Source organism: Balaenoptera borealis, assembly GCF_965194805.1.
Source record: "Balaenoptera borealis genome assembly, chromosome: 10".
Classification (NCBI taxonomy): Eukaryota; Metazoa; Chordata; class Mammalia; order Artiodactyla; family Balaenopteridae; genus Balaenoptera; species Balaenoptera borealis.
In genome coordinates, this window is record NC_138874.1 from 14,956,799 (window position 1) to 15,028,887 (window position 72,089).

Below are 72,089 nucleotides of genomic sequence, written 5' to 3' on the forward strand. Positions count from 1 at the left end.
TCACCGTGAGCACTATGAACATGGGCCGTGTCCCCGTTAGTAATATCACCATAAACACTGTCACCGTGGGCACTGTCATCGTGTACACTGTCAAAGTGAGCACTGTCACCATGGGAAATGTCACCGTGGGCTCTATCACCGTGAGCACTATTAACATGGGTACTATCACCAAGGGCACTGTTACCGTGAGCAGTGTCACCATGAGCACTCTCACCGTGGACACTGTCACCATGAGCACTGTCATCATGGGCACTGTCACCATGGGAACTGTCATCATTTGATCTGTCACTGTGGGTACTATCACCGTGAGCACTATCACCAAGGGCACTGTCAATGTGAGCACTATCACCGTGAGCACTGTCACCATGAGCACTGTAACCATGGGAACTATCACCATGAGCACTATCACCGTTAGCACTATCACCCTGGGCAGTGTCACCGTGAACAATATCACCATGGGCACTGTCACTGTGATCACTGTCACCATGAGCACTGCCAGCGTGGGCACTGTCAACGTGAGCACTGTCACCATGGGCACTGTCACCATGAGAACTGTAACCGTTGGCACTATCACCATGGGCAGTGTCACCATGAGCAATATCACCGTGGGCACTGTCACCGTGAGCACTATTACCATGGGTACTGTCACCAAGGACACTGTCACCATGAGCACTGTCACCGTGGGCAGTGTCAACATTAGCACTGTCACCATGGGCACTGTCACCATGGGAACTGTCAGTATGAGCACTGTCACCCGGGGAAATGTCACCATGGGCACTGTCACCATAGGCACTGTCACCATGGACACATTCACCATGAGCACTAACATCATGGGCAATGCCACCATAAGGAATTTCACCATGGGAATTCCAACCATGTACACTGTGAACATCAGCACAGTCACCATGGGCAGTGTCACCATGAGCATTGTCACCATGGGCACTTTTAACATGGGCCCTGTCGCCATGCGAACTGTCACCATGAGCAGTATCTCTGTGAGCACTGTCACCATGAGCATAGTCACCGTGGGCACTGTCACCATGAGCACTGTCACCATGGGCACTGTAACCATGGGAACTGTCACCATGAGCAATATCACTGTGAGCACTATCACCATGGGCAGTGTCACCGTGAGCAATATCACCATGGGCACTGTCACTGTGACCTCTATTACCATGGGTACTATCACCAAAGTCACTGTCACCGTGAGCACTGTCACCATGAGCAATGTCAACGTGGGCACTGTCACCATGGGAACTGTCACCATGTGCACTGTCACCATGGGAACTCTCACCATGAGCACTGTCACCATGGGAAATGTCACAATGGGCAGTGTCACCATGGGCAATATCACCATGGGCACTGTCAACATGAGCACTATTACCATGGGCAATATCACCATGAGCTCTATCACCGTGAGCACTGTCACCATGGGCACTGTCACCGTGTGCACTGTCCCCATGAGCACTGTCACCATGAGCACTATCACCAAGGGCACTGTCACCGTGAGCACTGTCACCATGAGCACTATCACAATGGGCACTGTCACCATAGGCACTGTCACCATGGACACTGTCACCATGAGCACTATCATAATGGGCAGTGCTACCATGAGGAATTTCACCATCGGAACTCCAACCAGGTACACTGCCAGCATGAGCACATTCACCATGGGCAGTGCCACCATAAGCACTGTCACCATGGGCACTTTCAACATGGGCCCTGTCACCATGCGAACTGTCACCATGAGCACTATCACCGTGAGCACTATCACCATGAGCATTGTCACCGTGGGCACTGTCACCAGGAGCACTGTCACCATGGGCACTGTAACCATGGGAACTGTCACCATGAGCACTATCACCGTGAGCACTATCACCATGGGAAGTGTACCGTGAACAATATCACCATGGGTACTGTCAACGTGAGCACTATTACCATGGGCACTATCACCATGGGCATTGTTACTGTGAGCACTGCCACCATGAGCACTGTCACTGTGGGCACTGTCAACATGAGCACTGTCACCATGGGCAATGTCACCATGGGAACTGTCACCATGAGCACTGTCATCATTAGCACTATCATCATGGGCACTGTCACCATGGGAACGGTCACCATGGGCATTGTCAAGATGAGCACTATCACCATGGGAACTCTCACCATGAGCACTTTCACCGTGGGCACAGTCAACATGAACACTGTCATCATGGGCACTGTCGGCCTGGGAACTCTCACCATGAGCACTGTCACCATGGGAAATGTCACCATGGGCACTATCACTATGGGCACTGTCACCATGGGCAGTGTCACTACGAGCACTGTCACCATGGGCAGTGTCACCATGGGAACTGTCACGATGAGCATTATCACCCTGAGCACTATCACCATGGGCAGTGTCACCGTGATCAATATCAACATGGGCAGTGTCACCATCAGCACTATTACCATGGGCACTATCACGTCGAGAACTATCACCGTGAACACTGTCACCGTGGGCACAGTCACCATGGGCACTGTCAACATGAGCACAGTCAGCATAGGAACTCTCACCATGAGCACTGTCACCATGGGAAATGTCACCATGGGCACTGTCACCATGAGCACTATCATCATGGGCAGTGCCACCATGAGGAATTTCACCATGGGAACTCCAACCATATGCACCGCCAGCTTTAGCACAGTCACCATGGGCTGTGTCACCATGAGCACTGTCACCATGGGCACTGTCACCATGCGTACTCTCACCATGAGTACTGTCACCGTGGGTAATGTCACCATGAGCACTTTCACTGTGGGCACTGTCACCATGGTAACTGTCACCATGGGCACTGTCACCGTGAGCACTATTACCATGGGCACTATCACCAAGGGCACTGTCACTGTGAGCACTGTCACCATGAGCACTGTCACCATGGGCACTGTCGCCATGGGTACTGTCACCATGGGTAATGTCATCATGGGAATTCTTAGCAAGAGCATAGTCACCATGGGCACGGTCACCATGGACAATGTCAACATGAGCACTCTCACCATGGAAAATGTCACCATGAGCACTATCACCGTGGGCAGTGTCACCGTGATCAATATCACCATGGGCATTGTCACCATGAGCACTATCACCATAGACACTGTCACCATGGGCACTCTCACCATGGGCATTTTCATCAGGGACACTCTCACCATGAACACTTTCAACATGGGAAGTGTCACCATGGTCACTGTCACCATGGGCACTTTCAACATGGGCACTGTCACCTTGCGAAATGTCACCATGGGCAGTGTCACCATGAGCACTGTCACCATTGGCACTGTCAACATCAACACTATCATCATGAGGAATTTCAACATGGGAACACCAACCCTGTACACCGCCAGCATGAGCAAAGTCACCATGGGCATTATCACCATGAACACTGTCACCATGGGAACTTTCAACATGGGCACTGTCAGCATGCGAACTGTCACCATGGGCAGTGTCACCATGAGAATTGTCACCAAAGGCACTGTCAATGTGAACACTATCACCATGAGCACTATTACCATGGGCAGTGTCACCATGAGCAATATCACCATGGGCAGTGTCACCATGGGCACTATCACCGTGAGCACTATCACCAAGGGAACTGTCACCGTGACCACTGTCATCGTGAGCGCTATCACCCTGAGCACTGTCACCATGAGCACTGTCACCGTCGGTACTGTCACCATGAGCACTGTCACCATGGGCACAGTCACCATGGGAACTGTCACCATGAGCACTATCACCGTCAGCACTATCACCATGAGCAGTGTCACCATGAGCAATATCACCATGGGCACTGTCAACATGAGCACTATTACCATGGGCAATATCACCATGAGCTCTATCACCGTGAGCACTGTCACCGTGGGCACTGTCACCGTGTGCACTGTCCCCATGAGCACTGTCACCATGAGCACTATCACCAAGGGCACTGTCACCGTGAGCACTGTCACCATGAGCACTATCACAATGGGCACTGTCACCATAGGCACTGTCACCATGGACACTGTCACCATGAGCACTATCATAATGGGCAGTGCTACCATGAGGAATTTCACCATCGGAACTCCAACCAGGTACACTGCCAGCATGAGCACATTCACCATGGGCAGTGCCACCATAAGCACTGTCACCATGGGCACTTTCAACATGGGCCCTGTCACCATGCGAACTGTCACCATGAGCACTATCACCGTGAGCACTATCACCATGAGCATTGTCACCGTGGGCACTGTCACCAGGAGCACTGTCACCATGGGCACTGTAACCATGGGAACTGTCACCATGAGCACTATCACCGTGAGCACTATCACCATGGGAAGTGTACCGTGAACAATATCACCATGGGTACTGTCAACGTGAGCACTATTACCATGGGCACTATCACCATGGGCATTGTTACTGTGAGCACTGCCACCATGAGCACTGTCACTGTGGGCACTGTCAACATGAGCACTGTCACCATGGGCAATGTCACCATGGGAACTGTCACCATGAGCACTGTCATCATTAGCACTATCATCATGGGCACTGTCACCATGAGCACTATCATCATGGGCAGTGCCACCATGAGGAATTTCACCATGGGAACTCCAACCATATGCACCGCCAGCTTTAGCACAGTCACCATGGGCTGTGTCACCATGAGCACTGTCACCATGGGCACTGTCACCATGCGTACTCTCACCATGAGTACTGTCACCGTGGGTAATGTCACCATGAGCACTTTCACTGTGGGCACTGTCACCATGGTAACTGTCACCATGGGCACTGTCACCGTGAGCACTATTACCATGGGCACTATCACCAAGGGCACTGTCACTGTGAGCACTGTCACCATGAGCACTGTCACCATGGGCACTGTCGCCATGGGTACTGTCACCATGGGTAATGTCATCATGGGAATTCTTAGCAAGAGCATAGTCACCATGGGCACGGTCACCATGGACAATGTCAACATGAGCACTCTCACCATGGAAAATGTCACCATGAGCACTATCACCGTGGGCAGTGTCACCGTGATCAATATCACCATGGGCATTGTCACCATGAGCACTATCACCATAGACACTGTCACCATGGGCACTCTCACCATGGGCATTTTCATCATGGACACTCTCACCATGAACACTTTCAACATGGGAAGTGTCACCATGGTCACTGTCACCATGGGCACTTTCAACATGGGCACTGTCACCTTGCGAAATGTCACCATGGGCAGTGTCACCATGAGCACTGTCACCATTGGCACTGTCAACATCAACACTATTATCATGAGGAATTTCAACATGGGAACACCAACCCTGTACACCGCCAGCATGAGCAAAGTCACCATGGGCATTATCACCATGAACACTGTCACCATGGGAACTTTCAACATGGGCACTGTCAGCATGCGAACTGTCACCATGGGCAGTGTCACCATGAGAATTGTCACCAAAGGCACTGTCAATGTGAACACTATCACCATGAGCACTATTACCATGGGCAGTGTCACCATGAGCAATATCACCATGGGCAGTGTCACCATGGGCACTATCACCGTGAGCACTATCACCAAGGGAACTGTCACCGTGACCACTGTCATCGTGAGCACTATCACCCTGAGCACTGTCACCATGAGCACTGTCACCGTCGGTACTGTCACCATGAGCACTGTCACCATGGGCACAGTCACCATGGGAACTGTCACCATGAGCACTATCACCGTCAGCACTATCACCATGGGCAGTGTCACCATGAGCAATATCACCATGGGCACTGTCAACATGAGCACTATTACCATGGGCAATATCACCATGAGCTCTATCACCGTGAGCACTGTCACCGTGGGCACTGTCACCGTGTGCACTGTCCCCATGAGCACTGTCACCATGAGCACTATCACCAAGGGCACTGTCACCGTGAGCACTGTCACCATGAGCACTATCACAATGGGCACTGTCACCATAGGCACTGTCACCATGGACACTGTCACCATGAGCACTATCATAATGGGCAGTGCTACCATGAGGAATTTCACCATCGGAACTCCAACCAGGTACACTGCCAGCATGAGCACATTCACCATGGGCAGTGCCACCATAAGCACTGTCACCATGGGCACTTTCAACATGGGCCCTGTCACCATGCGAACTGTCACCATGAGCACTATCACCGTGAGCACTATCACCATGAGCATTGTCACCGTGGGCACTGTCACCAGGAGCACTGTCACCATGGGCACTGTAACCATGGGAACTGTCACCATGAGCACTATCACCGTGAGCACTATCACCATGGGAAGTGTACCGTGAACAATATCACCATGGGTACTGTCAACGTGAGCACTATTACCATGGGCACTATCACCATGGGCATTGTTACTGTGAGCACTGCCACCATGAGCACTGTCACTGTGGGCACTGTCAACATGAGCACTGTCACCATGGGCAATGTCACCATGGGAACTGTCACCATGAGCACTGTCATCATTAGCACTATCATCATGGGCACTGTCACCATGGGAACGGTCACCATGGGCATTGTCAAGATGAGCACTATCACCATGGGAACTCTCACCATGAGCACTGTCACCGTGGGCACTGTCAACATGAGCACTGTCACCATGGAAACGGTCACCTTGGGTGCTGTCACCATGGGCACTCTCACCATAGGCCCTGTCACCATGGGCACTGTCACCATGGACACTGTCACCATGAGCACTATCATCATGGGCAGTGCCACCATAACAGTTGTACCATGGGAACTCCAACCATGTACACCTCCAGCATGAGCACTGTCACCATGGGCAGGGTCAACATGAGCACTGTCACCATGGGCACTTTCAACAGGGGCAGAGTCACCATGCAAACTGCCACCATGAGCACTATCACGATGAGCACTATCACCAAGGGCACTGTCACCGTGAGCACTATCACCGTGAGCATTATCACCATGAGCACTGTCACCATGAGCACTGTCACCGTGGGCATTGTCACCATGGGCACTGTCACGGTGGGCACTGTAACCATGGGAACTGTCACCATGAGTACAATCACCATGAGCACTATCACCATGGGCAGTGTCACCGTGAGAAATATCACCATGGGCACTGTCACATTGAGCACTGTTACCATGGGTACTATCACCAAGGGCACTGTCACCGTGAGCACTGTTACCATGAGCACTTTCACCGTGGGCACAGTCAACATGAACACTGTCATCATGGGCACTGTCGGCCTGGGAACTCTCACCATGAGCACTGTCACCATGGGAAATGTCACCATGGGCACTATCACTATGGGCACTGTCACCATGGGCAGTGTCACTACGAGCACTGTCACCATGGGCAGTGTCACCATGGGAACTGTCACGATGAGCATTATCACCCTGAGCACTATCACCATGGGCAGTGTCACCGTGATCATTATCAACATGGGCAGTGTCACCATCAGCACTATTACCATGGGCACTATCACGTCGAGAACTATCACCGTGAACACTGTCACCGTGGGCACAGTCACCATGGGCACTGTCAACATGAGCACAGTCAGCATAGGAACTCTCACCATGAGCACTGTCACCATGGGAAATGTCACCATGGGCACTGTCACAATGAGCACTATCATCATGGGCAGTGCCACCATGAGGAATTTCACCATGGGAACTCCAACCATATGCACCGCCAGCTTTAGCACAGTCACCATGGGCTGTGTCACCATGAGCACTGTCACCATGGGCACTGTCACCATGCGTACTCTCACCATGAGTACTGTCACCGTGGGTAATGTCACCATGAGCACTTTCACTGTGGGCACTGTCACCATGGTAACTGTCACCATGGGCACTGTCACCGTGAGCACTATTACCATGGGCACTATCACCAAGGGCACTGTCACTGTGAGCACTGTCACCATGAGCACTGTCACCATGGGCACTGTCGCCATGGGTACTGTCACCATGGGTAATGTCATCATGGGAATTCTTAGCAAGAGCATAGTCACCATGGGCACGGTCACCATGGACAATGTCAACATGAGCACTCTCACCATGGAAAATGTCACCATGAGCACTATCACCGTGGGCAGTGTCACCGTGATCAATATCACCATGGGCATTGTCACCATGAGCACTATCACCATAGACACTGTCACCATGGGCACTCTCACCATGGGCATTTTCATCATGGACACTCTCACCATGAACACTTTCAACATGGGAAGTGTCACCATGGTCACTGTCACCATGGGCACTTTCAACATGGGCACTGTCACCTTGCGAAATGTCACCATGGGCAGTGTCACCATGAGCACTGTCACCATTGGCACTGTCAACATGGACACTGTCACCATCAACACTATCATCATGAGGAATTTCAACATGGGAACACCAACCCTGTACACCGCCAGCATGAGCAAAGTCACCATGGGCATTATCACCATGAACACTGTCACCATGGGAACTTTCAACATGGGCACTGTCAGCATGCGAACTGTCACCATGGGCAGTGTCACCATGAGAATTGTCACCAAAGGCACTGTCAATGTGAACACTATCACCATGAGCACTATTACCATGGGCAGTGTCACCATGAGCAATATCACCATGGGCAGTGTCACCATGGGCACTATCACCGTGAGCACTATCACCAAGGGAACTGTCACCGTGACCACTGTCATCGTGAGCACTATCACCCTGAGCGCTGTCACCATGAGCACTGTCACCGTCGGTACTGTCACCATGAGCACTGTCACCATGGGCACAGTCACCATGGGAACTGTCACCATGAGCACTATCACCGTCAGCACTATCACCATGGGCAGTGTCACCATGAGCAATATCACCATGGGCACTGTCAACATGAGCACTATTACCATGGGCAATATCACCATGAGCTCTATCACCGTGAGCACTGTCACCGTGGGCACTGTCACCGTGTGCACTGTCCCCATGAGCACTGTCACCATGAGCACTATCACCAAGGGCACTGTCACCGTGAGCACTGTCACCATGAGCACTATCACAATGGGCACTGTCACCATAGGCACTGTCACCATGGACACTGTCACCATGAGCACTATCATAATGGGCAGTGCTACCATGAGGAATTTCACCATCGGAACTCCAACCAGGTACACTGCCAGCATGAGCACATTCACCATGGGCAGTGCCACCATAAGCACTGTCACCATGGGCACTTTCAACATGGGCCCTGTCACCATGCGAACTGTCACCATGAGCACTATCACCGTGAGCACTATCACCATGAGCATTGTCACCGTGGGCACTGTCACCAGGAGCACTGTCACCATGGGCACTGTAACCATGGGAACTGTCACCATGAGCACTATCACCGTGAGCACTATCACCATGGGAAGTGTACCGTGAACAATATCACCATGGGTACTGTCAACGTGAGCACTATTACCATGGGCACTATCACCATGGGCATTGTTACTGTGAGCACTGCCACCATGAGCACTGTCACTGTGGGCACTGTCAACATGAGCACTGTCACCATGGGCAATGTCACCATGGGAACTGTCACCATGAGCACTGTCATCATTAGCACTATCATCATGGGCACTGTCACCATGGGAACGGTCACCATGGGCATTGTCAAGATGAGCACTATCACCATGGGAACTCTCACCATGAGCACTGTCACCGTGGGCACTGTCAACATGAGCACTGTCACCATGGAAACGGTCACCTTGGGTGCTGTCACCATGGGCACTCTCACCATAGGCCCTGTCACCATGGGCACTGTCACCATGGACACTGTCACCATGAGCACTATCATCATGGGCAGTGCCACCATAACAGTTGTACCATGGGAACTCCAACCATGTACACCTCCAGCATGAGCACTGTCACCATGGGCAGGGTCAACATGAGCACTGTCACCATGGGCACTTTCAACAGGGGCAGAGTCACCATGCAAACTGCCACCATGAGCACTATCACGATGAGCACTATCACCAAGGGCACTGTCACCGTGAGCACTATCACCGTGAGCATTATCACCATGAGCACTGTCACCATGAGCACTGTCACCGTGGGCATTGTCACCATGGGCACTGTCACGGTGGGCACTGTAACCATGGGAACTGTCACCATGAGTACAATCACTGTGAGCACTATCACCATGGGCAGTGTCACCGTGAGAAATATCACCATGGGCACTGTCACATTGAGCACTGTTACCATGGGTACTATCACCAAGGGCACTGTCACCGTGAGCACTGTTACCATGAGCACTTTCACCGTGGGCACAGTCAACATGAACACTGTCATCATGGGCACTGTCGGCCTGGGAACTCTCACCATGAGCACTGTCACCATGGGAAATGTCACCATGGGCACTATCACTATGGGCACTGTCACCATGGGCAGTGTCACTACGAGCACTGTCACCATGGGCAGTGTCACCATGGGAACTGTCACGATGAGCATTATCACCCTGAGCACTATCACCATGGGCAGTGTCACCGTGATCATTATCAACATGGGCAGTGTCACCATCAGCACTATTACCATGGGCACTATCACGTCGAGAACTATCACCGTGAACACTGTCACCGTGGGCACAGTCACCATGGGCACTGTCAACATGAGCACAGTCAGCATAGGAACTCTCACCATGAGCACTGTCACCATGGGAAATGTCACCATGGGCACTGTCACCATGAGCACTATCATCATGGGCAGTGCCACCATGAGGAATTTCACCATGGGAACTCCAACCATATGCACCGCCAGCTTTAGCACAGTCACCATGGGCTGTGTCACCATGAGCACTGTCACCATGGGCACTGTCACCATGCGTACTCTCACCATGAGTACTGTCACCGTGGGTAATGTCACCATGAGCACTTTCACTGTGGGCACTGTCACCATGGTAACTGTCACCATGGGCACTGTCACCGTGAGCACTATTACCATGGGCACTATCACCAAGGGCACTGTCACTGTGAGCACTGTCACCATGAGCACTGTCACCATGGGCACTGTCGCCATGGGTACTGTCACCATGGGTAATGTCATCATGGGAATTCTTAGCAAGAGCATAGTCACCATGGGCACGGTCACCATGGACAATGTCAACATGAGCACTCTCACCATGGAAAATGTCACCATGAGCACTATCACCGTGGGCAGTGTCACCGTGATCAATATCACCATGGGCATTGTCACCATGAGCACTATCACCATAGACACTGTCACCATGGGCACTCTCACCATGGGCATTTTCATCATGGACACTCTCACCATGAACACTTTCAACATGGGAAGTGTCACCATGGTCACTGTCACCATGGGCACTTTCAACATGGGCACTGTCACCTTGCGAAATGTCACCATGGGCAGTGTCACCATGAGCACTGTCACCATTGGCACTGTCAACATGGACACTGTCACCATCAACACTATCATCATGAGGAATTTCAACATGGGAACACCAACCCTGTACACCGCCAGCATGAGCAAAGTCACCATGGGCATTATCACCATGAACACTGTCACCATGGGAACTTTCAACATGGGCACTGTCAGCATGCGAACTGTCACCATGGGCAGTGTCACCATGAGAATTGTCACCAAAGGCACTGTCAATGTGAACACTATCACCATGAGCACTATTACCATGGGCAGTGTCACCATGAGCAATATCACCATGGGCAGTGTCACCATGGGCACTATCACCGTGAGCACTATCACCAAGGGAACTGTCACCGTGACCACTGTCATCGTGAGCACTATCACCCTGAGCACTGTCACCATGAGCACTGTCACCGTCGGTACTGTCACCATGAGCACTGTCACCATGGGCACAGTCACCATGGGAACTGTCACCATGAGCACTATCACCATCAGCACTATCACCATGGGCAGTGTCACCATGAGCAATATCACCATGGGCACTGTCAACATGAGCACTATTACCACGGGCAATATCACCATGAGCTCTATCACCGTGAGCACTGTCACCATGGGCACTGTCACCGTGTGCACTGTCCCCATGAGCACTGTCACCATGAGCACTATCACCAAGGGCACTGTCACCGTGAGCACTGTCACCATGAGCACTATCACAATGGGCACTGTCACCATAGGCACTGTCACCATGGACACTGTCACCATGAGCACTATCATAATGGGCAGTGCTACCATGAGGAATTTCACCATCGGAACTCCAACCAGGTACACTGCCAGCATGAGCACATTCACCATGGGCAGTGCCACCATAAGCACTGTCACCATGGGCACTTTCAACATGGGCCCTGTCACCATGCGAACTGTCACCATGAGCACTATCACCGTGAGCACTATCACCATGAGCATTGTCACCGTGGGCACTGTCACCAGGAGCACTGTCACCATGGGCACTGTAACCATGGGAACTGTCACCATGAGCACTATCACCGTGAGCACTATCACCATGGGAAGTGTACCGTGAACAATATCACCATGGGTACTGTCAACGTGAGCACTATTACCATGGGCACTATCACCATGGGCATTGTTACTGTGAGCACTGCCACCATGAGCACTGTCACTGTGGGCACTGTCAACATGAGCACTGTCACCATGGGCAATGTCACCATGGGAACTGTCACCATGAGCACTGTCATCATTAGCACTATCATCATGGGCACTGTCACCATGGGAACGGTCACCATGGGCATTGTCAAGATGAGCACTATCACCATGGGAACTCTCACCATGAGCACTGTCACCGTGGGCACTGTCAACATGAGCACTGTCACCATGGAAACGGTCACCTTGGGCGCTGTCACCATGGGCACTCTCACCATAGGCCCTGTCACCATGGGCACTGTCACCATGGACACTGTCACCATGAGCACTATCATCATGGGCAGTGCCACCATAACAGTTGTACCATGGGAACTCCAACCATGTACACCTCCAGCATGAGCACTGTCACCATGGGCAGGGTCAACATGAGCACTGTCACCATGGGCACTTTCAACAGGGGCAGAGTCACCATGCAAACTGCCACCATGAGCACTATCACGATGAGCACTATCACCAAGGGCACTGTCACCGTGAGCACTATCACCGTGAGCATTATCACCATGAGCACTGTCACCATGAGCACTGTCACCGTGGGCATTGTCACCATGGGCACTGTCACGGTGGGCACTGTAACCATGGGAACTGTCACCATGAGTACAATCACCGTGAGCACTATCACCATGGGCAGTGTCACCGTGAGAAATATCACCATGGGCACTGTCACATTGAGCACTGTTACCATGGGTACTATCACCAAGGGCACTGTCACTGTGAGCACTGTTACCATGAGCACTTTCACCGTGGGCACAGTCAACATGAACACTGTCATCATGGGCACTGTCGGCCTGGGAACTCTCACCATGAGCACTGTCACCATGGGAAATGTCACCATGGGCACTATCACTATGGGCACTGTCACCATGGGCAGTGTCACTACGAGCACTGTCACCATGGGCAGTGTCACCATGGGAACTGTCACGATGAGCATTATCACCCTGAGCACTATCACCATGGGCAGTGTCACCGTGATCAATATCAACATGGGCAGTGTCACCATCAGCACTATTACCATGGGCACTATCACGTCGAGAACTATCACCGTGAACACTGTCACCGTGGGCACAGTCACCATGGGCACTGTCAACATGAGCACAGTCAGCATAGGAACTCTCACCATGAGCACTGTCACCATGGGAAATGTCACCATGGGCACTGTCACCATGAGCACTATCATCATGGGCAGTGCCACCATGAGGAATTTCACCATGGGAACTCCAACCATATGCACCGCCAGCTTTAGCACAGTCACCATGGGCTGTGTCACCATGAGCACTGTCACCATGGGCACTGTCACCATGCGTACTCTCACCATGAGTACTGTCACCGTGGGTAATGTCACCATGAGCACTTTCACTGTGGGCACTGTCACCATGGTAACTGTCACCATGGGCACTGTCACCGTGAGCACTATTACCATGGGCACTATCACCAAGGGCACTGTCACTGTGAGCACTGTCACCATGAGCACTGTCACCATGGGCACTGTCGCCATGGGTACTGTCACCATGGGTAATGTCATCATGGGAATTCTTAGCAAGAGCATAGTCACCATGGGCACGGTCACCATGGACAATGTCAACATGAGCACTCTCACCATGGAAAATGTCACCATGAGCACTATCACCGTGGGCAGTGTCACCGTGATCAATATCACCATGGGCATTGTCACCATGAGCACTATCACCATAGACACTGTCACCATGGGCACTCTCACCATGGGCATTTTCATCAGGGACACTCTCACCATGAACACTTTCAACATGGGAAGTGTCACCATGGTCACTGTCACCATGGGCACTTTCAACATGGGCACTGTCACCTTGCGAAATGTCACCATGGGCAGTGTCACCATGAGCACTGTCACCATTGGCACTGTCAACATGGACACTGTCACCATCAACACTATCATCATGAGGAATTTCAACATGGGAACACCAACCCTGTACACCGCCAGCATGAGCAAAGTCACCATGGGCATTATCACCATGAACACTGTCACCATGGGAACTTTCAACATGGGCACTGTCAGCATGCGAACTGTCACCATGGGCAGTGTCACCATGAGAATTGTCACCAAAGGCACTGTCAATGTGAACACTATCACCATGAGCACTATTACCATGGGCAGTGTCACCATGAGCAATATCACCATGGGCAGTGTCACCATGGGCACTATCACCGTGAGCACTATCACCAAGGGAACTGTCACCGTGACCACTGTCATCGTGAGCACTATCACCCTGAGCACTGTCACCATGAGCACTGTCACCGTCGGTACTGTCACCATGAGCACTGTCACCATGGGCACAGTCACCATGGGAACTGTCACCATGAGCACTATCACCATCAGCACTATCACCATGGGCAGTGTCACCATGAGCAATATCACCATGGGCACTGTCAACATGAGCACTATTACCACGGGCAATATCACCATGAGCTCTATCACCGTGAGCACTGTCACCATGGGCACTGTCACCGTGTGCACTGTCCCCATGAGCACTGTCACCATGAGCACTATCACCAAGGGCACTGTCACCGTGAGCACTGTCACCATGAGCACTATCACAATGGGCACTGTCACCATAGGCACTGTCACCATGGACACTGTCACCATGAGCACTATCATAATGGGCAGTGCTACCATGAGGAATTTCACCATCGGAACTCCAACCAGGTACACTGCCAGCATGAGCACATTCACCATGGGCAGTGCCACCATAAGCACTGTCACCATGGGCACTTTCAACATGGGCCCTGTCACCATGCGAACTGTCACCATGAGCACTATCACCGTGAGCACTATCACCATGAGCATTGTCACCGTGGGCACTGTCACCAGGAGCACTGTCACCATGGGCACTGTAACCATGGGAACTGTCACCATGAGCACTATCACCGTGAGCACTATCACCATGGGAAGTGTACCGTGAACAATATCACCATGGGTACTGTCAACGTGAGCACTATTACCATGGGCACTATCACCATGGGCATTGTTACTGTGAGCACTGCCACCATGAGCACTGTCACTGTGGGCACTGTCAACATGAGCACTGTCACCATGGGCAATGTCACCATGGGAACTGTCACCATGAGCACTGTCATCATTAGCACTATCATCATGGGCACTGTCACCATGGGAACGGTCACCATGGGCATTGTCAAGATGAGCACTATCACCATGGGAACTCTCACCATGAGCACTGTCACCGTGGGCACTGTCAACATGAGCACTGTCACCATGGAAACGGTCACCTTGGGTGCTGTCACCATGGGCACTCTCATCATAGGCCCTGTCACCATGGGCACTGTCACCATGGACACTGTCACCATGAGCACTATCATCATGGGCAGTGCCACCATAACAGTTGTACCATGGGAACTCCAACCATGTACACCTCCAGCATGAGCACTGTCACCATGGGCAGGGTCAACATGAGCACTGTCACCATGGGCACTTTCAACAGGGGCAGAGTCACCATGCAAACTGCCACCATGAGCACTATCACGATGAGCACTATCACCAAGGGCACTGTCACCGTGAGCACTATCACCGTGAGCATTATCACCATGAGCACTGTCACCATGAGCACTGTCACCGTGGGCATTGTCACCATGGGCACTGTCACGGTGGGCACTGTAACCATGGGAACTGTCACCATGAGTACAATCACCATGAGCACTATCACCATGGGCAGTGTCACCGTGAGAAATATCACCATGGGCACTGTCACATTGAGCACTGTTACCATGGGTACTATCACCAAGGGCACTGTCACCGTGAGCACTGTTACCATGAGCACTTTCACCGTGGGCACAGTCAACATGAACACTGTCATCATGGGCACTGTCGGCCTGGGAACTCTCACCATGAGCACTGTCACCATGGGAAATGTCACCATGGGCACTATCACTATGGGCACTGTCACCATGGGCAGTGTCACTACGAGCACTGTCACCATGGGCAGTGTCACCATGGGAACTGTCACGATGAGCATTATCACCCTGAGCACTATCACCATGGGCAGTGTCACCGTGATCATTATCAACATGGGCAGTGTCACCATCAGCACTATTACCATGGGCACTATCACGTCGAGAACTATCACCGTGAACACTGTCACCGTGGGCACAGTCACCATGGGCACTGTCAACATGAGCACAGTCAGCATAGGAACTCTCACCATGAGCACTGTCACCATGGGAAATGTCACCATGGGCACTATCACTATGGGCACTGTCACCATGGGCAGTGTCACTACGAGCACTGTCACCATGGGCAGTGTCACCATGGGAACTGTCACGATGAGCATTATCACCCTGAGCACTATCACCATGGGCAGTGTCACCGTGATCAATATCAACATGGGCAGTGTCACCATCAGCACTATTACCATGGGCACTATCACGTCGAGAACTATCACCGTGAACACTGTCACCGTGGGCACAGTCACCATGGGCACTGTCAACATGAGCACAGTCAGCATAGGAACTCTCACCATGAGCACTGTCACCATGGGAAATGTCACCATGGGCACTGTCACCATGAGCACTATCATCATGGGCAGTGCCACCATGAGGAATTTCACCATGGGAACTCCAACCATATGCACCGCCAGCTTTAGCACAGTCACCATGGGCTGTGTCACCATGAGCACTGTCACCATGGGCACTGTCACCATGCGTACTCTCACCATGAGTACTGTCACCGTGGGTAATGTCACCATGAGCACTTTCACTGTGGGCACTGTCACCATGGTAACTGTCACCATGGGCACTGTCACCGTGAGCACTATTACCATGGGCACTATCACCAAGGGCACTGTCACTGTGAGCACTGTCACCATGAGCACTGTCACCATGGGCACTGTCGCCATGGGTACTGTCACCATGGGTAATGTCATCATGGGAATTCTTAGCAAGAGCATAGTCACCATGGGCACGGTCACCATGGACAATGTCAACATGAGCACTCTCACCATGGAAAATGTCACCATGAGCACTATCACCGTGGGCAGTGTCACCGTGATCAATATCACCATGGGCATTGTCACCATGAGCACTATCACCATAGACACTGTCACCATGGGCACTCTCACCATGGGCATTTTCATCAGGGACACTCTCACCATGAACACTTTCAACATGGGAAGTGTCACCATGGTCACTGTCACCATGGGCACTTTCAACATGGGCACTGTCACCTTGCGAAATGTCACCATGGGCAGTGTCACCATGAGCACTGTCACCATTGGCACTGTCAACATGGACACTGTCACCATCAACACTATCATCATGAGGAATTTCAACATGGGAACACCAACCCTGTACACCGCCAGCATGAGCAAAGTCACCATGGGCATTATCACCATGAACACTGTCACCATGGGAACTTTCAACATGGGCACTGTCAGCATGCGAACTGTCACCATGGGCAGTGTCACCATGAGAATTGTCACCAAAGGCACTGTCAATGTGAACACTATCACCATGAGCACTATTACCATGGGCAGTGTCACCATGAGCAATATCACCATGGGCAGTGTCACCATGGGCACTATCACCGTGAGCACTATCACCAAGGGAACTGTCACCGTGACCACTGTCATCGTGAGCACTATCACCCTGAGCACTGTCACCATGAGCACTGTCACCGTCGGTACTGTCACCATGAGCACTGTCACCATGGGCACAGTCACCATGGGAACTGTCACCATGAGCACTATCACCATCAGCACTATCACCATGGGCAGTGTCACCATGAGCAATATCACCATGGGCACTGTCAACATGAGCACTATTACCACGGGCAATATCACCATGAGCTCTATCACCGTGAGCACTGTCACCATGGGCACTGTCACCGTGTGCACTGTCCCCATGAGCACTGTCACCATGAGCACTATCACCAAGGGCACTGTCACCGTGAGCACTGTCACCATGAGCACTATCACAATGGGCACTGTCACCATAGGCACTGTCACCATGGACACTGTCACCATGAGCACTATCATAATGGGCAGTGCTACCATGAGGAATTTCACCATCGGAACTCCAACCAGGTACACTGCCAGCATGAGCACATTCACCATGGGCAGTGCCACCATAAGCACTGTCACCATGGGCACTTTCAACATGGGCCCTGTCACCATGCGAACTGTCACCATGAGCACTATCACCGTGAGCACTATCACCATGAGCATTGTCACCGTGGGCACTGTCACCAGGAGCACTGTCACCATGGGCACTGTAACCATGGGAACTGTCACCATGAGCACTATCACCGTGAGCACTATCACCATGGGAAGTGTACCGTGAACAATATCACCATGGGTACTGTCAACGTGAGCACTATTACCATGGGCACTATCACCATGGGCATTGTTACTGTGAGCACTGCCACCATGAGCACTGTCACTGTGGGCACTGTCAACATGAGCACTGTCACCATGGGCAATGTCACCATGGGAACTGTCACCATGAGCACTGTCATCATTAGCACTATCATCATGGGCACTGTCACCATGGGAACGGTCACCATGGGCATTGTCAAGATGAGCACTATCACCATGGGAACTCTCACCATGAGCACTGTCACCGTGGGCACTGTCAACATGAGCACTGTCACCATGGAAACGGTCACCTTGGGTGCTGTCACCATGGGCACTCTCATCATAGGCCCTGTCACCATGGGCACTGTCACCATGGACACTGTCACCATGAGCACTATCATCATGGGCAGTGCCACCATAACAGTTGTACCATGGGAACTCCAACCATGTACACCTCCAGCATGAGCACTGTCACCATGGGCAGGGTCAACATGAGCACTGTCACCATGGGCACTTTCAACAGGGGCAGAGTCACCATGCAAACTGCCACCATGAGCACTATCACGATGAGCACTATCACCAAGGGCACTGTCACCGTGAGCACTATCACCGTGAGCATTATCACCATGAGCACTGTCACCATGAGCACTGTCACCGTGGGCATTGTCACCATGGGCACTGTCACGGTGGGCACTGTAACCATGGGAACTGTCACCATGAGTACAATCACCATGAGCACTATCACCATGGGCAGTGTCACCGTGAGAAATATCACCATGGGCACTGTCACATTGAGCACTGTTACCATGGGTACTATCACCAAGGGCACTGTCACCGTGAGCACTGTTACCATGAGCACTTTCACCGTGGGCACAGTCAACATGAACACTGTCATCATGGGCACTGTCGGCCTGGGAACTCTCACCATGAGCACTGTCACCATGGGAAATGTCACCATGGGCACTATCACTATGGGCACTGTCACCATGGGCAGTGTCACTACGAGCACTGTCACCATGGGCAGTGTCACCATGGGAACTGTCACGATGAGCATTATCACCCTGAGCACTATCACCATGGGCAGTGTCACCGTGATCATTATCAACATGGGCAGTGTCACCATCAGCACTATTACCATGGGCACTATCACGTCGAGAACTATCACCGTGAACACTGTCACCGTGGGCACAGTCACCATGGGCACTGTCAACATGAGCACAGTCAGCATAGGAACTCTCACCATGAGCACTGTCACCATGGGAAATGTCACCATGGGCACTATCACTATGGGCACTGTCACCATGGGCAGTGTCACTACGAGCACTGTCACCATGGGCAGTGTCACCATGGGAACTGTCACGATGAGCATTATCACCCTGAGCACTATCACCATGGGCAGTGTCACCGTGATCAATATCAACATGGGCAGTGTCACCATCAGCACTATTACCATGGGCACTATCACGTCGAGAACTATCACCGTGAACACTGTCACCGTGGGCACAGTCACCATGGGCACTGTCAACATGAGCACAGTCAGCATAGGAACTCTCACCATGAGCACTGTCACCATGGGAAATGTCACCATGGGCACTGTCACCATGAGCACTATCATCATGGGCAGTGCCACCATGAGGAATTTCACCATGGGAACTCCAACCATATGCACCGCCAGCTTTAGCACAGTCACCATGGGCTGTGTCACCATGAGCACTGTCACCATGGGCACTGTCACCATGCGTACTCTCACCATGAGTACTGTCACCGTGGGTAATGTCACCATGAGCACTTTCACTGTGGGCACTGTCACCATGGTAACTGTCACCATGGGCACTGTCACCGTGAGCACTATTACCATGGGCACTATCACCAAGGGCACTGTCACTGTGAGCACTGTCACCATGAGCACTGTCACCATGGGCACTGTCGCCATGGGTACTGTCACCATGGGTAATGTCATCATGGGAATTCTTAGCAAGAGCATAGTCACCATGGGCACGGTCACCATGGACAATGTCAACATGAGCACTCTCACCATGGAAAATGTCACCATGAGCACTATCACCGTGGGCAGTGTCACCGTGATCAATATCACCATGGGCATTGTCACCATGAGCACTATCACCATAGACACTGTCACCATGGGCACTCTCACCATGGGCATTTTCATCAGGGACACTCTCACCATGAACACTTTCAACATGGGAAGTGTCACCATGGTCACTGTCACCATGGGCACTTTCAACATGGGCACTGTCACCTTGCGAAATGTCACCATGGGCAGTGTCACCATGAGCACTGTCACCATTGGCACTGTCAACATGGACACTGTCACCATCAACACTATCATCATGAGGAATTTCAACATGGGAACACCAACCCTGTACACCGCCAGCATGAGCAAAGTCACCATGGGCATTATCACCATGAACACTGTCACCATGGGAACTTTCAACATGGGCACTGTCAGCATGCGAACTGTCACCATGGGCAGTGTCACCATGAGAATTGTCACCAAAGGCACTGTCAATGTGAACACTATCACCATGAGCACTATTACCATGGGCAGTGTCACCATGAGCAATATCACCATGGGCAGTGTCACCATGGGCACTATCACCGTGAGCACTATCACCAAGGGAACTGTCACCGTGACCACTGTCATCGTGAGCACTATCACCCTGAGCACTGTCACCATGAGCACTGTCACCGTCGGTACTGTCACCATGAGCACTGTCACCATGGGCACAGTCACCATGGGAACTGTCACCATGAGCACTATCACCATCAGCACTATCACCATGGGCAGTGTCACCATGAGCAATATCACCATGGGCACTGTCAACATGAGCACTATTACCACGGGCAATATCACCATGAGCTCTATCACCGTGAGCACTGTCACCATGGGCACTGTCACCGTGTGCACTGTCCCCATGAGCACTGTCACCATGAGCACTATCACCAAGGGCACTGTCACCGTGAGCACTGTCACCATGAGCACTATCACAATGGGCACTGTCACCATAGGCACTGTCACCATGGACACTGTCACCATGAGCACTATCATAATGGGCAGTGCTACCATGAGGAATTTCACCATCGGAACTCCAACCAGGTACACTGCCAGCATGAGCACATTCACCATGGGCAGTGCCACCATAAGCACTGTCACCATGGGCACTTTCAACATGGGCCCTGTCACCATGCGAACTGTCACCATGAGCACTATCACCGTGAGCACTATCACCATGAGCATTGTCACCGTGGGCACTGTCACCAGGAGCACTGTCACCATGGGCACTGTAACCATGGGAACTGTCACCATGAGCACTATCACCGTGAGCACTATCACCATGGGAAGTGTACCGTGAACAATATCACCATGGGTACTGTCAACGTGAGCACTATTACCATGGGCACTATCACCATGGGCATTGTTACTGTGAGCACTGCCACCATGAGCACTGTCACTGTGGGCACTGTCAACATGAGCACTGTCACCATGGGCAATGTCACCATGGGAACTGTCACCATGAGCACTGTCATCATTAGCACTATCATCATGGGCACTGTCACCATGGGAACGGTCACCATGGGCATTGTCAAGATGAGCACTATCACCATGGGAACTCTCACCATGAGCACTGTCACCGTGGGCACTGTCAACATGAGCACTGTCACCATGGAAACGGTCACCTTGGGTGCTGTCACCATGGGCACTCTCATCATAGGCCCTGTCACCATGGGCACTGTCACCATGGACACTGTCACCATGAGCACTATCATCATGGGCAGTGCCACCATAACAGTTGTACCATGGGAACTCCAACCATGTACACCTCCAGCATGAGCACTGTCACCATGGGCAGGGTCAACATGAGCACTGTCACCATGGGCACTTTCAACAGGGGCAGAGTCACCATGCAAACTGCCACCATGAGCACTATCACGATGAGCACTATCACCAAGGGCACTGTCACCGTGAGCACTATCACCGTGAGCATTATCACCATGAGCACTGTCACCATGAGCACTGTCACCGTGGGCATTGTCACCATGGGCACTGTCACGGTGGGCACTGTAACCATGGGAACTGTCACCATGAGTACAATCACCATGAGCACTATCACCATGGGCAGTGTCACCGTGAGAAATATCACCATGGGCACTGTCACATTGAGCACTGTTACCATGGGTACTATCACCAAGGGCACTGTCACCGTGAGCACTGTTACCATGAGCACTTTCACCGTGGGCACAGTCAACATGAACACTGTCATCATGGGCACTGTCGGCCTGGGAACTCTCACCATGAGCACTGTCACCATGGGAAATGTCACCATGGGCACTATCACTATGGGCACTGTCACCATGGGCAGTGTCACTACGAGCACTGTCACCATGGGCAGTGTCACCATGGGAACTGTCACGATGAGCATTATCACCCTGAGCACTATCACCATGGGCAGTGTCACCGTGATCATTATCAACATGGGCAGTGTCACCATCAGCACTATTACCATGGGCACTATCACGTCGAGAACTATCACCGTGAACACTGTCACCGTGGGCACAGTCACCATGGGCACTGTCAACATGAGCACAGTCAGCATAGGAACTCTCACCATGAGCACTGTCACCATGGGAAATGTCACCATGGGCACTATCACTATGGGCACTGTCACCATGGGCAGTGTCACTACGAGCACTGTCACCATGGGCAGTGTCACCATGGGAACTGTCACGATGAGCATTATCACCCTGAGCACTATCACCATGGGCAGTGTCACCGTGATCATTATCAACATGGGCAGTGTCACCATCAGCACTATTACCATGGGCACTATCACGTCGAGAACTATCACCGTGAACACTGTCACCGTGGGCACAGTCACCATGGGCACTGTCAACATGAGCACAGTCAGCATAGGAACTCTCACCATGAGCACTGTCACCATGGGAAATGTCACCATGGGCACTGTCACCATGAGCACTATCATCATGGGCAGTGCCACCATGAGGAATTTCACCATGGGAACTCCAACCATATGCACCGCCAGCTTTAGCACAGTCACCATGGGCTGTGTCACCATGAGCACTGTCACCATGGGCACTGTCACCATGCGTACTCTCACCATGAGTACTGTCACCGTGGGTAATGTCACCATGAGCACTTTCACTGTGGGCACTGTCACCATGGTAACTGTCACCATGGGCACTGTCACCGTGAGCACTATTACCATGGGCACTATCACCAAGGGCACTGTCACTGTGAGCACTGTCACCATGAGCACTGTCACCATGGGCACTGTCGCCATGGGTACTGTCACCATGGGTAATGTCATCATGGGAATTCTTAGCAAGAGCATAGTCACCATGGGCACGGTCACCATGGACAATGTCAACATGAGCACTCTCACCATGGAAAATGTCACCATGAGCACTATCACCGTGGGCAGTGTCACCGTGATCAATATCACCATGGGCATTGTCACCATGAGCACTATCACCATAGACACTGTCACCATGGGCACTCTCACCATGGGCATTTTCATCATGGACACTCTCACCATGAACACTTTCAACATGGGAAGTGTCACCATGGTCACTGTCACCATGGGCACTTTCAACATGGGCACTGTCACCTTGCGAAATGTCACCATGGGCAGTGTCACCATGAGCACTGTCACCATTGGCACTGTCAACATGGACACTGTCACCATCAACACTATCATCATGAGGAATTTCAACATGGGAACACCAACCCTGTACACCGCCAGCATGAGCAAAGTCACCATGGGCATTATCACCATGAACACTGTCACCATGGGAACTTTCAACATGGGCACTGTCAGCATGCGAACTGTCACCATGGGCAGTGTCACCATGAGAATTGTCACCAAAGGCACTGTCAATGTGAACACTATCACCATGAGCACTATTACCATGGGCAGTGTCACCATGAGCAATATCACCATGGGCAGTGTCACCATGGGCACTATCACCGTGAGCACTATCACCAAGGGAACTGTCACCGTGACCACTGTCATCGTGAGCACTATCACCCTGAGCACTGTCACCATGAGCACTGTCACCGTCGGTACTGTCACCATGAGCACTGTCACCATGGGCACAGTCACCATGGGAACTGTCACCATGAGCACTATCACCATCAGCACTATCACCATGGGCAGTGTCACCATGAGCAATATCACCATGGGCACTGTCAACATGAGCACTATTACCACGGGCAATATCACCATGAGCTCTATCACCGTGAGCACTGTCACCATGGGCACTGTCACCGTGTGCACTGTCCCCATGAGCACTGTCACCATGAGCACTATCACCAAGGGCACTGTCACCGTGAGCACTGTCACCATGAGCACTATCACAATGGGCACTGTCACCATAGGCACTGTCACCATGGACACTGTCACCATGAGCACTATCATAATGGGCAGTGCTACCATGAGGAATTTCACCATCGGAACTCCAACCAGGTACACTGCCAGCATGAGCACATTCACCATGGGCAGTGCCACCATAAGCACTGTCACCATGGGCACTTTCAACATGGGCCCTGTCACCATGCGAACTGTCACCATGAGCACTATCACCGTGAGCACTATCACCATGAGCATTGTCACCGTGGGCACTGTCACCAGGAGCACTGTCACCATGGGCACTGTAACCATGGGAACTGTCACCATGAGCACTATCACCGTGAGCACTATCACCATGGGAAGTGTACCGTGAACAATATCACCATGGGTACTGTCAACGTGAGCACTATTACCATGGGCACTATCACCATGGGCATTGTTACTGTGAGCACTGCCACCATGAGCACTGTCACTGTGGGCACTGTCAACATGAGCACTGTCACCATGGGCAATGTCACCATGGGAACTGTCACCATGAGCACTGTCATCATTAGCACTATCATCATGGGCACTGTCACCATGGGAACGGTCACCATGGGCATTGTCAAGATGAGCACTATCACCATGGGAACTCTCACCATGAGCACTGTCACCGTGGGCACTGTCAACATGAGCACTGTCACCATGGAAACGGTCACCTTGGGTGCTGTCACCATGGGCACTCTCACCATAGGCCCTGTCACCATGGGCACTGTCACCATGGACACTGTCACCATGAGCACTATCATCATGGGCAGTGCCACCATAACAGTTGTACCATGGGAACTCCAACCATGTACACCTCCAGCATGAGCACTGTCACCATGGGCAGGGTCAACATGAGCACTGTCACCATGGGCACTTTCAACAGGGGCAGAGTCACCATGCAAACTGCCACCATGAGCACTATCACGATGAGCACTATCACCAAGGGCACTGTCACCGTGAGCACTATCACCGTGAGCATTATCACCATGAGCACTGTCACCATGAGCACTGTCACCGTGGGCATTGTCACCATGGGCACTGTCACGGTGGGCACTGTAACCATGGGAACTGTCACCATGAGTACAATCACCGTGAGCACTATCACCATGGGCAGTGTCACCGTGAGAAATATCACCATGGGCACTGTCACATTGAGCACTGTTACCATGGGTACTATCACCAAGGGCACTGTCACTGTGAGCACTGTTACCATGAGCACTTTCACCGTGGGCACAGTCAACATGAACACTGTCATCATGGGCACTGTCGGCCTGGGAACTCTCACCATGAGCACTGTCACCATGGGAAATGTCACCATGGGCACTATCACTATGGGCACTGTCACCATGGGCAGTGTCACTACGAGCACTGTCACCATGGGCAGTGTCACCATGGGAACTGTCACGATGAGCATTATCACCCTGAGCACTATCACCATGGGCAGTGTCACCGTGATCAATATCAACATGGGCAGTGTCACCATCAGCACTATTACCATGGGCACTATCACGTCGAGAACTATCACCGTGAACACTGTCACCGTGGGCACAGTCACCATGGGCACTGTCAACATGAGCACAGTCAGCATAGGAACTCTCACCATGAGCACTGTCACCATGGGAAATGTCACCATGGGCACTGTCACCATGAGCACTATCATCATGGGCAGTGCCACCATGAGGAATTTCACCATGGGAACTCCAACCATATGCACCGCCAGCTTTAGCACAGTCACCATGGGCTGTGTCACCATGAGCACTGTCACCATGGGCACTGTCACCATGCGTACTCTCACCATGAGTACTGTCACCGTGGGTAATGTCACCATGAGCACTTTCACTGTGGGCACTGTCACCATGGTAACTGTCACCATGGGCACTGTCACCGTGAGCACTATTACCATGGGCACTATCACCAAGGGCACTGTCACTGTGAGCACTGTCACCATGAGCACTGTCACCATGGGCACTGTCGCCATGGGTACTGTCACCATGGGTAATGTCATCATGGGAATTCTTAGCAAGAGCATAGTCACCATGGGCACGGTCACCATGGACAATGTCAACATGAGCACTCTCACCATGGAAAATGTCACCATGAGCACTATCACCGTGGGCAGTGTCACCGTGATCAATATCACCATGGGCATTGTCACCATGAGCACTATCACCATAGACACTGTCACCATGGGCACTCTCACCATGGGCATTTTCATCAGGGACACTCTCACCATGAACACTTTCAACATGGGAAGTGTCACCATGGTCACTGTCACCATGGGCACTTTCAACATGGGCACTGTCACCTTGCGAAATGTCACCATGGGCAGTGTCACCATGAGCACTGTCACCATTGGCACTGTCAACATGGACACTGTCACCATCAACACTATCATCATGAGGAATTTCAACATGGGAACACCAACCCTGTACACCGCCAGCATGAGCAAAGTCACCATGGGCATTATCACCATGAACACTGTCACCATGGGAACTTTCAACATGGGCACTGTCAGCATGCGAACTGTCACCATGGGCAGTGTCACCATGAGAATTGTCACCAAAGGCACTGTCAATGTGAACACTATCACCATGAGCACTATTACCATGGGCAGTGTCACCATGAGCAATATCACCATGGGCAGTGTCACCATGGGCACTATCACCGTGAGCACTATCACCAAGGGAACTGTCACCGTGACCACTGTCATCGTGAGCACTATCACCCTGAGCACTGTCACCATGAGCACTGTCACCGTCGGTACTGTCACCATGAGCACTGTCACCATGGGCACAGTCACCATGGGAACTGTCACCATGAGCACTATCACCATCAGCACTATCACCATGGGCAGTGTCACCATGAGCAATATCACCATGGGCACTGTCAACATGAGCACTATTACCACGGGCAATATCACCATGAGCTCTATCACCGTGAGCACTGTCACCATGGGCACTGTCACCGTGTGCACTGTCCCCATGAGCACTGTCACCATGAGCACTATCACCAAGGGCACTGTCACCGTGAGCACTGTCACCATGAGCACTATCACAATGGGCACTGTCACCATAGGCACTGTCACCATGGACACTGTCACCATGAGCACTATCATAATGGGCAGTGCTACCATGAGGAATTTCACCATCGGAACTCCAACCAGGTACACTGCCAGCATGAGCACATTCACCATGGGCAGTGCCACCATAAGCACTGTCACCATGGGCACTTTCAACATGGGCCCTGTCACCATGCGAACTGTCACCATGAGCACTATCACCGTGAGCACTATCACCATGAGCATTGTCACCGTGGGCACTGTCACCAGGAGCACTGTCACCATGGGCACTGTAACCATGGGAACTGTCACCATGAGCACTATCACCGTGAGCACTATCACCATGGGAAGTGTACCGTGAACAATATCACCATGGGTACTGTCAACGTGAGCACTATTACCATGGGCACTATCACCATGGGCATTGTTACTGTGAGCACTGCCACCATGAGCACTGTCACTGTGGGCACTGTCAACATGAGCACTGTCACCATGGGCAATGTCACCATGGGAACTGTCACCATGAGCACTGTCATCATTAGCACTATCATCATGGGCACTGTCACCATGGGAACGGTCACCATGGGCATTGTCAAGATGAGCACTATCACCATGGGAACTCTCACCATGAGCACTGTCACCGTGGGCACTGTCAACATGAGCACTGTCACCATGGAAACGGTCACCTTGGGTGCTGTCACCATGGGCACTCTCATCATAGGCCCTGTCACCATGGGCACTGTCACCATGGACACTGTCACCATGAGCACTATCATCATGGGCAGTGCCACCATAACAGTTGTACCATGGGAACTCCAACCATGTACACCTCCAGCATGAGCACTGTCACCATGGGCAGGGTCAACATGAGCACTGTCACCATGGGCACTTTCAACAGGGGCAGAGTCACCATGCAAACTGCCACCATGAGCACTATCACGATGAGCACTATCACCAAGGGCACTGTCACCGTGAGCACTATCACCGTGAGCATTATCACCATGAGCACTGTCACCATGAGCACTGTCACCGTGGGCATTGTCACCATGGGCACTGTCACGGTGGGCACTGTAACCATGGGAACTGTCACCATGAGTACAATCACCATGAGCACTATCACCATGGGCAGTGTCACCGTGAGAAATATCACCATGGGCACTGTCACATTGAGCACTGTTACCATGGGTACTATCACCAAGGGCACTGTCACCGTGAGCACTGTTACCATGAGCACTTTCACCGTGGGCACAGTCAACATGAACACTGTCATCATGGGCACTGTCGGCCTGGGAACTCTCACCATGAGCACTGTCACCATGGGAAATGTCACCATGGGCACTATCACTATGGGCACTGTCACCATGGGCAGTGTCACTACGAGCACTGTCACCATGGGCAGTGTCACCATGGGAACTGTCACGATGAGCATTATCACCCTGAGCACTATCACCATGGGCAGTGTCACCGTGATCATTATCAACATGGGCAGTGTCACCATCAGCACTATTACCATGGGCACTATCACGTCGAGAACTATCACCGTGAACACTGTCACCGTGGGCACAGTCACCATGGGCACTGTCAACATGAGCACAGTCAGCATAGGAACTCTCACCATGAGCACTGTCACCATGGGAAATGTCACCATGGGCACTATCACTATGGGCACTGTCACCATGGGCAGTGTCACTACGAGCACTGTCACCATGGGCAGTGTCACCATGGGAACTGTCACGATGAGCATTATCACCCTGAGCACTATCACCATGGGCAGTGTCACCGTGATCAATATCAACATGGGCAGTGTCACCATCAGCACTATTACCATGGGCACTATCACGTCGAGAACTATCACCGTGAACACTGTCACCGTGGGCACAGTCACCATGGGCACTGTCAACATGAGCACAGTCAGCATAGGAACTCTCACCATGAGCACTGTCACCATGGGAAATGTCACCATGGGCACTGTCACCATGAGCACTATCATCATGGGCAGTGCCACCATGAGGAATTTCACCATGGGAACTCCAACCATATGCACCGCCAGCTTTAGCACAGTCACCATGGGCTGTGTCACCATGAGCACTGTCACCATGGGCACTGTCACCATGCGTACTCTCACCATGAGTACTGTCACCGTGGGTAATGTCACCATGAGCACTTTCACTGTGGGCACTGTCACCATGGTAACTGTCACCATGGGCACTGTCACCGTGAGCACTATTACCATGGGCACTATCACCAAGGGCACTGTCACTGTGAGCACTGTCACCATGAGCACTGTCACCATGGGCACTGTCGCCATGGGTACTGTCACCATGGGTAATGTCATCATGGGAATTCTTAGCAAGAGCATAGTCACCATGGGCACGGTCACCATGGACAATGTCAACATGAGCACTCTCACCATGGAAAATGTCACCATGAGCACTATCACCGTGGGCAGTGTCACCGTGATCAATATCACCATGGGCATTGTCACCATGAGCACTATCACCATAGACACTGTCACCATGGGCACTCTCACCATGGGCATTTTCATCAGGGACACTCTCACCATGAACACTTTCAACATGGGAAGTGTCACCATGGTCACTGTCACCATGGGCACTTTCAACATGGGCACTGTCACCTTGCGAAATGTCACCATGGGCAGTGTCACCATGAGCACTGTCACCATTGGCACTGTCAACATGGACACTGTCACCATCAACACTATCATCATGAGGAATTTCAACATGGGAACACCAACCCTGTACACCGCCAGCATGAGCAAAGTCACCATGGGCATTATCACCATGAACACTGTCACCATGGGAACTTTCAACATGGGCACTGTCAGCATGCGAACTGTCACCATGGGCAGTGTCACCATGAGAATTGTCACCAAAGGCACTGTCAATGTGAACACTATCACCATGAGCACTATTACCATGGGCAGTGTCACCATGAGCAATATCACCATGGGCAGTGTCACCATGGGCACTATCACCGTGAGCACTATCACCAAGGGAACTGTCACCGTGACCACTGTCATCGTGAGCACTATCACCCTGAGCACTGTCACCATGAGCACTGTCACCGTCGGTACTGTCACCATGAGCACTGTCACCATGGGCACAGTCACCATGGGAACTGTCACCATGAGCACTATCACCATCAGCACTATCACCATGGGCAGTGTCACCATGAGCAATATCACCATGGGCACTGTCAACATGAGCACTATTACCACGGGCAATATCACCATGAGCTCTATCACCGTGAGCACTGTCACCATGGGCACTGTCACCGTGTGCACTGTCCCCATGAGCACTGTCACCATGAGCACTATCACCAAGGGCACTGTCACCGTGAGCACTGTCACCATGAGCACTATCACAATGGGCACTGTCACCATAGGCACTGTCACCATGGACACTGTCACCATGAGCACTATCATAATGGGCAGTGCTACCATGAGGAATTTCACCATCGGAACTCCAACCAGGTACACTGCCAGCATGAGCACATTCACCATGGGCAGTGCCACCATAAGCACTGTCACCATGGGCACTTTCAACATGGGCCCTGTCACCATGCGAACTGTCACCATGAGCACTATCACCGTGAGCACTATCACCATGAGCATTGTCACCGTGGGCACTGTCACCAGGAGCACTGTCACCATGGGCACTGTAACCATGGGAACTGTCACCATGAGCACTATCACCGTGAGCACTATCACCATGGGAAGTGTACCGTGAACAATATCACCATGGGTACTGTCAACGTGAGCACTATTACCATGGGCACTATCACCATGGGCATTGTTACTGTGAGCACTGCCACCATGAGCACTGTCACTGTGGGCACTGTCAACATGAGCACTGTCACCATGGGCAATGTCACCATGGGAACTGTCACCATGAGCACTGTCATCATTAGCACTATCATCATGGGCACTGTCACCATGGGAACGGTCACCATGGGCATTGTCAAGATGAGCACTATCACCATGGGAACTCTCACCATGAGCACTGTCACCGTGGGCACTGTCAACATGAGCACTGTCACCATGGAAACGGTCACCTTGGGTGCTGTCACCATGGGCACTCTCACCATAGGCCCTGTCACCATGGGCACTGTCACCATGGACACTGTCACCATGAGCACTATCATCATGGGCAGTGCCACCATAACAGTTGTACCATGGGAACTCCAACCATGTACACCTCCAGCATGAGCACTGTCACCATGGGCAGGGTCAACATGAGCACTGTCACCATGGGCACTTTCAACAGGGGCAGAGTCACCATGCAAACTGCCACCATGAGCACTATCACGATGAGCACTATCACCAAGGGCACTGTCACCGTGAGCACTATCACCGTGAGCATTATCACCATGAGCACTGTCACCATGAGCACTGTCACCGTGGGCATTGTCACCATGGGCACTGTCACGGTGGGCACTGTAACCATGGGAACTGTCACCATGAGTACAATCACCATGAGCACTATCACCATGGGCAGTGTCACCGTGAGAAATATCACCATGGGCACTGTCACATTGAGCACTGTTACCATGGGTACTATCACCAAGGGCACTGTCACCGTGAGCACTGTTACCATGAGCACTTTCACCGTGGGCACAGTCAACATGAACACTGTCATCATGGGCACTGTCGGCCTGGGAACTCTCACCATGAGCACTGTCACCATGGGAAATGTCACCATGGGCACTATCACTATGGGCACTGTCACCATGGGCAGTGTCACTACGAGCACTGTCACCATGGGCAGTGTCACCATGGGAACTGTCACGATGAGCATTATCACCCTGAGCACTATCACCATGGGCAGTGTCACCGTGATCATTATCAACATGGGCAGTGTCACCATCAGCACTATTACCATGGGCACTATCACGTCGAGAACTATCACCGTGAACACTGTCACCGTGGGCACAGTCACCATGGGCACTGTCAACATGAGCACAGTCAGCATAGGAACTCTCACCATGAGCACTGTCACCATGGGAAATGTCACCATGGGCACTGTCACCATGAGCACTATCATCATGGGCAGTGCCACCATGAGGAATTTCACCATGGGAACTCCAACCATATGCACCGCCAGCTTTAGCACAGTCACCATGGGCTGTGTCACCATGAGCACTGTCACCATGGGCACTGTCACCATGCGTACTCTCACCATGAGTACTGTCACCGTGGGTAATGTCACCATGAGCACTTTCACTGTGGGCACTGTCACCATGGTAACTGTCACCATGGGCACTGTCACCGTGAGCACTATTACCATGGGCACTATCACCAAGGGCACTGTCACTGTGAGCACTGTCACCATGAGCACTGTCACCATGGGCACTGTCGCCATGGGTACTGTCACCATGGGTAATGTCATCATGGGAATTCTTAGCAAGAGCATAGTCACCATGGGCACGGTCACCATGGACAATGTCAACATGAGCACTCTCACCATGGAAAATGTCACCATGAGCACTATCACCGTGGGCAGTGTCACCGTGATCAATATCACCATGGGCATTGTCACCATGAGCACTATCACCATAGACACTGTCACCATGGGCACTCTCACCATGGGCATTTTCATCAGGGACACTCTCACCATGAACACTTTCAACATGGGAAGTGTCACCATGGTCACTGTCACCATGGGCACTTTCAACATGGGCACTGTCACCTTGCGAAATGTCACCATGGGCAGTGTCACCATGAGCACTGTCACCATTGGCACTGTCAACATGGACACTGTCACCATCAACACTATCATCATGAGGAATTTCAACATGGGAACACCAACCCTGTACACCGCCAGCATGAGCAAAGTCACCATGGGCATTATCACCATGAACACTGTCACCATGGGAACTTTCAACATGGGCACTGTCAGCATGCGAACTGTCACCATGGGCAGTGTCACCATGAGAATTGTCACCAAAGGCACTGTCAATGTGAACACTATCACCATGAGCACTATTACCATGGGCAGTGTCACCATGAGCAATATCACCATGGGCAGTGTCACCATGGGCACTATCACCGTGAGCACTATCACCAAGGGAACTGTCACCGTGACCACTGTCATCGTGAGCACTATCACCCTGAGCACTGTCACCATGAGCACTGTCACCGTCGGTACTGTCACCATGAGCACTGTCACCATGGGCACAGTCACCATGGGAACTGTCACCATGAGCACTATCACCGTCAGCACTATCACCATGGGCAGTGTCACCATGAGCAATATCACCATGGGCACTGTCAACATGAGCACTATTACCATGGGCAATATCACCATGAGCTCTATCACCGTGAGCACTGTCACCATGGGCACTGTCACCGTGTGCACTGTCCCCATGAGCACTGTCACCATGAGCACTATCACCAAGGGCACTGTCACCGTGAGCACTGTCACCATGAGCACTATCACAATGGGCACTGTCACCATAGGCACTGTCACCATGGACACTGTCACCATGAGCACTATCATAATGGGCAGTGCTACCATGAGGAATTTCACCATCGGAACTCCAACCAGGTACACTGCCAGCATGAGCACATTCACCATGGGCAGTGCCACCATAAGCACTGTCACCATGGGCACTTTCAACATGGGCCCTGTCACCATGCGAACTGTCACCATGAGCACTATCACCGTGAGCACTATCACCATGAGCATTGTCACCGTGGGCACTGTCACCAGGAGCACTGTCACCATGGGCACTGTAACCATGGGAACTGTCACCATGAGCACTATCACCGTGAGCACTATCACCATGGGAAGTGTACCGTGAACAATATCACCATGGGTACTGTCAACGTGAGCACTATTACCATGGGCACTATCACCATGGGCATTGTTACTGTGAGCACTGCCACCATGAGCACTGTCACTGTGGGCACTGTCAACATGAGCACTGTCACCATGGGCAATGTCACCATGGGAACTGTCACCATGAGCACTGTCATCATTAGCACTATCATCATGGGCACTGTCACCATGGGAACGGTCACCATGGGCATTGTCAAGATGAGCACTATCACCATGGGAACTCTCACCATGAGCACTTTCACCGTGGGCACAGTCAACATGAACACTGTCATCATGGGCACTGTCGGCCTGGGAACTCTCACCATGAGCACTGTCACCATGGGAAATGTCACCATGGGCACTATCACTATGGGCACTGTCACCATGGGCAGTGTCACTACGAGCACTGTCACCATGGGCAGTGTCACCATGGGAACTGTCACGATGAGCATTATCACCCTGAGCACTATCACCATGGGCAGTGTCACCGTGATCAATATCAACATGGGCAGTGTCACCATCAGCACTATTACCATGGGCACTATCACGTCGAGAACTATCACCGTGAACACTGTCACCGTGGGCACAGTCACCATGGGCACTGTCAACATGAGCACAGTCAGCATAGGAACTCTCACCATGAGCACTGTCACCATGGGAAATGTCACCATGGGCACTGTCACCATGAGCACTATCATCATGGGCAGTGCCACCATGAGGAATTTCACCATGGGAACTCCAACCATATGCACCGCCAGCTTTAGCACAGTCACCATGGGCTGTGTCACCATGAGCACTGTCACCATGGGCACTGTCACCATGCGTACTCTCACCATGAGTACTGTCACCGTGGGTAATGTCACCATGAGCACTTTCACTGTGGGCACTGTCACCATGGTAACTGTCACCATGGGCACTGTCACCGTGAGCACTATTACCATGGGCACTATCACCAAGGGCACTGTCACTGTGAGCACTGTCACCATGAGCACTGTCACCATGGGCACTGTCGCCATGGGTACTGTCACCATGGGTAATGTCATCATGGGAATTCTTAGCAAGAGCATAGTCACCATGGGCACGGTCACCATGGACAATGTCAACATGAGCACTCTCACCATGGAAAATGTCACCATGAGCACTATCACCGTGGGCAGTGTCACCGTGATCAATATCACCATGGGCATTGTCACCATGAGCACTATCACCATAGACACTGTCACCATGGGCACTCTCACCATGGGCATTTTCATCAGGGACACTCTCACCATGAACACTTTCAACATGGGAAGTGTCACCATGGTCACTGTCACCATGGGCACTTTCAACATGGGCACTGTCACCTTGCGAAATGTCACCATGGGCAGTGTCACCATGAGCACTGTCACCATTGGCACTGTCAACATCAACACTATCATCATGAGGAATTTCAACATGGGAACACCAACCCTGTACACCGCCAGCATGAGCAAAGTCACCATGGGCATTATCACCATGAACACTGTCACCATGGGAACTTTCAACATGGGCACTGTCAGCATGCGAACTGTCACCATGGGCAGTGTCACCATGAGAATTGTCACCAAAGGCACTGTCAATGTGAACACTATCACCATGAGCACTATTACCATGGGCAGTGTCACCATGAGCAATATCACCATGGGCAGTGTCACCATGGGCACTATCACCGTGAGCACTATCACCAAGGGAACTGTCACCGTGACCACTGTCATCGTGAGCGCTATCACCCTGAGCACTGTCACCATGAGCACTGTCACCGTCGGTACTGTCACCATGAGCACTGTCACCATGGGCACAGTCACCATGGGAACTGTCACCATGAGCACTATCACCGTCAGCACTATCACCATGAGCAGTGTCACCATGAGCAATATCACCATGGGCACTGTCAACATGAGCACTATTACCATGGGCAATATCACCATGAGCTCTATCACCGTGAGCACTGTCACCGTGGGCACTGTCACCGTGTGCACTGTCCCCATGAGCACTGTCACCATGAGCACTATCACCAAGGGCACTGTCACCGTGAGCACTGTCACCATGAGCACTATCACAATGGGCACTGTCACCATAGGCACTGTCACCATGGACACTGTCACCATGAGCACTATCATAATGGGCAGTGCTACCATGAGGAATTTCACCATCGGAACTCCAACCAGGTACACTGCCAGCATGAGCACATTCACCATGGGCAGTGCCACCATAAGCACTGTCACCATGGGCACTTTCAACATGGGCCCTGTCACCATGCGAACTGTCACCATGAGCACTATCACCGTGAGCACTATCACCATGAGCATTGTCACCGTGGGCACTGTCACCAGGAGCACTGTCACCATGGGCACTGTAACCATGGGAACTGTCACCATGAGCACTATCACCGTGAGCACTATCACCATGGGAAGTGTACCGTGAACAATATCACCATGGGTACTGTCAACGTGAGCACTATTACCATGGGCACTATCACCATGGGCATTGTTACTGTGAGCACTGCCACCATGAGCACTGTCACTGTGGGCACTGTCAACATGAGCACTGTCACCATGGGCAATGTCACCATGGGAACTGTCACCATGAGCACTGTCATCATTAGCACTATCATCATGGGCACTGTCACCATGAGCACTATCATCATGGGCAGTGCCACCATGAGGAATTTCACCATGGGAACTCCAACCATATGCACCGCCAGCTTTAGCACAGTCACCATGGGCTGTGTCACCATGAGCACTGTCACCATGGGCACTGTCACCATGCGTACTCTCACCATGAGTACTGTCACCGTGGGTAATGTCACCATGAGCACTTTCACTGTGGGCACTGTCACCATGGTAACTGTCACCATGGGCACTGTCACCGTGAGCACTATTACCATGGGCACTATCACCAAGGGCACTGTCACTGTGAGCACTGTCACCATGAGCACTGTCACCATGGGCACTGTCGCCATGGGTACTGTCACCATGGGTAATGTCATCATGGGAATTCTTAGCAAGAGCATAGTCACCATGGGCACGGTCACCATGGACAATGTCAACATGAGCACTCTCACCATGGAAAATGTCACCATGAGCACTATCACCGTGGGCAGTGTCACCGTGATCAATATCACCATGGGCATTGTCACCATGAGCACTATCACCATAGACACTGTCACCATGGGCACTCTCACCATGGGCATTTTCATCATGGACACTCTCACCATGAACACTTTCAACATGGGAAGTGTCACCATGGTCACTGTCACCATGGGCACTTTCAACATGGGCACTGTCACCTTGCGAAATGTCACCATGGGCAGTGTCACCATGAGCACTGTCACCATTGGCACTGTCAACATCAACACTATTATCATGAGGAATTTCAACATGGGAACACCAACCCTGTACACCGCCAGCATGAGCAAAGTCACCATGGGCATTATCACCATGAACACTGTCACCATGGGAACTTTCAACATGGGCACTGTCAGCATGCGAACTGTCACCATGGGCAGTGTCACCATGAGAATTGTCACCAAAGGCACTGTCAATGTGAACACTATCACCATGAGCACTATTACCATGGGCAGTGTCACCATGAGCAATATCACCATGGGCAGTGTCACCATGGGCACTATCACCGTGAGCACTATCACCAAGGGAACTGTCACCGTGACCACTGTCATCGTGAGCACTATCACCCTGAGCACTGTCACCATGAGCACTGTCACCGTCGGTACTGTCACCATGAGCACTGTCACCATGGGCACAGTCACCATGGGAACTGTCACCATGAGCACTATCACCGTCAGCACTATCACCATGGGCAGTGTCACCATGAGCAATATCACCATGGGCACTGTCAACATGAGCACTATTACCATGGGCAATATCACCATGAGCTCTATCACCGTGAGCACTGTCACCGTGGGCACTGTCACCGTGTGCACTGTCCCCATGAGCACTGTCACCATGAGCACTATCACCAAGGGCACTGTCACCGTGAGCACTGTCACCATGAGCACTATCACAATGGGCACTGTCACCATAGGCACTGTCACCATGGACACTGTCACCATGAGCACTATCATAATGGGCAGTGCTACCATGAGGAATTTCACCATCGGAACTCCAACCAGGTACACTGCCAGCATGAGCACATTCACCATGGGCAGTGCCACCATAAGCACTGTCACCATGGGCACTTTCAACATGGGCCCTGTCACCATGCGAACTGTCACCATGAGCACTATCACCGTGAGCACTATCACCATGAGCATTGTCACCGTGGGCACTGTCACCAGGAGCACTGTCACCATGGGCACTGTAACCATGGGAACTGTCACCATGAGCACTATCACCGTGAGCACTATCACCATGGGAAGTGTACCGTGAACAATATCACCATGGGTACTGTCAACGTGAGCACTATTACCATGGGCACTATCACCATGGGCATTGTTACTGTGAGCACTGCCACCATGAGCACTGTCACTGTGGGCACTGTCAACATGAGCACTGTCACCATGGGCAATGTCACCATGGGAACTGTCACCATGAGCACTGTCATCATTAGCACTATCATCATGGGCACTGTCACCATGGGAACGGTCACCATGGGCATTGTCAAGATGAGCACTATCACCATGGGAACTCTCACCATGAGCACTGTCACCGTGGGCACTGTCAACATGAGCACTGTCACCATGGAAACGGTCACCTTGGGTGCTGTCACCATGGGCACTCTCACCATAGGCCCTGTCACCATGGGCACTGTCACCATGGACACTGTCACCATGAGCACTATCATCATGGGCAGTGCCACCATAACAGTTGTACCATGGGAACTCCAACCATGTACACCTCCAGCATGAGCACTGTCACCATGGGCAGGGTCAACATGAGCACTGTCACCATGGGCACTTTCAACAGGGGCAGAGTCACCATGCAAACTGCCACCATGAGCACTATCACGATGAGCACTATCACCAAGGGCACTGTCACCGTGAGCACTATCACCGTGAGCATTATCACCATGAGCACTGTCACCATGAGCACTGTCACCGTGGGCATTGTCACCATGGGCACTGTCACGGTGGGCACTGTAACCATGGGAACTGTCACCATGAGTACAATCACCATGAGCACTATCACCATGGGCAGTGTCACCGTGAGAAATATCACCATGGGCACTGTCACATTGAGCACTGTTACCATGGGTACTATCACCAAGGGCACTGTCACCGTGAGCACTGTTACCATGAGCACTTTCACCGTGGGCACAGTCAACATGAACACTGTCATCATGGGCACTGTCGGCCTGGGAACTCTCACCATGAGCACTGTCACCATGGGAAATGTCACCATGGGCACTATCACTATGGGCACTGTCACCATGGGCAGTGTCACTACGAGCACTGTCACCATGGGCAGTGTCACCATGGGAACTGTCACGATGAGCATTATCACCCTGAGCACTATCACCATGGGCAGTGTCACCGTGATCATTATCAACATGGGCAGTGTCACCATCAGCACTATTACCATGGGCACTATCACGTCGAGAACTATCACCGTGAACACTGTCACCGTGGGCACAGTCACCATGGGCACTGTCAACATGAGCACAGTCAGCATAGGAACTCTCACCATGAGCACTGTCACCATGGGAAATGTCACCATGGGCACTGTCACAATGAGCACTATCATCATGGGCAGTGCCACCATGAGGAATTTCACCATGGGAACTCCAACCATATGCACCGCCAGCTTTAGCACAGTCACCATGGGCTGTGTCACCATGAGCACTGTCACCATGGGCACTGTCACCATGCGTACTCTCACCATGAGTACTGTCACCGTGGGTAATGTCACCATGAGCACTTTCACTGTGGGCACTGTCACCATGGTAACTGTCACCATGGGCACTGTCACCGTGAGCACTATTACCATGGGCACTATCACCAAGGGCACTGTCACTGTGAGCACTGTCACCATGAGCACTGTCACCATGGGCACTGTCGCCATGGGTACTGTCACCATGGGTAATGTCATCATGGGAATTCTTAGCAAGAGCATAGTCACCATGGGCACGGTCACCATGGACAATGTCAACATGAGCACTCTCACCATGGAAAATGTCACCATGAGCACTATCACCGTGGGCAGTGTCACCGTGATCAATATCACCATGGGCATTGTCACCATGAGCACTATCACCATAGACACTGTCACCATGGGCACTCTCACCATGGGCATTTTCATCATGGACACTCTCACCATGAACACTTTCAACATGGGAAGTGTCACCATGGTCACTGTCACCATGGGCACTTTCAACATGGGCACTGTCACCTTGCGAAATGTCACCATGGGCAGTGTCACCATGAGCACTGTCACCATTGGCACTGTCAACATGGACACTGTCACCATCAACACTATCATCATGAGGAATTTCAACATGGGAACACCAACCCTGTACACCGCCAGCATGAGCAAAGTCACCATGGGCATTATCACCATGAACACTGTCACCATGGGAACTTTCAACATGGGCACTGTCAGCATGCGAACTGTCACCATGGGCAGTGTCACCATGAGAATTGTCACCAAAGGCACTGTCAATGTGAACACTATCACCATGAGCACTATTACCATGGGCAGTGTCACCATGAGCAATATCACCATGGGCAGTGTCACCATGGGCACTATCACCGTGAGCACTATCACCAAGGGAACTGTCACCGTGACCACTGTCATCGTGAGCACTATCACCCTGAGCGCTGTCACCATGAGCACTGTCACCGTCGGTACTGTCACCATGAGCACTGTCACCATGGGCACAGTCACCATGGGAACTGTCACCATGAGCACTATCACCGTCAGCACTATCACCATGGGCAGTGTCACCATGAGCAATATCACCATGGGCACTGTCAACATGAGCACTATTACCATGGGCAATATCACCATGAGCTCTATCACCGTGAGCACTGTCACCGTGGGCACTGTCACCGTGTGCACTGTCCCCATGAGCACTGTCACCATGAGCACTATCACCAAGGGCACTGTCACCGTGAGCACTGTCACCATGAGCACTATCACAATGGGCACTGTCACCATAGGCACTGTCACCATGGACACTGTCACCATGAGCACTATCATAATGGGCAGTGCTACCATGAGGAATTTCACCATCGGAACTCCAACCAGGTACACTGCCAGCATGAGCACATTCACCATGGGCAGTGCCACCATAAGCACTGTCACCATGGGCACTTTCAACATGGGCCCTGTCACCATGCGAACTGTCACCATGAGCACTATCACCGTGAGCACTATCACCATGAGCATTGTCACCGTGGGCACTGTCACCAGGAGCACTGTCACCATGGGCACTGTAACCATGGGAACTGTCACCATGAGCACTATCACTGTGAGCACTATCACCATGGGAAGTGTACCGTGAACAATATCACCATGGGTACTGTCAACGTGAGCACTATTACCATGGGCACTATCACCATGGGCATTGTTACTGTGAGCACTGCCACCATGAGCACTGTCACTGTGGGCACTGTCAACATGAGCACTGTCACCATGGGCAATGTCACCATGGGAACTGTCACCATGAGCACTGTCATCATTAGCACTATCATCATGGGCACTGTCACCATGGGAACGGTCACCATGGGCATTGTCAAGATGAGCACTATCACCATGGGAACTCTCACCATGAGCACTGTCACCGTGGGCACTGTCAACATGAGCACTGTCACCATGGAAACGGTCACCTTGGGTGCTGTCACCATGGGCACTCTCACCATAGGCCCTGTCACCATGGGCACTGTCACCATGGACACTGTCACCATGAGCACTATCATCATGGGCAGTGCCACCATAACAGTTGTACCATGGGAACTCCAACCATGTACACCTCCAGCATGAGCACTGTCACCATGGGCAGGGTCAACATGAGCACTGTCACCATGGGCACTTTCAACAGGGGCAGAGTCACCATGCAAACTGCCACCATGAGCACTATCACGATGAGCACTATCACCAAGGGCACTGTCACCGTGAGCACTATCACCGTGAGCATTATCACCATGAGCACTGTCACCATGAGCACTGTCACCGTGGGCATTGTCACCATGGGCACTGTCACGGTGGGCACTGTAACCATGGGAACTGTCACCATGAGTACAATCACTGTGAGCACTATCACCATGGGCAGTGTCACCGTGAGAAATATCACCATGGGCACTGTCACATTGAGCACTGTTACCATGGGTACTATCACCAAGGGCACTGTCACCGTGAGCACTGTTACCATGAGCACTTTCACCGTGGGCACAGTCAACATGAACACTGTCATCATGGGCACTGTCGGCCTGGGAACTCTCACCATGAGCACTGTCACCATGGGAAATGTCACCATGGGCACTATCACTATGGGCACTGTCACCATGGGCAGTGTCACTACGAGCACTGTCACCATGGGCAGTGTCACCATGGGAACTGTCACGATGAGCATTATCACCCTGAGCACTATCACCATGGGCAGTGTCACCGTGATCATTATCAACATGGGCAGTGTCACCATCAGCACTATTACCATGGGCACTATCACGTCGAGAACTATCACCGTGAACACTGTCACCGTGGGCACAGTCACCATGGGCACTGTCAACATGAGCACAGTCAGCATAGGAACTCTCACCATGAGCACTGTCACCATGGGAAATGTCACCATGGGCACTGTCACCATGAGCACTATCATCATGGGCAGTGCCACCATGAGGAATTTCACCATGGGAACTCCAACCATATGCACCGCCAGCTTTAGCACAGTCACCATGGGCTGTGTCACCATGAGCACTGTCACCATGGGCACTGTCACCATGCGTACTCTCACCATGAGTACTGTCACCGTGGGTAATGTCACCATGAGCACTTTCACTGTGGGCACTGTCACCATGGTAACTGTCACCATGGGCACTGTCACCGTGAGCACTATTACCATGGGCACTATCACCAAGGGCACTGTCACTGTGAGCACTGTCACCATGAGCACTGTCACCATGGGCACTGTCGCCATGGGTACTGTCACCATGGGTAATGTCATCATGGGAATTCTTAGCAAGAGCATAGTCACCATGGGCACGGTCACCATGGACAATGTCAACATGAGCACTCTCACCATGGAAAATGTCACCATGAGCACTATCACCGTGGGCAGTGTCACCGTGATCAATATCACCATGGGCATTGTCACCATGAGCACTATCACCATAGACACTGTCACCATGGGCACTCTCACCATGGGCATTTTCATCATGGACACTCTCACCATGAACACTTTCAACATGGGAAGTGTCACCATGGTCACTGTCACCATGGGCACTTTCAACATGGGCACTGTCACCTTGCGAAATGTCACCATGGGCAGTGTCACCATGAGCACTGTCACCATTGGCACTGTCAACATGGACACTGTCACCATCAACACTATCATCATGAGGAATTTCAACATGGGAACACCAACCCTGTACACCGCCAGCATGAGCAAAGTCACCATGGGCATTATCACCATGAACACTGTCACCATGGGAACTTTCAACATGGGCACTGTCAGCATGCGAACTGTCACCATGGGCAGTGTCACCATGAGAATTGTCACCAAAGGCACTGTCAATGTGAACACTATCACCATGAGCACTATTACCATGGGCAGTGTCACCATGAGCAATATCACCATGGGCAGTGTCACCATGGGCACTATCACCGTGAGCACTATCACCAAGGGAACTGTCACCGTGACCACTGTCATCGTGAGCACTATCACCCTGAGCACTGTCACCATGAGCACTGTCACCGTCGGTACTGTCACCATGAGCACTGTCACCATGGGCACAGTCACCATGGGAACTGTCACCATGAGCACTATCACCATCAGCACTATCACCATGGGCAGTGTCACCATGAGCAATATCACCATGGGCACTGTCAACATGAGCACTATTACCACGGGCAATATCACCATGAGCTCTATCACCGTGAGCACTGTCACCATGGGCACTGTCACCGTGTGCACTGTCCCCATGAGCACTGTCACCATGAGCACTATCACCAAGGGCACTGTCACCGTGAGCACTGTCACCATGAGCACTATCACAATGGGCACTGTCACCATAGGCACTGTCACCATGGACACTGTCACCATGAGCACTATCATAATGGGCAGTGCTACCATGAGGAATTTCACCATCGGAACTCCAACCAGGTACACTGCCAGCATGAGCACATTCACCATGGGCAGTGCCACCATAAGCACTGTCACCATGGGCACTTTCAACATGGGCCCTGTCACCATGCGAACTGTCACCATGAGCACTATCACCGTGAGCACTATCACCATGAGCATTGTCACCGTGGGCACTGTCACCAGGAGCACTGTCACCATGGGCACTGTAACCATGGGAACTGTCACCATGAGCACTATCACCGTGAGCACTATCACCATGGGAAGTGTACCGTGAACAATATCACCATGGGTACTGTCAACGTGAGCACTATTACCATGGGCACTATCACCATGGGCATTGTTACTGTGAGCACTGCCACCATGAGCACTGTCACTGTGGGCACTGTCAACATGAGCACTGTCACCATGGGCAATGTCACCATGGGAACTGTCACCATGAGCACTGTCATCATTAGCACTATCATCATGGGCACTGTCACCATGGGAACGGTCACCATGGGCATTGTCAAGATGAGCACTATCACCATGGGAACTCTCACCATGAGCACTGTCACCGTGGGCACTGTCAACATGAGCACTGTCACCATGGAAACGGTCACCTTGGGTGCTGTCACCATGGGCACTCTCACCATAGGCCCTGTCACCATGGGCACTGTCACCATGGACACTGTCACCATGAGCACTATCATCATGGGCAGTGCCACCATAACAGTTGTACCATGGGAACTCCAACCATGTACACCTCCAGCATGAGCACTGTCACCATGGGCAGGGTCAACATGAGCACTGTCACCATGGGCACTTTCAACAGGGGCAGAGTCACCATGCAAACTGCCACCATGAGCACTATCACGATGAGCACTATCACCAAGGGCACTGTCACCGTGAGCACTATCACCGTGAGCATTATCACCATGAGCACTGTCACCATGAGCACTGTCACCGTGGGCATTGTCACCATGGGCACTGTCACGGTGGGCACTGTAACCATGGGAACTGTCACCATGAGTACAATCACCGTGAGCACTATCACCATGGGCAGTGTCACCGTGAGAAATATCACCATGGGCACTGTCACATTGAGCACTGTTACCATGGGTACTATCACCAAGGGCACTGTCACTGTGAGCACTGTTACCATGAGCACTTTCACCGTGGGCACAGTCAACATGAACACTGTCATCATGGGCACTGTCGGCCTGGGAACTCTCACCATGAGCACTGTCACCATGGGAAATGTCACCATGGGCACTATCACTATGGGCACTGTCACCATGGGCAGTGTCACTACGAGCACTGTCACCATGGGCAGTGTCACCATGGGAACTGTCACGATGAGCATTATCACCCTGAGCACTATCACCATGGGCAGTGTCACCGTGATCAATATCAACATGGGCAGTGTCACCATCAGCACTATTACCATGGGCACTATCACGTCGAGAACTATCACCGTGAACACTGTCACCGTGGGCACAGTCACCATGGGCACTGTCAACATGAGCACAGTCAGCATAGGAACTCTCACCATGAGCACTGTCACCATGGGAAATGTCACCATGGGCACTGTCACCATGAGCACTATCATCATGGGCAGTGCCACCATGAGGAATTTCACCATGGGAACTCCAACCATATGCACCGCCAGCTTTAGCACAGTCACCATGGGCTGTGTCACCATGAGCACTGTCACCATGGGCACTGTCACCATGCGTACTCTCACCATGAGTACTGTCACCGTGGGTAATGTCACCATGAGCACTTTCACTGTGGGCACTGTCACCATGGTAACTGTCACCATGGGCACTGTCACCGTGAGCACTATTACCATGGGCACTATCACCAAGGGCACTGTCACTGTGAGCACTGTCACCATGAGCACTGTCACCATGGGCACTGTCGCCATGGGTACTGTCACCATGGGTAATGTCATCATGGGAATTCTTAGCAAGAGCATAGTCACCATGGGCACGGTCACCATGGACAATGTCAACATGAGCACTCTCACCATGGAAAATGTCACCATGAGCACTATCACCGTGGGCAGTGTCACCGTGATCAATATCACCATGGGCATTGTCACCATGAGCACTATCACCATAGACACTGTCACCATGGGCACTCTCACCATGGGCATTTTCATCAGGGACACTCTCACCATGAACACTTTCAACATGGGAAGTGTCACCATGGTCACTGTCACCATGGGCACTTTCAACATGGGCACTGTCACCTTGCGAAATGTCACCATGGGCAGTGTCACCATGAGCACTGTCACCATTGGCACTGTCAACATGGACACTGTCACCATCAACACTATCATCATGAGGAATTTCAACATGGGAACACCAACCCTGTACACCGCCAGCATGAGCAAAGTCACCATGGGCATTATCACCATGAACACTGTCACCATGGGAACTTTCAACATGGGCACTGTCAGCATGCGAACTGTCACCATGGGCAGTGTCACCATGAGAATTGTCACCAAAGGCACTGTCAATGTGAACACTATCACCATGAGCACTATTACCATGGGCAGTGTCACCATGAGCAATATCACCATGGGCAGTGTCACCATGGGCACTATCACCGTGAGCACTATCACCAAGGGAACTGTCACCGTGACCACTGTCATCGTGAGCACTATCACCCTGAGCACTGTCACCATGAGCACTGTCACCGTCGGTACTGTCACCATGAGCACTGTCACCATGGGCACAGTCACCATGGGAACTGTCACCATGAGCACTATCACCATCAGCACTATCACCATGGGCAGTGTCACCATGAGCAATATCACCATGGGCACTGTCAACATGAGCACTATTACCACGGGCAATATCACCATGAGCTCTATCACCGTGAGCACTGTCACCATGGGCACTGTCACCGTGTGCACTGTCCCCATGAGCACTGTCACCATGAGCACTATCACCAAGGGCACTGTCACCGTGAGCACTGTCACCATGAGCACTATCACAATGGGCACTGTCACCATAGGCACTGTCACCATGGACACTGTCACCATGAGCACTATCATAATGGGCAGTGCTACCATGAGGAATTTCACCATCGGAACTCCAACCAGGTACACTGCCAGCATGAGCACATTCACCATGGGCAGTGCCACCATAAGCACTGTCACCATGGGCACTTTCAACATGGGCCCTGTCACCATGCGAACTGTCACCATGAGCACTATCACCGTGAGCACTATCACCATGAGCATTGTCACCGTGGGCACTGTCACCAGGAGCACTGTCACCATGGGCACTGTAACCATGGGAACTGTCACCATGAGCACTATCACCGTGAGCACTATCACCATGGGAAGTGTACCGTGAACAATATCACCATGGGTACTGTCAACGTGAGCACTATTACCATGGGCACTATCACCATGGGCATTGTTACTGTGAGCACTGCCACCATGAGCACTGTCACTGTGGGCACTGTCAACATGAGCACTGTCACCATGGGCAATGTCACCATGGGAACTGTCACCATGAGCACTGTCATCATTAGCACTATCATCATGGGCACTGTCACCATGGGAACGGTCACCATGGGCATTGTCAAGATGAGCACTATCACCATGGGAACTCTCACCATGAGCACTGTCACCGTGGGCACTGTCAACATGAGCACTGTCACCATGGAAACGGTCACCTTGGGTGCTGTCACCATGGGCACTCTCATCATAGGCCCTGTCACCATGGGCACTGTCACCATGGACACTGTCACCATGAGCACTATCATCATGGGCAGTGCCACCATAACAGTTGTACCATGGGAACTCCAACCATGTACACCTCCAGCATGAGCACTGTCACCATGGGCAGGGTCAACATGAGCACTGTCACCATGGGCACTTTCAACAGGGGCAGAGTCACCATGCAAACTGCCACCATGAGCACTATCACGATGAGCACTATCACCAAGGGCACTGTCACCGTGAGCACTATCACCGTGAGCATTATCACCATGAGCACTGTCACCATGAGCACTGTCACCGTGGGCATTGTCACCATGGGCACTGTCACGGTGGGCACTGTAACCATGGGAACTGTCACCATGAGTACAATCACCATGAGCACTATCACCATGGGCAGTGTCACCGTGAGAAATATCACCATGGGCACTGTCACATTGAGCACTGTTACCATGGGTACTATCACCAAGGGCACTGTCACCGTGAGCACTGTTACCATGAGCACTTTCACCGTGGGCACAGTCAACATGAACACTGTCATCATGGGCACTGTCGGCCTGGGAACTCTCACCATGAGCACTGTCACCATGGGAAATGTCACCATGGGCACTATCACTATGGGCACTGTCACCATGGGCAGTGTCACTACGAGCACTGTCACCATGGGCAGTGTCACCATGGGAACTGTCACGATGAGCATTATCACCCTGAGCACTATCACCATGGGCAGTGTCACCGTGATCATTATCAACATGGGCAGTGTCACCATCAGCACTATTACCATGGGCACTATCACGTCGAGAACTATCACCGTGAACACTGTCACCGTGGGCACAGTCACCATGGGCACTGTCAACATGAGCACAGTCAGCATAGGAACTCTCACCATGAGCACTGTCACCATGGGAAATGTCACCATGGGCACTATCACTATGGGCACTGTCACCATGGGCAGTGTCACTACGAGCACTGTCACCATGGGCAGTGTCACCATGGGAACTGTCACGATGAGCATTATCACCCTGAGCACTATCACCATGGGCAGTGTCACCGTGATCAATATCAACATGGGCAGTGTCACCATCAGCACTATTACCATGGGCACTATCACGTCGAGAACTATCACCGTGAACACTGTCACCGTGGGCACAGTCACCATGGGCACTGTCAACATGAGCACAGTCAGCATAGGAACTCTCACCATGAGCACTGTCACCATGGGAAATGTCACCATGGGCACTGTCACCATGAGCACTATCATCATGGGCAGTGCCACCATGAGGAATTTCACCATGGGAACTCCAACCATATGCACCGCCAGCTTTAGCACAGTCACCATGGGCTGTGTCACCATGAGCACTGTCACCATGGGCACTGTCACCATGCGTACTCTCACCATGAGTACTGTCACCGTGGGTAATGTCACCATGAGCACTTTCACTGTGGGCACTGTCACCATGGTAACTGTCACCATGGGCACTGTCACCGTGAGCACTATTACCATGGGCACTATCACCAAGGGCACTGTCACTGTGAGCACTGTCACCATGAGCACTGTCACCATGGGCACTGTCGCCATGGGTACTGTCACCATGGGTAATGTCATCATGGGAATTCTTAGCAAGAGCATAGTCACCATGGGCACGGTCACCATGGACAATGTCAACATGAGCACTCTCACCATGGAAAATGTCACCATGAGCACTATCACCGTGGGCAGTGTCACCGTGATCAATATCACCATGGGCATTGTCACCATGAGCACTATCACCATAGACACTGTCACCATGGGCACTCTCACCATGGGCATTTTCATCAGGGACACTCTCACCATGAACACTTTCAACATGGGAAGTGTCACCATGGTCACTGTCACCATGGGCACTTTCAACATGGGCACTGTCACCTTGCGAAATGTCACCATGGGCAGTGTCACCATGAGCACTGTCACCATTGGCACTGTCAACATGGACACTGTCACCATCAACACTATCATCATGAGGAATTTCAACATGGGAACACCAACCCTGTACACCGCCAGCATGAGCAAAGTCACCATGGGCATTATCACCATGAACACTGTCACCATGGGAACTTTCAACATGGGCACTGTCAGCATGCGAACTGTCACCATGGGCAGTGTCACCATGAGAATTGTCACCAAAGGCACTGTCAATGTGAACACTATCACCATGAGCACTATTACCATGGGCAGTGTCACCATGAGCAATATCACCATGGGCAGTGTCACCATGGGCACTATCACCGTGAGCACTATCACCAAGGGAACTGTCACCGTGACCACTGTCATCGTGAGCACTATCACCCTGAGCACTGTCACCATGAGCACTGTCACCGTCGGTACTGTCACCATGAGCACTGTCACCATGGGCACAGTCACCATGGGAACTGTCACCATGAGCACTATCACCATCAGCACTATCACCATGGGCAGTGTCACCATGAGCAATATCACCATGGGCACTGTCAACATGAGCACTATTACCACGGGCAATATCACCATGAGCTCTATCACCGTGAGCACTGTCACCATGGGCACTGTCACCGTGTGCACTGTCCCCATGAGCACTGTCACCATGAGCACTATCACCAAGGGCACTGTCACCGTGAGCACTGTCACCATGAGCACTATCACAATGGGCACTGTCACCATAGGCACTGTCACCATGGACACTGTCACCATGAGCACTATCATAATGGGCAGTGCTACCATGAGGAATTTCACCATCGGAACTCCAACCAGGTACACTGCCAGCATGAGCACATTCACCATGGGCAGTGCCACCATAAGCACTGTCACCATGGGCACTTTCAACATGGGCCCTGTCACCATGCGAACTGTCACCATGAGCACTATCACCGTGAGCACTATCACCATGAGCATTGTCACCGTGGGCACTGTCACCAGGAGCACTGTCACCATGGGCACTGTAACCATGGGAACTGTCACCATGAGCACTATCACCGTGAGCACTATCACCATGGGAAGTGTACCGTGAACAATATCACCATGGGTACTGTCAACGTGAGCACTATTACCATGGGCACTATCACCATGGGCATTGTTACTGTGAGCACTGCCACCATGAGCACTGTCACTGTGGGCACTGTCAACATGAGCACTGTCACCATGGGCAATGTCACCATGGGAACTGTCACCATGAGCACTGTCATCATTAGCACTATCATCATGGGCACTGTCACCATGGGAACGGTCACCATGGGCATTGTCAAGATGAGCACTATCACCATGGGAACTCTCACCATGAGCACTGTCACCGTGGGCACTGTCAACATGAGCACTGTCACCATGGAAACGGTCACCTTGGGTGCTGTCACCATGGGCACTCTCACCATAGGCCCTGTCACCATGGGCACTGTCACCATGGACACTGTCACCATGAGCACTATCATCATGGGCAGTGCCACCATAACAGTTGTACCATGGGAACTCCAACCATGTACACCTCCAGCATGAGCACTGTCACCATGGGCAGGGTCAACATGAGCACTGTCACCATGGGCACTTTCAACAGGGGCAGAGTCACCATGCAAACTGCCACCATGAGCACTATCACGATGAGCACTATCACCAAGGGCACTGTCACCGTGAGCACTATCACCGTGAGCATTATCACCATGAGCACTGTCACCATGAGCACTGTCACCGTGGGCATTGTCACCATGGGCACTGTCACGGTGGGCACTGTAACCATGGGAACTGTCACCATGAGTACAATCACCATGAGCACTATCACCATGGGCAGTGTCACCGTGAGAAATATCACCATGGGCACTGTCACATTGAGCACTGTTACCATGGGTACTATCACCAAGGGCACTGTCACCGTGAGCACTGTTACCATGAGCACTTTCACCGTGGGCACAGTCAACATGAACACTGTCATCATGGGCACTGTCGGCCTGGGAACTCTCACCATGAGCACTGTCACCATGGGAAATGTCACCATGGGCACTATCACTATGGGCACTGTCACCATGGGCAGTGTCACTACGAGCACTGTCACCATGGGCAGTGTCACCATGGGAACTGTCACGATGAGCATTATCACCCTGAGCACTATCACCATGGGCAGTGTCACCGTGATCATTATCAACATGGGCAGTGTCACCATCAGCACTATTACCATGGGCACTATCACGTCGAGAACTATCACCGTGAACACTGTCACCGTGGGCACAGTCACCATGGGCACTGTCAACATGAGCACAGTCAGCATAGGAACTCTCACCATGAGCACTGTCACCATGGGAAATGTCACCATGGGCACTGTCACCATGAGCACTATCATCATGGGCAGTGCCACCATGAGGAATTTCACCATGGGAACTCCAACCATATGCACCGCCAGCTTTAGCACAGTCACCATGGGCTGTGTCACCATGAGCACTGTCACCATGGGCACTGTCACCATGCGTACTCTCACCATGAGTACTGTCACCGTGGGTAATGTCACCATGAGCACTTTCACTGTGGGCACTGTCACCATGGTAACTGTCACCATGGGCACTGTCACCGTGAGCACTATTACCATGGGCACTATCACCAAGGGCACTGTCACTGTGAGCACTGTCACCATGAGCACTGTCACCATGGGCACTGTCGCCATGGGTACTGTCACCATGGGTAATGTCATCATGGGAATTCTTAGCAAGAGCATAGTCACCATGGGCACGGTCACCATGGACAATGTCAACATGAGCACTCTCACCATGGAAAATGTCACCATGAGCACTATCACCGTGGGCAGTGTCACCGTGATCAATATCACCATGGGCATTGTCACCATGAGCACTATCACCATAGACACTGTCACCATGGGCACTCTCACCATGGGCATTTTCATCAGGGACACTCTCACCATGAACACTTTCAACATGGGAAGTGTCACCATGGTCACTGTCACCATGGGCACTTTCAACATGGGCACTGTCACCTTGCGAAATGTCACCATGGGCAGTGTCACCATGAGCACTGTCACCATTGGCACTGTCAACATGGACACTGTCACCATCAACACTATCATCATGAGGAATTTCAACATGGGAACACCAACCCTGTACACCGCCAGCATGAGCAAAGTCACCATGGGCATTATCACCATGAACACTGTCACCATGGGAACTTTCAACATGGGCACTGTCAGCATGCGAACTGTCACCATGGGCAGTGTCACCATGAGAATTGTCACCAAAGGCACTGTCAATGTGAACACTATCACCATGAGCACTATTACCATGGGCAGTGTCACCATGAGCAATATCACCATGGGCAGTGTCACCATGGGCACTATCACCGTGAGCACTATCACCAAGGGAACTGTCACCGTGACCACTGTCATCGTGAGCACTATCACCCTGAGCACTGTCACCATGAGCACTGTCACCGTCGGTACTGTCACCATGAGCACTGTCACCATGGGCACAGTCACCATGGGAACTGTCACCATGAGCACTATCACCGTCAGCACTATCACCATGGGCAGTGTCACCATGAGCAATATCACCATGGGCACTGTCAACATGAGCACTATTACCATGGGCAATATCACCATGAGCTCTATCACCGTGAGCACTGTCACCATGGGCACTGTCACCGTGTGCACTGTCCCCATGAGCACTGTCACCATGAGCACTATCACCAAGGGCACTGTCACCGTGAGCACTGTCACCATGAGCACTATCACAATGGGCACTGTCACCATAGGCACTGTCACCATGGACACTGTCACCATGAGCACTATCATAATGGGCAGTGCTACCATGAGGAATTTCACCATCGGAACTCCAACCAGGTACACTGCCAGCATGAGCACATTCACCATGGGCAGTGCCACCATAAGCACTGTCACCATGGGCACTTTCAACATGGGCCCTGTCACCATGCGAACTGTCACCATGAGCACTATCACCGTGAGCACTATCACCATGAGCATTGTCACCGTGGGCACTGTCACCAGGAGCACTGTCACCATGGGCACTGTAACCATGGGAACTGTCACCATGAGCACTATCACCGTGAGCACTATCACCATGGGAAGTGTACCGTGAACAATATCACCATGGGTACTGTCAACGTGAGCACTATTACCATGGGCACTATCACCATGGGCATTGTTACTGTGAGCACTGCCACCATGAGCACTGTCACTGTGGGCACTGTCAACATGAGCACTGTCACCATGGGCAATGTCACCATGGGAACTGTCACCATGAGCACTGTCATCATTAGCACTATCATCATGGGCACTGTCACCATGGGAACGGTCACCATGGGCATTGTCAAGATGAGCACTATCACCATGGGAACTCTCACCATGAGCACTTTCACCGTGGGCACAGTCAACATGAACACTGTCATCATGGGCACTGTCGGCCTGGGAACTCTCACCATGAGCACTGTCACCATGGGAAATGTCACCATGGGCACTATCACTATGGGCACTGTCACCATGGGCAGTGTCACTACGAGCACTGTCACCATGGGCAGTGTCACCATGGGAACTGTCACGATGAGCATTATCACCCTGAGCACTATCACCATGGGCAGTGTCACCGTGATCATTATCAACATGGGCAGTGTCACCATCAGCACTATTACCATGGGCACTATCACGTCGAGAACTATCACCGTGAACACTGTCACCGTGGGCACAGTCACCATGGGCACTGTCAACATGAGCACAGTCAGCATAGGAACTCTCACCATGAGCACTGTCACCATGGGAAATGTCACCATGGGCACTGTCACCATGAGCACTATCATCATGGGCAGTGCCACCATGAGGAATTTCACCATGGGAACTCCAACCATATGCACCGCCAGCTTTAGCACAGTCACCATGGGCTGTGTCACCATGAGCACTGTCACCATGGGCACTGTCACCATGCGTACTCTCACCATGAGTACTGTCACCGTGGGTAATGTCACCATGAGCACTTTCACTGTGGGCACTGTCACCATGGTAACTGTCACCATGGGCACTGTCACCGTGAGCACTATTACCATGGGCACTATCACCAAGGGCACTGTCACTGTGAGCACTGTCACCATGAGCACTGTCACCATGGGCACTGTCGCCATGGGTACTGTCACCATGGGTAATGTCATCATGGGAATTCTTAGCAAGAGCATAGTCACCATGGGCACGGTCACCATGGACAATGTCAACATGAGCACTCTCACCATGGAAAATGTCACCATGAGCACTATCACCGTGGGCAGTGTCACCGTGATCAATATCACCATGGGCATTGTCACCATGAGCACTATCACCATAGACACTGTCACCATGGGCACTCTCACCATGGGCATTTTCATCAGGGACACTCTCACCATGAACACTTTCAACATGGGAAGTGTCACCATGGTCACTGTCACCATGGGCACTTTCAACATGGGCACTGTCACCTTGCGAAATGTCACCATGGGCAGTGTCACCATGAGCACTGTCACCATTGGCACTGTCAACATGGACACTGTCACCATCAACACTATCATCATGAGGAATTTCAACATGGGAACACCAACCCTGTACACCGCCAGCATGAGCAAAGTCACCATGGGCATTATCACCATGAACACTGTCACCATGGGAACTTTCAACATGGGCACTGTCAGCATGCGAACTGTCACCATGGGCAGTGTCACCATGAGAATTGTCACCAAAGGCACTGTCAATGTGAACACTATCACCATGAGCACTATTACCATGGGCAGTGTCACCATGAGCAATATCACCATGGGCAGTGTCACCATGGGCACTATCACCGTGAGCACTATCACCAAGGGAACTGTCACCGTGACCACTGTCATCGTGAGCACTATCACCCTGAGCACTGTCACCATGAGCACTGTCACCGTCGGTACTGTCACCATGAGCACTGTCACCATGGGCACAGTCACCATGGGAACTGTCACCATGAGCACTATCACCGTCAGCACTATCACCATGGGCAGTGTCACCATGAGCAATATCACCATGGGCACTGTCAACATGAGCACTATTACCATGGGCAATATCACCATGAGCTCTATCACCGTGAGCACTGTCACCATGGGCACTGTCACCGTGTGCACTGTCCCCATGAGCACTGTCACCATGAGCACTATCACCAAGGGCACTGTCACCGTGAGCACTGTCACCATGAGCACTATCACAATGGGCACTGTCACCATAGGCACTGTCACCATGGACACTGTCACCATGAGCACTATCATAATGGGCAGTGCTACCATGAGGAATTTCACCATCGGAACTCCAACCAGGTACACTGCCAGCATGAGCACATTCACCATGGGCAGTGCCACCATAAGCACTGTCACCATGGGCACTTTCAACATGGGCCCTGTCACCATGCGAACTGTCACCATGAGCACTATCACCGTGAGCACTATCACCATGAGCATTGTCACCGTGGGCACTGTCACCAGGAGCACTGTCACCATGGGCACTGTAACCATGGGAACTGTCACCATGAGCACTATCACCGTGAGCACTATCACCATGGGAAGTGTACCGTGAACAATATCACCATGGGTACTGTCAACGTGAGCACTATTACCATGGGCACTATCACCATGGGCATTGTTACTGTGAGCACTGCCACCATGAGCACTGTCACTGTGGGCACTGTCAACATGAGCACTGTCACCATGGGCAATGTCACCATGGGAACTGTCACCATGAGCACTGTCATCATTAGCACTATCATCATGGGCACTGTCACCATGGGAACGGTCACCATGGGCATTGTCAAGATGAGCACTATCACCATGGGAACTCTCACCATGAGCACTTTCACCGTGGGCACAGTCAACATGAACACTGTCATCATGGGCACTGTCGGCCTGGGAACTCTCACCATGAGCACTGTCACCATGGGAAATGTCACCATGGGCACTATCACTATGGGCACTGTCACCATGGGCAGTGTCACTACGAGCACTGTCACCATGGGCAGTGTCACCATGGGAACTGTCACGATGAGCATTATCACCCTGAGCACTATCACCATGGGCAGTGTCACCGTGATCAATATCAACATGGGCAGTGTCACCATCAGCACTATTACCATGGGCACTATCACGTCGAGAACTATCACCGTGAACACTGTCACCGTGGGCACAGTCACCATGGGCACTGTCAACATGAGCACAGTCAGCATAGGAACTCTCACCATGAGCACTGTCACCATGGGAAATGTCACCATGGGCACTGTCACCATGAGCACTATCATCATGGGCAGTGCCACCATGAGGAATTTCACCATGGGAACTCCAACCATATGCACCGCCAGCTTTAGCACAGTCACCATGGGCTGTGTCACCATGAGCACTGTCACCATGGGCACTGTCACCATGCGTACTCTCACCATGAGTACTGTCACCGTGGGTAATGTCACCATGAGCACTTTCACTGTGGGCACTGTCACCATGGTAACTGTCACCATGGGCACTGTCACCGTGAGCACTATTACCATGGGCACTATCACCAAGGGCACTGTCACTGTGAGCACTGTCACCATGAGCACTGTCACCATGGGCACTGTCGCCATGGGTACTGTCACCATGGGTAATGTCATCATGGGAATTCTTAGCAAGAGCATAGTCACCATGGGCACGGTCACCATGGACAATGTCAACATGAGCACTCTCACCATGGAAAATGTCACCATGAGCACTATCACCGTGGGCAGTGTCACCGTGATCAATATCACCATGGGCATTGTCACCATGAGCACTATCACCATAGACACTGTCACCATGGGCACTCTCACCATGGGCATTTTCATCAGGGACACTCTCACCATGAACACTTTCAACATGGGAAGTGTCACCATGGTCACTGTCACCATGGGCACTTTCAACATGGGCACTGTCACCTTGCGAAATGTCACCATGGGCAGTGTCACCATGAGCACTGTCACCATTGGCACTGTCAACATCAACACTATCATCATGAGGAATTTCAACATGGGAACACCAACCCTGTACACCGCCAGCATGAGCAAAGTCACCATGGGCATTATCACCATGAACACTGTCACCATGGGAACTTTCAACATGGGCACTGTCAGCATGCGAACTGTCACCATGGGCAGTGTCACCATGAGAATTGTCACCAAAGGCACTGTCAATGTGAACACTATCACCATGAGCACTATTACCATGGGCAGTGTCACCATGAGCAATATCACCATGGGCAGTGTCACCATGGGCACTATCACCGTGAGCACTATCACCAAGGGAACTGTCACCGTGACCACTGTCATCGTGAGCGCTATCACCCTGAGCACTGTCACCATGAGCACTGTCACCGTCGGTACTGTCACCATGAGCACTGTCACCATGGGCACAGTCACCATGGGAACTGTCACCATGAGCACTATCACCGTCAGCACTATCACCATGAGCAGTGTCACCATGAGCAATATCACCATGGGCACTGTCAACATGAGCACTATTACCATGGGCAATATCACCATGAGCTCTATCACCGTGAGCACTGTCACCGTGGGCACTGTCACCGTGTGCACTGTCCCCATGAGCACTGTCACCATGAGCACTATCACCAAGGGCACTGTCACCGTGAGCACTGTCACCATGAGCACTATCACAATGGGCACTGTCACCATAGGCACTGTCACCATGGACACTGTCACCATGAGCACTATCATAATGGGCAGTGCTACCATGAGGAATTTCACCATCGGAACTCCAACCAGGTACACTGCCAGCATGAGCACATTCACCATGGGCAGTGCCACCATAAGCACTGTCACCATGGGCACTTTCAACATGGGCCCTGTCACCATGCGAACTGTCACCATGAGCACTATCACCGTGAGCACTATCACCATGAGCATTGTCACCGTGGGCACTGTCACCAGGAGCACTGTCACCATGGGCACTGTAACCATGGGAACTGTCACCATGAGCACTATCACCGTGAGCACTATCACCATGGGAAGTGTACCGTGAACAATATCACCATGGGTACTGTCAACGTGAGCACTATTACCATGGGCACTATCACCATGGGCATTGTTACTGTGAGCACTGCCACCATGAGCACTGTCACTGTGGGCACTGTCAACATGAGCACTGTCACCATGGGCAATGTCACCATGGGAACTGTCACCATGAGCACTGTCATCATTAGCACTATCATCATGGGCACTGTCACCATGAGCACTATCATCATGGGCAGTGCCACCATGAGGAATTTCACCATGGGAACTCCAACCATATGCACCGCCAGCTTTAGCACAGTCACCATGGGCTGTGTCACCATGAGCACTGTCACCATGGGCACTGTCACCATGCGTACTCTCACCATGAGTACTGTCACCGTGGGTAATGTCACCATGAGCACTTTCACTGTGGGCACTGTCACCATGGTAACTGTCACCATGGGCACTGTCACCGTGAGCACTATTACCATGGGCACTATCACCAAGGGCACTGTCACTGTGAGCACTGTCACCATGAGCACTGTCACCATGGGCACTGTCGCCATGGGTACTGTCACCATGGGTAATGTCATCATGGGAATTCTTAGCAAGAGCATAGTCACCATGGGCACGGTCACCATGGACAATGTCAACATGAGCACTCTCACCATGGAAAATGTCACCATGAGCACTATCACCGTGGGCAGTGTCACCGTGATCAATATCACCATGGGCATTGTCACCATGAGCACTATCACCATAGACACTGTCACCATGGGCACTCTCACCATGGGCATTTTCATCATGGACACTCTCACCATGAACACTTTCAACATGGGAAGTGTCACCATGGTCACTGTCACCATGGGCACTTTCAACATGGGCACTGTCACCTTGCGAAATGTCACCATGGGCAGTGTCACCATGAGCACTGTCACCATTGGCACTGTCAACATCAACACTATTATCATGAGGAATTTCAACATGGGAACACCAACCCTGTACACCGCCAGCATGAGCAAAGTCACCATGGGCATTATCACCATGAACACTGTCACCATGGGAACTTTCAACATGGGCACTGTCAGCATGCGAACTGTCACCATGGGCAGTGTCACCATGAGAATTGTCACCAAAGGCACTGTCAATGTGAACACTATCACCATGAGCACTATTACCATGGGCAGTGTCACCATGAGCAATATCACCATGGGCAGTGTCACCATGGGCACTATCACCGTGAGCACTATCACCAAGGGAACTGTCACCGTGACCACTGTCATCGTGAGCACTATCACCCTGAGCACTGTCACCATGAGCACTGTCACCGTCGGTACTGTCACCATGAGCACTGTCACCATGGGCACAGTCACCATGGGAACTGTCACCATGAGCACTATCACCGTCAGCACTATCACCATGGGCAGTGTCACCATGAGCAATATCACCATGGGCACTGTCAACATGAGCACTATTACCATGGGCAATATCACCATGAGCTCTATCACCGTGAGCACTGTCACCGTGGGCACTGTCACCGTGTGCACTGTCCCCATGAGCACTGTCACCATGAGCACTATCACCAAGGGCACTGTCACCGTGAGCACTGTCACCATGAGCACTATCACAATGGGCACTGTCACCATAGGCACTGTCACCATGGACACTGTCACCATGAGCACTATCATAATGGGCAGTGCTACCATGAGGAATTTCACCATCGGAACTCCAACCAGGTACACTGCCAGCATGAGCACATTCACCATGGGCAGTGCCACCATAAGCACTGTCACCATGGGCACTTTCAACATGGGCCCTGTCACCATGCGAACTGTCACCATGAGCACTATCACCGTGAGCACTATCACCATGAGCATTGTCACCGTGGGCACTGTCACCAGGAGCACTGTCACCATGGGCACTGTAACCATGGGAACTGTCACCATGAGCACTATCACCGTGAGCACTATCACCATGGGAAGTGTACCGTGAACAATATCACCATGGGTACTGTCAACGTGAGCACTATTACCATGGGCACTATCACCATGGGCATTGTTACTGTGAGCACTGCCACCATGAGCACTGTCACTGTGGGCACTGTCAACATGAGCACTGTCACCATGGGCAATGTCACCATGGGAACTGTCACCATGAGCACTGTCATCATTAGCACTATCATCATGGGCACTGTCACCATGGGAACGGTCACCATGGGCATTGTCAAGATGAGCACTATCACCATGGGAACTCTCACCATGAGCACTGTCACCGTGGGCACTGTCAACATGAGCACTGTCACCATGGAAACGGTCACCTTGGGTGCTGTCACCATGGGCACTCTCACCATAGGCCCTGTCACCATGGGCACTGTCACCATGGACACTGTCACCATGAGCACTATCATCATGGGCAGTGCCACCATAACAGTTGTACCATGGGAACTCCAACCATGTACACCTCCAGCATGAGCACTGTCACCATGGGCAGGGTCAACATGAGCACTGTCACCATGGGCACTTTCAACAGGGGCAGAGTCACCATGCAAACTGCCACCATGAGCACTATCACGATGAGCACTATCACCAAGGGCACTGTCACCGTGAGCACTATCACCGTGAGCATTATCACCATGAGCACTGTCACCATGAGCACTGTCACCGTGGGCATTGTCACCATGGGCACTGTCACGGTGGGCACTGTAACCATGGGAACTGTCACCATGAGTACAATCACCATGAGCACTATCACCATGGGCAGTGTCACCGTGAGAAATATCACCATGGGCACTGTCACATTGAGCACTGTTACCATGGGTACTATCACCAAGGGCACTGTCACCGTGAGCACTGTTACCATGAGCACTTTCACCGTGGGCACAGTCAACATGAACACTGTCATCATGGGCACTGTCGGCCTGGGAACTCTCACCATGAGCACTGTCACCATGGGAAATGTCACCATGGGCACTATCACTATGGGCACTGTCACCATGGGCAGTGTCACTACGAGCACTGTCACCATGGGCAGTGTCACCATGGGAACTGTCACGATGAGCATTATCACCCTGAGCACTATCACCATGGGCAGTGTCACCGTGATCATTATCAACATGGGCAGTGTCACCATCAGCACTATTACCATGGGCACTATCACGTCGAGAACTATCACCGTGAACACTGTCACCGTGGGCACAGTCACCATGGGCACTGTCAACATGAGCACAGTCAGCATAGGAACTCTCACCATGAGCACTGTCACCATGGGAAATGTCACCATGGGCACTGTCACAATGAGCACTATCATCATGGGCAGTGCCACCATGAGGAATTTCACCATGGGAACTCCAACCATATGCACCGCCAGCTTTAGCACAGTCACCATGGGCTGTGTCACCATGAGCACTGTCACCATGGGCACTGTCACCATGCGTACTCTCACCATGAGTACTGTCACCGTGGGTAATGTCACCATGAGCACTTTCACTGTGGGCACTGTCACCATGGTAACTGTCACCATGGGCACTGTCACCGTGAGCACTATTACCATGGGCACTATCACCAAGGGCACTGTCACTGTGAGCACTGTCACCATGAGCACTGTCACCATGGGCACTGTCGCCATGGGTACTGTCACCATGGGTAATGTCATCATGGGAATTCTTAGCAAGAGCATAGTCACCATGGGCACGGTCACCATGGACAATGTCAACATGAGCACTCTCACCATGGAAAATGTCACCATGAGCACTATCACCGTGGGCAGTGTCACCGTGATCAATATCACCATGGGCATTGTCACCATGAGCACTATCACCATAGACACTGTCACCATGGGCACTCTCACCATGGGCATTTTCATCATGGACACTCTCACCATGAACACTTTCAACATGGGAAGTGTCACCATGGTCACTGTCACCATGGGCACTTTCAACATGGGCACTGTCACCTTGCGAAATGTCACCATGGGCAGTGTCACCATGAGCACTGTCACCATTGGCACTGTCAACATGGACACTGTCACCATCAACACTATCATCATGAGGAATTTCAACATGGGAACACCAACCCTGTACACCGCCAGCATGAGCAAAGTCACCATGGGCATTATCACCATGAACACTGTCACCATGGGAACTTTCAACATGGGCACTGTCAGCATGCGAACTGTCACCATGGGCAGTGTCACCATGAGAATTGTCACCAAAGGCACTGTCAATGTGAACACTATCACCATGAGCACTATTACCATGGGCAGTGTCACCATGAGCAATATCACCATGGGCAGTGTCACCATGGGCACTATCACCGTGAGCACTATCACCAAGGGAACTGTCACCGTGACCACTGTCATCGTGAGCACTATCACCCTGAGCGCTGTCACCATGAGCACTGTCACCGTCGGTACTGTCACCATGAGCACTGTCACCATGGGCACAGTCACCATGGGAACTGTCACCATGAGCACTATCACCGTCAGCACTATCACCATGGGCAGTGTCACCATGAGCAATATCACCATGGGCACTGTCAACATGAGCACTATTACCATGGGCAATATCACCATGAGCTCTATCACCGTGAGCACTGTCACCGTGGGCACTGTCACCGTGTGCACTGTCCCCATGAGCACTGTCACCATGAGCACTATCACCAAGGGCACTGTCACCGTGAGCACTGTCACCATGAGCACTATCACAATGGGCACTGTCACCATAGGCACTGTCACCATGGACACTGTCACCATGAGCACTATCATAATGGGCAGTGCTACCATGAGGAATTTCACCATCGGAACTCCAACCAGGTACACTGCCAGCATGAGCACATTCACCATGGGCAGTGCCACCATAAGCACTGTCACCATGGGCACTTTCAACATGGGCCCTGTCACCATGCGAACTGTCACCATGAGCACTATCACCGTGAGCACTATCACCATGAGCATTGTCACCGTGGGCACTGTCACCAGGAGCACTGTCACCATGGGCACTGTAACCATGGGAACTGTCACCATGAGCACTATCACCGTGAGCACTATCACCATGGGAAGTGTACCGTGAACAATATCACCATGGGTACTGTCAACGTGAGCACTATTACCATGGGCACTATCACCATGGGCATTGTTACTGTGAGCACTGCCACCATGAGCACTGTCACTGTGGGCACTGTCAACATGAGCACTGTCACCATGGGCAATGTCACCATGGGAACTGTCACCATGAGCACTGTCATCATTAGCACTATCATCATGGGCACTGTCACCATGGGAACGGTCACCATGGGCATTGTCAAGATGAGCACTATCACCATGGGAACTCTCACCATGAGCACTGTCACCGTGGGCACTGTCAACATGAGCACTGTCACCATGGAAACGGTCACCTTGGGTGCTGTCACCATGGGCACTCTCACCATAGGCCCTGTCACCATGGGCACTGTCACCATGGACACTGTCACCATGAGCACTATCATCATGGGCAGTGCCACCATAACAGTTGTACCATGGGAACTCCAACCATGTACACCTCCAGCATGAGCACTGTCACCATGGGCAGGGTCAACATGAGCACTGTCACCATGGGCACTTTCAACAGGGGCAGAGTCACCATGCAAACTGCCACCATGAGCACTATCACGATGAGCACTATCACCAAGGGCACTGTCACCGTGAGCACTATCACCGTGAGCATTATCACCATGAGCACTGTCACCATGAGCACTGTCACCGTGGGCATTGTCACCATGGGCACTGTCACGGTGGGCACTGTAACCATGGGAACTGTCACCATGAGTACAATCACTGTGAGCACTATCACCATGGGCAGTGTCACCGTGAGAAATATCACCATGGGCACTGTCACATTGAGCACTGTTACCATGGGTACTATCACCAAGGGCACTGTCACCGTGAGCACTGTTACCATGAGCACTTTCACCGTGGGCACAGTCAACATGAACACTGTCATCATGGGCACTGTCGGCCTGGGAACTCTCACCATGAGCACTGTCACCATGGGAAATGTCACCATGGGCACTATCACTATGGGCACTGTCACCATGGGCAGTGTCACTACGAGCACTGTCACCATGGGCAGTGTCACCATGGGAACTGTCACGATGAGCATTATCACCCTGAGCACTATCACCATGGGCAGTGTCACCGTGATCATTATCAACATGGGCAGTGTCACCATCAGCACTATTACCATGGGCACTATCACGTCGAGAACTATCACCGTGAACACTGTCACCGTGGGCACAGTCACCATGGGCACTGTCAACATGAGCACAGTCAGCATAGGAACTCTCACCATGAGCACTGTCACCATGGGAAATGTCACCATGGGCACTGTCACCATGAGCACTATCATCATGGGCAGTGCCACCATGAGGAATTTCACCATGGGAACTCCAACCATATGCACCGCCAGCTTTAGCACAGTCACCATGGGCTGTGTCACCATGAGCACTGTCACCATGGGCACTGTCACCATGCGTACTCTCACCATGAGTACTGTCACCGTGGGTAATGTCACCATGAGCACTTTCACTGTGGGCACTGTCACCATGGTAACTGTCACCATGGGCACTGTCACCGTGAGCACTATTACCATGGGCACTATCACCAAGGGCACTGTCACTGTGAGCACTGTCACCATGAGCACTGTCACCATGGGCACTGTCGCCATGGGTACTGTCACCATGGGTAATGTCATCATGGGAATTCTTAGCAAGAGCATAGTCACCATGGGCACGGTCACCATGGACAATGTCAACATGAGCACTCTCACCATGGAAAATGTCACCATGAGCACTATCACCGTGGGCAGTGTCACCGTGATCAATATCACCATGGGCATTGTCACCATGAGCACTATCACCATAGACACTGTCACCATGGGCACTCTCACCATGGGCATTTTCATCATGGACACTCTCACCATGAACACTTTCAACATGGGAAGTGTCACCATGGTCACTGTCACCATGGGCACTTTCAACATGGGCACTGTCACCTTGCGAAATGTCACCATGGGCAGTGTCACCATGAGCACTGTCACCATTGGCACTGTCAACATGGACACTGTCACCATCAACACTATCATCATGAGGAATTTCAACATGGGAACACCAACCCTGTACACCGCCAGCATGAGCAAAGTCACCATGGGCATTATCACCATGAACACTGTCACCATGGGAACTTTCAACATGGGCACTGTCAGCATGCGAACTGTCACCATGGGCAGTGTCACCATGAGAATTGTCACCAAAGGCACTGTCAATGTGAACACTATCACCATGAGCACTATTACCATGGGCAGTGTCACCATGAGCAATATCACCATGGGCAGTGTCACCATGGGCACTATCACCGTGAGCACTATCACCAAGGGAACTGTCACCGTGACCACTGTCATCGTGAGCACTATCACCCTGAGCACTGTCACCATGAGCACTGTCACCGTCGGTACTGTCACCATGAGCACTGTCACCATGGGCACAGTCACCATGGGAACTGTCACCATGAGCACTATCACCATCAGCACTATCACCATGGGCAGTGTCACCATGAGCAATATCACCATGGGCACTGTCAACATGAGCACTATTACCACGGGCAATATCACCATGAGCTCTATCACCGTGAGCACTGTCACCATGGGCACTGTCACCGTGTGCACTGTCCCCATGAGCACTGTCACCATGAGCACTATCACCAAGGGCACTGTCACCGTGAGCACTGTCACCATGAGCACTATCACAATGGGCACTGTCACCATAGGCACTGTCACCATGGACACTGTCACCATGAGCACTATCATAATGGGCAGTGCTACCATGAGGAATTTCACCATCGGAACTCCAACCAGGTACACTGCCAGCATGAGCACATTCACCATGGGCAGTGCCACCATAAGCACTGTCACCATGGGCACTTTCAACATGGGCCCTGTCACCATGCGAACTGTCACCATGAGCACTATCACCGTGAGCACTATCACCATGAGCATTGTCACCGTGGGCACTGTCACCAGGAGCACTGTCACCATGGGCACTGTAACCATGGGAACTGTCACCATGAGCACTATCACCGTGAGCACTATCACCATGGGAAGTGTACCGTGAACAATATCACCATGGGTACTGTCAACGTGAGCACTATTACCATGGGCACTATCACCATGGGCATTGTTACTGTGAGCACTGCCACCATGAGCACTGTCACTGTGGGCACTGTCAACATGAGCACTGTCACCATGGGCAATGTCACCATGGGAACTGTCACCATGAGCACTGTCATCATTAGCACTATCATCATGGGCACTGTCACCATGGGAACGGTCACCATGGGCATTGTCAAGATGAGCACTATCACCATGGGAACTCTCACCATGAGCACTGTCACCGTGGGCACTGTCAACATGAGCACTGTCACCATGGAAACGGTCACCTTGGGTGCTGTCACCATGGGCACTCTCACCATAGGCCCTGTCACCATGGGCACTGTCACCATGGACACTGTCACCATGAGCACTATCATCATGGGCAGTGCCACCATAACAGTTGTACCATGGGAACTCCAACCATGTACACCTCCAGCATGAGCACTGTCACCATGGGCAGGGTCAACATGAGCACTGTCACCATGGGCACTTTCAACAGGGGCAGAGTCACCATGCAAACTGCCACCATGAGCACTATCACGATGAGCACTATCACCAAGGGCACTGTCACCGTGAGCACTATCACCGTGAGCATTATCACCATGAGCACTGTCACCATGAGCACTGTCACCGTGGGCATTGTCACCATGGGCACTGTCACGGTGGGCACTGTAACCATGGGAACTGTCACCATGAGTACAATCACCGTGAGCACTATCACCATGGGCAGTGTCACCGTGAGAAATATCACCATGGGCACTGTCACATTGAGCACTGTTACCATGGGTACTATCACCAAGGGCACTGTCACTGTGAGCACTGTTACCATGAGCACTTTCACCGTGGGCACAGTCAACATGAACACTGTCATCATGGGCACTGTCGGCCTGGGAACTCTCACCATGAGCACTGTCACCATGGGAAATGTCACCATGGGCACTATCACTATGGGCACTGTCACCATGGGCAGTGTCACTACGAGCACTGTCACCATGGGCAGTGTCACCATGGGAACTGTCACGATGAGCATTATCACCCTGAGCACTATCACCATGGGCAGTGTCACCGTGATCAATATCAACATGGGCAGTGTCACCATCAGCACTATTACCATGGGCACTATCACGTCGAGAACTATCACCGTGAACACTGTCACCGTGGGCACAGTCACCATGGGCACTGTCAACATGAGCACAGTCAGCATAGGAACTCTCACCATGAGCACTGTCACCATGGGAAATGTCACCATGGGCACTGTCACCATGAGCACTATCATCATGGGCAGTGCCACCATGAGGAATTTCACCATGGGAACTCCAACCATATGCACCGCCAGCTTTAGCACAGTCACCATGGGCTGTGTCACCATGAGCACTGTCACCATGGGCACTGTCACCATGCGTACTCTCACCATGAGTACTGTCACCGTGGGTAATGTCACCATGAGCACTTTCACTGTGGGCACTGTCACCATGGTAACTGTCACCATGGGCACTGTCACCGTGAGCACTATTACCATGGGCACTATCACCAAGGGCACTGTCACTGTGAGCACTGTCACCATGAGCACTGTCACCATGGGCACTGTCGCCATGGGTACTGTCACCATGGGTAATGTCATCATGGGAATTCTTAGCAAGAGCATAGTCACCATGGGCACGGTCACCATGGACAATGTCAACATGAGCACTCTCACCATGGAAAATGTCACCATGAGCACTATCACCGTGGGCAGTGTCACCGTGATCAATATCACCATGGGCATTGTCACCATGAGCACTATCACCATAGACACTGTCACCATGGGCACTCTCACCATGGGCATTTTCATCAGGGACACTCTCACCATGAACACTTTCAACATGGGAAGTGTCACCATGGTCACTGTCACCATGGGCACTTTCAACATGGGCACTGTCACCTTGCGAAATGTCACCATGGGCAGTGTCACCATGAGCACTGTCACCATTGGCACTGTCAACATGGACACTGTCACCATCAACACTATCATCATGAGGAATTTCAACATGGGAACACCAACCCTGTACACCGCCAGCATGAGCAAAGTCACCATGGGCATTATCACCATGAACACTGTCACCATGGGAACTTTCAACATGGGCACTGTCAGCATGCGAACTGTCACCATGGGCAGTGTCACCATGAGAATTGTCACCAAAGGCACTGTCAATGTGAACACTATCACCATGAGCACTATTACCATGGGCAGTGTCACCATGAGCAATATCACCATGGGCAGTGTCACCATGGGCACTATCACCGTGAGCACTATCACCAAGGGAACTGTCACCGTGACCACTGTCATCGTGAGCACTATCACCCTGAGCACTGTCACCATGAGCACTGTCACCGTCGGTACTGTCACCATGAGCACTGTCACCATGGGCACAGTCACCATGGGAACTGTCACCATGAGCACTATCACCATCAGCACTATCACCATGGGCAGTGTCACCATGAGCAATATCACCATGGGCACTGTCAACATGAGCACTATTACCACGGGCAATATCACCATGAGCTCTATCACCGTGAGCACTGTCACCATGGGCACTGTCACCGTGTGCACTGTCCCCATGAGCACTGTCACCATGAGCACTATCACCAAGGGCACTGTCACCGTGAGCACTGTCACCATGAGCACTATCACAATGGGCACTGTCACCATAGGCACTGTCACCATGGACACTGTCACCATGAGCACTATCATAATGGGCAGTGCTACCATGAGGAATTTCACCATCGGAACTCCAACCAGGTACACTGCCAGCATGAGCACATTCACCATGGGCAGTGCCACCATAAGCACTGTCACCATGGGCACTTTCAACATGGGCCCTGTCACCATGCGAACTGTCACCATGAGCACTATCACCGTGAGCACTATCACCATGAGCATTGTCACCGTGGGCACTGTCACCAGGAGCACTGTCACCATGGGCACTGTAACCATGGGAACTGTCACCATGAGCACTATCACCGTGAGCACTATCACCATGGGAAGTGTACCGTGAACAATATCACCATGGGTACTGTCAACGTGAGCACTATTACCATGGGCACTATCACCATGGGCATTGTTACTGTGAGCACTGCCACCATGAGCACTGTCACTGTGGGCACTGTCAACATGAGCACTGTCACCATGGGCAATGTCACCATGGGAACTGTCACCATGAGCACTGTCATCATTAGCACTATCATCATGGGCACTGTCACCATGGGAACGGTCACCATGGGCATTGTCAAGATGAGCACTATCACCATGGGAACTCTCACCATGAGCACTGTCACCGTGGGCACTGTCAACATGAGCACTGTCACCATGGAAACGGTCACCTTGGGTGCTGTCACCATGGGCACTCTCATCATAGGCCCTGTCACCATGGGCACTGTCACCATGGACACTGTCACCATGAGCACTATCATCATGGGCAGTGCCACCATAACAGTTGTACCATGGGAACTCCAACCATGTACACCTCCAGCATGAGCACTGTCACCATGGGCAGGGTCAACATGAGCACTGTCACCATGGGCACTTTCAACAGGGGCAGAGTCACCATGCAAACTGCCACCATGAGCACTATCACGATGAGCACTATCACCAAGGGCACTGTCACCGTGAGCACTATCACCGTGAGCA